Source organism: Sander lucioperca, chromosome 11, assembly GCF_008315115.2.
Source record: "Sander lucioperca isolate FBNREF2018 chromosome 11, SLUC_FBN_1.2, whole genome shotgun sequence".
Lineage (NCBI taxonomy): Eukaryota > Metazoa > Chordata > Actinopteri > Perciformes > Percidae > Sander > Sander lucioperca.
The window spans coordinates 13,501,941-13,572,985 of NC_050183.1; the positions used below are offsets into that span (position 1 = coordinate 13,501,941).

The following is a 71,045-nucleotide window of genomic DNA, read 5'->3' on the forward strand; positions in this document are numbered from 1 at the left end:
TTCAACCAGATCTAATGTTTTTTTCTCATTGTTCTCAGGGGATGGAGTTTGACCAAGGCTATTCACATCCAATACCACCTGTTATCACATGACGGAAGTCCATATGCTGAGGAAGCCCATAAAGATGTGGTTGAAAGTTCGGGAAAAAGCTTTTAAGTGGACCTTGAGTAAAGTGTTTTTTGTCAAAGAAGGGTCATATTGTTTCAACTGACTCATTATTCTTCCCCTGGTTTTAGTTTAATTTTGGTACTGCCACCAAAGTAAAATATTTGTAACTAATGCTTGATTTTGATAATGAGAAACAGCAGTAGTGATGATTTGTGTTTGATATGATTTTTTATGACATACTATACTATGACTTTTAATGGCATACTATACCATGACTTTTTATAACATAATATACTATGACTTTTTATGACATAATTCAATTCAATTCAATTCAATTCAATTTTATTTATAGTATCAAATCATAACAAGAGTTATCTCGAGACACTTTACAGATAGAGTAGGTCTAGACCACACTCTATAAAAACATACTATATTATGACTTTTTATGACTTTTTTATGACATACCATACTATGAGCTTTTTATGACTTATTTATGACAAATATTGTCGAATTAATGTCGTGGACCAAGCAGTCAAGGATTTGTTATGACATACAATACTATGACTTTTTTATGAATTTATTATGACATACAATACTATGAATGTTTATAACTTTTTATGACATACAATACTATGACTTTTTTATGACATACTATTCTATGACGTTTTATGACTTTTTATGACATACCATACTATGAGCTTTTTATGACTTATTTATGACAAATATTGTCGAATTGATGTCGTGGACCAAGCAGTCAAGGATTTTTTTATGACATACAATACCATGAATGTTTATAACTTTTTATCACATACTAATCTATGACTTTTTTAGGACATACTATTCTATGACTTTTTTATGAATTTATTATGACATACAATACTATGACTTTTTTATGACATACCACACTATGCGCTTTTTATGACTTATTTATGACAAATATTGTCGAATTAATGTCATGGACCAAGCAGTCAAGGAACACAGGAACACAGGTTTGACCTTTTATGATATATTATTCTATGATTTTTTTTTATGACATACAATGCTATGAATGTTTATAACTTTTTTAGGACATACTATTCTATGACTTTTTGTAACTTTTTATAACATAATATACTATGACTTTTTATGACATACTATACTATGAATTTTTATGACATTTTTATGACATACTATACTATGACTTTTTATGACATTACTACTTTTTATGACATTGTTATGACATACTATACTATAACCTTTTATGACATAGTATATTATAACTTTTTATGACTTTTTTATGACAAATATTGTCGAATTAATGTCGTGGACTTTTTTATGACATACAATATTATGACTTTTTATGACTTTTTTAGGACTTACTATTCTATGACTTTTTATGACATACAATGACTTTTTTATGACATACAATACTACAACTTTTTTATGACATACTATTCTATGACTTTTCATGACATACTATATTATGACTTTTTATAACATACCACACTATGCGCTTTTTATGACTTATTTATCACAAATATTGCCGAATTAATGTCATGGACCAAGCAGTCAAGGAACACAGGAACACAGGTTTGACCTTTTATGATATATTATTCTATGATTTGTTTTTATAACATACAATACTATGAATGTTTATAACATTTTTATGACATACTAATCTATGACTTTATGATTTTTTATGACATACTATACTATGTGTCACGAGGCGGGGAATAATAGGACCCAAATGCAGGGAGAGGCAGGCAGGCAGGAGAAGGTTTGAGCACAAGGATTTATTAACCAAAACACAAAAAAGAACCAAGGGAGTCCTGGGGGAAGCAGGCAAAAAAACACTTCCAAAAGAAGACAAAAGGCATCCAAAAAACCAAGGGAGTACAAAAACAGGAAGCACAGAAACCGACGAGAGCTGACACTGGGAGACACGACAGGAATCACACAAACACACACAAACTGACGGGGCAAGCACACAAAACGATCTGACACAAAACAAAGGGAACACAGGGGCTAAATACAAGAGATAATGAGCAAATAAGGGACAGGTGATGCAACAGGTGAAACACATTAGGGACCGTTCGGTATTTATGGAATGGACCACCGGAGGAAAATAGGGGAGGGTCATGTCTTTTTATTTTATGCTGAGGGGAGGGTCATCCAACATTTTTTAGTCTGGGTGGGGGGGGTCACCCAACTTTTTTATTCATGAAAAGAGCAAAATTTCAAAGTGGCTTGTTTGGTGCATATTTATCCATGTAGCTCTCAGTCTCGGCCCCCTAGCAGATGGTCTGACCGCATACGCGGAGTTTGCTGGGGGGGCAGGAGGAGCACTGCCCCCCTGGTGGCTCAAACGGGTAATTGCTTTGTTTAAAAAATGAGTGGAATAATTACATCTGGCATGACCAGATATTTTATAAATATCTTAAATAACACAAAACAACTAAATGGTGATAGGTTATACATCAGAGTTCATATACTGCTTTAGTAAAAAATATATTACCTTGCTGACGATGGGAGCAGCAGGACGCAAACAACGAAAGTTACTGTTGCACTAGTCTGGACATCTTGCCGTGCCGACCTTGCAATAACGGTTTCCTAAATGCCATGTATATAAATGTGATGTCAGCTTACTAATTGATTGCGGGTTTTGTGTAGATTTGGACTTTTATACGTTTATTCCACTTTGTTTAAACAGCGAAGTGGAGAGGCCTCGTATGTGACGCTCATATCGGCCTTGCTGGATACACCGTGTCATTTACCTTTTTGTGGATCTACTGATCGCTGTGGATTACTTTTTTTTCGTGTCATTGGATTACGGCAAAATAGGGATCTTTTTTTCTCAACGTGTCTTAACGTTTTATGGTGAGTTTGGAGAGGCATCTCAACAGACTGTAGGTCCAACACTGATTGTTCACCGTTACATTTTAGTTGAATTTAAGCGTCTGTCTATTGCATTCCAAAACAGCCGTGCCGCGATTGGATTTCATAAGGGAGAATTGTTAAATTGTTACAATGTAACTTAAAAACTTTAAAAATAAACATATGTGTTTTGGAATATAATGTTCAGCTTTCAGGCAGCTTTACCTATGTGCTAAAATATACAATGACGAAGCCTAGTGACAAGTCCATAGCAACCAGTGTTGAATTGGTTAGCCTATATCCCAGTGTCCTTTGCTGAATGGTCTCAATGTCTTATTGTTTTATTTCATGTGAATACTAGTTTACTAGAGGAGTAACTTAGTATTTGAAGTAATGCAGTAATGCATGAAGTGTGCATTTAGTTTCCATGCTTATTGTGTTTCCACAACTATGTTAGTGAGTAAACCTACTGAAATGGCCACCACACCATAACAGAGGAGTGGGATGTGTAAGATGAGAATGCAGAGGTTAAGTGCTGCATGTCATGGCTGTAAAAATCAAACAGTATTTGTACTTCTTTGCTAAGTGCAAACTTGCACGCAAGGGGAGGGTCATTCCTCTTTTTCAAATAATTTTGGAGGGTCAGAGGAAAATAATGAGTGACGAGGGGAGGGTCACGTCTTTTTAGGTTAGAGGCCACAAAACTCCTCCGGTGGCCACTTAATTAAATAACGAACAGTCCCTTAGGAGAGGCAGAGTAATCAAAAAAGTTGGGAAAACACAGGAAGTAAAACTAGACAAGACAGAAAACTAGACTATCAAAATAAAACAGGAAACCGAACATAATACAAAACAAGACCATAAATACACAATCACAGGGAGACAAGACATAAAACCAAAATACAAGATAGAAATTAGAACAGAAAACAAAGCAAAAAAACAAAACCATAACACTATGGATTTTTATGACTTTTTATGACATACAATACTACAACTTTTCATGACTTTTTATGACATACTATATTATGACTTTTTTATGACATAACATACTATGAGCTTTTTATGACTTATTTATGACAAATATTGTCGAATTAATGTCGTGGACCAAGCAGTCAAGGAACACAGGAACACAGGTTTGACCTTTTATGATATATTATTCTATGATTTTTTTTATGACATACAATATTATGAATGTTTATAACTTTTTTATTACATACTAATCTATGACTTTTTATGACATACTATACTATGACTTTTTATGACGTTTAATGACATACTATACTATGACTTTTCATGACTTTTTATGACATACTATATTCTGACTTTTTATGACATACCATACTATGAGCTTTTTTGACTTATTTATGACAAATATTGTCAAATTAATGTCGTGGTTCAAACAGTCAAGGAACATAGGAACACAGGTTTAAAGTTCAGAAATTTGGATTTATTATCCCAAAATAAATATTCACAAAACAAAGAAATGCAAAGAACTATAGGGCCCTTAAAAGAGGTCAACAAACCATACCCCTACTGAAATATACACAGGGGAGGACAACATGGACAATAACTAAAAGTCAGCAGGAAGACTTTTGATAACTGTTTTTGTTACATACTATGGCTTCTTATGACTTTTTTTATTACATACTATACTATGACTTTTTATGACTTTTTATGACATGCAATACTATGACGTTTTTATGACATACAATGCTATTACTTTTTTATGATTTTTTTATGACATACAATACTATGAATGTTTATAACTTTTTTATGACATACTAATCTATGACTTTTTATGACTTTTTTAGGACATACAATACTATGACGTTTTTATGACATACTAATCTACGACTTTTTTAGGACATACAATACTATGACTTTTTATGACATACAATACTATGACTTTTCATGACTTTTTATGACATAGAATAATATGACTTTTTATGACATACCATACTATGAGCTTTTTATGACTTATTTATGACAAATATTGTCGAATTAATGTCGTGGACCAAGCAGTCAAGGAACACAGGAACACAGGTTTGACCTTTTATGATATATTATTCTATGATTTTTTTTTATGACATACAATACTATGAATGTTTATAACTTTTTTATTACATACTAATCTATGACCTTTTATGACATACTATACTATGACTTTTTATGACGTTCTATACTATGACTTTTTATGACTTTTAATGACATACTATACTATGATTTCTTTATTACATTTTATGACATACTATTCTATGACTTTTCTATGACTTTTTATGACATACTATACTATGACTTTTTATGAGATATTATACTGTGACTTTTTATGACATACTATACTAAGACTTTTTCACAACTGCTGGTGGACCAAGCAGTCAAGGAACACGGGAACACAGGCTTAAAGCTCAGAAATGTTGGTTTATTTTCCCAAAATAAATACTCACTAAGCAAAGAAAGGCAAATAATTATAGGGCCCATAGGTCAACGAAGTATAACTCTGAAAAATAAGGCTAACAAAACAAGTTGTTAACTCATCTAACATTCCTACTAAAATGAGACATGAGGGACACTTATATATTGGTTGATCAAACCAATAAACACACACAGGGGAGGACAACATAGACAATAACTAAATCTCATCAGAAATATTTTTTATGACTTTATTACATACTATACTTTTTATGACTTTTGTATGACATACTATACTATTACGAGACACAGGGCAAGAAGAGTTATGGTGAAGAGCCAGATATTTCCCTGAGAAGTTGGTGGAGACCAAAACAGAAGAATAAATATTGGGCTTAGATTAATCAGGTAAGAAACACAACTTCAAATGAATGATAATGTTGCTCTGTAATTGCTGGATGTGTAAAAAAGCAACTGTTTAATACATTTTCCCTAACGACTTTATAAGGAGTAGATATGTCAGTTGATGTGTTTATAGCTTAATGGCTGCTTTGAGTGACAGATGGTTGCCGTCACAGGAGGCGAGCATAGACTGTACACTTCTTTTGGCCCGCCTAAACTCCATCCATGCTCCACCTCTTTGCCCATTTTTGCCGGGATTTAGGCAACGTCAGGCACTTCCAAGATGGCGACGGCTGAAGCCACAGGGAGCCACCCACTTTGAGCTTCATTTTGACTCATCAGAAACCTATGAGTGATGTCACAGAGACTACATCCTTATTTGATACAATCTATTCAATTTATTTCAATTTTATTTACAGTATCATAAGAAGAGTTATCTCAAGACACCTTACAGATAGAGTAGGTCTAGACTACACTCTTTAATTTACAAGGACCCTACAATTCCAGTAATTGCCTAAAGAGCAAGTATTTAGTGGCGACAATCTGTGGTTATTACTTAATAATATAATTAGTACTTCTCTACTTTTACGGGGGAAAGTTTTATTTTTTACCTTGTAATAGAATATTTTTAAATAATGGCATTGTTATTTTTACCTACAGTAAGTAAATTCCGCCACAATTTTTATGCCATTTTAAAATATTTAATTATGCTTCCTGATATGACTGCTGCTATTAAGCTGTTTAAACACTGAACGTAGACCTACAGTGACCATGACAAGCATGCAGCAGTCGAGGACGGGGACAGTTTTCTGATGGAACACACAGATGGAGGAAGCTGCAGTTAGTTGGAAGCATTGAGACATTTTATGGCTTCTCTTTCCTGCAGGTCGGCCTGACCTCCGGTCCAGAGGGTCACAGACCCAAGAGACATGAACACACCCTGCTTGACTTTTAAAATTCAAAAACAAGTGAGCGTGAGAAATACATCGACAGTCATATTATTCTAATTTAAAGAGTTTAGTTATTAGTAATTCACTGGACCAAGTATAGAAGTGAAGTGATATGAAAACAAAATATCCCATATATATGTCTACACACATGCACACACGCACACACAAGGATACAAACCATCAATATAGGCCTCCACCCCATATGACACACCAGGATTACTATAGGCTACTTGTTAGGATATTCTCTGATTTCATTTTCAGTTTAACATAAAACAAAAATTTTATCCTGAAACTAACCACTGTTAATTTTCCAAAATTAATCTAATAGTTTTTAAGCTGATTTAGCTCCAGAACAGGTCCTAAATGGACCTTTAGTTCAGTTGTTCCGTAGCTACTGTTTCTAAAGTCAAGAATGAACTTTGAACATTGACTTATTTGTTGCTATACTGTATATATTCTTTATAAATATAATTTAGTTTTACTTTTTATTTTTTCCTTTAGTGCTACTTTTATATACTTTGTTCTATTTTATTATATTCTAATTTTCTTTTTTTAAATATGTGATTATTTATACATTTCTGTGCGTTTAGCATGGAGGGGGCTACAACTGCATTTTATTGTGCAAATCCTGTACTGTATAATAACAATAAAGCTTAACCTTATACCTTAAAGAGTTAATTAATCATAAAGAAATAGTTTTGATAAGAAACCATTTGCCTACATTGTAGTTGTAAGGTTATTGTTCTTCAACATCACCTCCATCACACACCTTTTATCTACATACACTACTATAAGATCTACACTCTGCAGTGTTCTCCTCTTATCACATTATAAACTTTGTCGGCAATAAACATCATACATTTTCTTCCAAATGCACCAAAGGGAGCTGAACATCCAGTCATTTAAACCAGAAGAAAAAAGGGGCGGCTGCCGTAATGGAGAACTGGCACCGTCACTCTTTGCTTCCATGAGTGAGAAGCCAGGAAACTCATAATAATACATTTTATTTACGGACTCCACACGGCATGTAGGCCTATGACCAGTATTAAAGTTTTGGTAACATTTTTTATTATTTTATTGGAAGTTATAGTCAATATATTTAGGGTAGAATTTATGCTACAACTGAGCCAAAGGAGAATGATCATTTCATGGAAGATGGATGTGATTTGGATGCACAAGATATGGAACATTAAAGCAGCATTAATTGATTATATTATTTGGCCGATAGGGGGCAGCCAAAGTGAGCAACCGGAGAGGAAAAACAGAGTTTGAGGCCAGCAGCTCTTTAACATAACAAACAGTCATTTCCCTGCTGAGCAGCGAGTGGTACTGACAGGATGGAGATAGGAGGATACCTGTCCATCACATTCTCTGAGTGTGAATCAAAGTCCAGACGCTGGATGCAAAACATGTTTTTTATTTACTGCGGGCCTCAAGGAGACTCCTCCAGGTGAGGCCAAACAGGAAGAGGTCATAAACACATTTGCATTAGATTGAATGCCTCTGAAGAGGTAAACAAGCTCCTTGTTTGGCTTCAGAAAAACAAGTGCAAGCATAATCAAGGACTTACTAACAAATATTTACATAATCAGAGTATTTTTTCTATTAATCTAATAATCATTTATTGTAGTGTATATAAACACATTGTCCCAGAGGTGACAAATTATTTGTTCAGTTTCAAAACCCAAGTATTCATTTTACGAAACAGCAGGTTGGAGAATGGTCTCGGCATTTTTGACAAATAAATGACTTAAAAGATTAATTAATAATGAAAGCAGTGGGTGATAATTTCCTGCCAATTGACTTGGTTCGGCAGTACATAAAATACAAAAGAATAAAAAAAAAGTAGCTAAAAAAAAACAGAAGAAGCAACAACAATTCTGATTATTTTCTAATAATTCAAAAATGAACGCCATAAAACAATAAAGAAAAGATAATGAACTGCTGTATAAAAATCCACAATGAATCAGAAATCAGTCTCTACATGTGGTTACAAATAAGGTAATTTGGTGCTGAATATGTAGAAGTTTTCTCTTCATTTTCACACGCCTCAGGCGTTCCTCTCGGTTTCTGGGTAAAAGGTGAACTGTGTAAGAGAAGTGATTTGACCCTCTCACAGCAGAGGTCACGGCCAAGTAAAGTGATGCCGGTTGCAGTGAACCAGTGAAGCCACATGTAAGTAAATATCTGGACTGAGGCAGAGGTTAATACCTGGTTAATACTAAGACAAAAAAGGTCAACTGGGGTTTTATTTTCAAAAATAGAGGCGAGGTCAGCAAGTTATTTATATTTAATGCAATAAGACGCTCAGCAAGTTTAAAGATCAGTTTAGACAGATGTCAGGTGCCCATTTATTGTGTAATTCATTATGTTGAAATTAGGAAGCATCAATTTTTAAAAAGGTAGAAATGTTGTTTTAGTCATGCAAACATACGTTATTTAGTTATCGAGAGTCACATAAAGTTACGGTTGAGTTTAGATTAACCTGAATCTTTTTACAGCAACATGGACCTACAGTAGGCTATAAGTTAGAAGAGGTCCCATAACTCAATCTACTTCTGTAAAGGAGAGACATCATACAGGGAGGTGTCATGTAAAACACAACTGCTCAAGTTGGTCTAAACAAGACTAAACGTGTCAGGATGTCCAGACTGTCCTCACCCAGAAAACGACTGTGCAAGCAGCTCATAACGACCCATAATTGTGTTTCTTGTTCGGTGGCGACCTCCCGTGGCTGTAGTAATTATCGTGAGAGCAAACGAGAAAGTGAGGTGATAAAGTATAAGAGCGCCAGATTCCACGTAAGGAGGAGGCAGGTTGGGGTGGTGGATGTGTCAAATAAACGTAGGACTTTCACTCAAGAGACCGGGGTTCATGTCCCGTGTAAAACCAGTCAACCAGTCAACTGTCACTTTTTGAAATTAACCGAGTTGCACGGACCTTCGACCGTGACGCAATGACGTCTGTGACATCACATTACGTCTTTATTTTAGTAGTTTTTCATGAATCATTTTAAGCCAACCCTAACTAAGTATTTTGGTTGCCTTATCTTAACTAGTTCCTTTTCATAAGATTAACTACGTGTTTAAAACTGTGCACGTTATGTTTAATATAACGATCAAATGATAAAAATTTCCACCGTGGTCACATATCACGGCCTTGTGTAAAATGACCACGGTGCAGCAGTAAATAGAATGGTCATATATGTCATTTCGGGAGTCATTTAAAATCTACCTATTCTGTCGTTTAGGTATGAGGATGTGTTGGCCTGTCACATGGTCAGTGTTGGAAACCCCCTCCTCCCCACACACACCTTTCCGATGTCGGGACTAGAAACATCCGACAACTTCTGAAACTTTGCAAAACCGACAATCCAACATTTACCCCCACTTCACTCCGTGACTGGCCAGCTATGCGGAGCTGAGAAAGTTGGCAGGGATTTAAATTCTCTTTTGTGCCTTTTTTCTACAAGTCTACAAATCACTATTTCGGACCACAAATGTACACAATTTTGTTCCCGTTCACCTAGTTGATATTAAAATATTTCACAGCATTAGTGAAACTTTGACCTGCTGATGGCACAAAAGGAAAAGTCAGAGAATCACCAAAGTCAATAGGATTCATCCTCAGGGGACCATACTGTACATGTCTGAATGAGATTTCAAGGCAATCCATCACATAGTTGTTGAGATATTTCAGTCTGGATCAAAGTGGTGGACCGACCTGACATCACTACAGCCAGAAAATATATAAATTACATGAAAGCTTCATTACAAACATAATTATACATTTGCTAAAAACAAAAGAATGAGAAGTAGTAGTTGTATGGTACTTTTTAAAGTGTAGCAGATAATTTAACTGACAAATTAACACAATGAAACTTTAAGTCACATGATGATGAACTTCAAGTATTGATTTTCTGTTTCAGGTGCTGATTTAATCACTATAAAACTATACATTCAGTGTTTCACAGTAGCCATAAAAACCTCATTAACTCGCACGTGAAAACAGGAAAGGTATTTACACAGCCCACCGCTGACTTAAATGCCGACGTCTCTTTGATCAGGGGTTGGATGCCTCGGGGAAACAACGCTGCTTTCTAGGTTAAAGTGCAAGCTGGAGAATCGGATTGTACAAAAACAAAGGGAAACAGGTCCCAAAGCGAGCGGGAGCACAGGACGCTGTGAGAGGGGAATCTAGGTAAAAGGTCAGTGTGATGCAAGTGAATGAACGGAGATTCAACCTTTGAATTGTAAATAACAACTGCTTTTTATAAATCCCATGACATGACACAAAACTATACAGGTTACCTTTAACACACTTTTCTGCCAAATGAACTGAAAAGACTAAAAACTAAAAGAAGAGACAAGCCAGGACTGAAGACTGTTTTCCAAAACTTGTAATAACTTTTTGAAATAAATTCATCAACAAATAAATAAATGAAAGTACAAAACGGGTTTTTGGTGATTTGTTTCCTTGAAAATATATAAATAGAAAATGTTATATGACTCTCACTGACTGGAATTAGACATACAGTATCTCTGATGAAATTATTTTAAATAAAAACGTAAAATGTTTTTATTTAAAATAGTTTAAAGCTAAATTTGGTTAAAAGGGACATTTTGGGAACTACGCCAATTCGCTTTCTTGGTTAGAGTTAGATGAGAAGATTGACTCTCGTGTCTGTACAGTAAATAAACTACAGCCAGCAGCCAATTAGCTTAGCATTAAAAAAAAACAAGAATTGGGGAGAAACAGTCTAAATCTGTCTAAAGTTAACACAATCGACCAACCAGACCCTCTAAAGCTCATTAATTAACATGTAAGCGTAAAAATGAGTTATAAGACAGACTTTTTCTTGGCTGGGCTCCAGAAAGTCACTGCTTACCGCCAGGCACTAGTCAGAGCCAAGTAACCCACTGTAAAACAAAAATTTGTAAGTTTTACACTTTGGTTTTGTTACGGATTAAACAAACAAGATATAACGTGTTAATTAGTGAGTTCTGGTAGCAGGATTTTGTTACCTTCAGACAGAGCCAGACTAGCTCTTCCCCCCTGTTTCCAGTCATTATGCTAAGCTAAGCTAATCAGCTGCTGGCTGTAGCTTCATTTTTATTGTACCGATATGAGAATGATGTCAATTTCCTCATCTAACTTTCAGCAAGAAAGCGAATGAGCGTATTCCCCAAAATATTTAACTATTCCTTTAACCTACATTAATTGTGCATGCCAACACTGAGGTAAACTGATCCACAAAGGAAGAATTCTAGTGTATTTATCACCTTAATAATCAACCACGTTTATGTGTATAGATTCACAAATCAACACAATCCTAAATCCAGTTTTGATACTAGATTGTATTTTAGTTGAGGAAAATAAAAATTTTAATAACATTAAATCTCATTACAAGCTCTAAGTAAAAGTTTTAGAGATGAAAAAAAATCACATACATACAGAAAAACAAACAGGATAGTTTCATCAATATTTGACAAAAAAGCTACGTTTGTTGTGGTAAATCGTGATGCAAATATTATAAATCAATGCCTCTGTTACCACATCTAATAATCCAACCAATCCCAAGTCTCTTTTTCGCCAATTTTAGGTTTTCTGTAGATTTAATTTTCCTCATCCAGTGTTTCTTTGGATTCTTTGTTTTTTAAGGTTACTGATAAAGACTACGCAAACACTCGAGGTTGAAGATCATGACAAAAGTTAAAAATAAATTCTGATCCAGCTGCAGCACTTCTGGATGTTTTTGTCGCTCTGGGATACAAGCGAGTTGGTCTCGCCCTCCAGCTGAGCATGTCTAATCCTAAACAGAGTCCGTGGATATTTTCTGCCCTCAGAGGCTGATGCAACATACCAGACACGTGGCAACACCCTCACCTTTCACACACTAACCCACTGGGTGCCTAGAAACACAGTCCACTCCCACCATCACCACCCCACCCCTCTGTGGAACCTCATGTATTGTACATGTGCAGATCTGATGGGACATGTTGTGTTGTTGTAATCAGTGCCCTTGAGGTGCATGAATGTTTCTGGACATGTTAGAAGATGAAAACTGTGTGTTAAGATTTATAATCGGCAGATAACCACAGTTAATATACTGTTAAGGGACAATATTATCATTTTATTAGATATCTGACGCTCAGCGTCATCCATCTCTCTCAGGTCACTGATACAGAGATACATGTGTAAATGTTTATTTGATTATTATCATTTAAACGCCTAAAAATATCTTCATCACTGCATTCAACATCCACATTTGAACTTTGACGTACTCTCATATTACATTTATGGCTAACTTGAACTAGAATATATTTATTTAAAATGTAAGTATGTAAAGGGAAGTTTTAAACCAAGTGTAAAAGACTTAGAGCTTAAAAAAACATTTAAAATCCTTTTATCAATAGATTTCCTGTCACTTAAAGGTGCAGGGTTTCGAGCTTAAAATTTGATTTTAAAATCTTTTAATTGATGACGCAAATGAAGCGACAAACCTTTTATAGCCACATTTTCTCTACAGAGGTTGAGTAGTTCTTACTAAAGGCATGGTTTTATTTGGTGGATCACTTTAAAGCTGGAATAACTGATTTTTTGGCCACTTGTGGGGAGCACAACACTGACATATCACATTATAAACTTGATATGGCGTACTTGTTAGCAAACAGTTGGCCGTTTACACATTCAGCAGACACGGAGCAACACCTGATGAATGTAAGTCAAATATTCATTTTCAGTAGCTCTGTTTTTGGTCTCCACCAACTCCTGAGGGAAATATCTGGCTCTTTAGCTGCCAAATGCTCCTCTATGTTCATCAGCTCCAGTGGGTTTTTAAAGCTTTCTCTCTGAAAACAGCTTCCTGTGGTGGCTTTACTGTACAATGAGTTTCAGCTCATTGTTTGGCTCCCCAAACTGTTTACTGTTTTGGTTCACTTTAAAAGCAGTGACAGCCACGATGGATTAAAGGGTAATTTGGGCTTTTTTCATCCTGGACCCCATTTTCCTATGTTTTTGTGTGTAAGTGACTGATGGGAACAACAATCTTTGAAATTGGTCCTGTATTTAGCGAGAACACTATGACCAGCAGCCGCAGACAATGCAATGTAATCCTATAGGGCAAATGTGCATAGTCAATTTCGTCGTGATGTTTTTGCCACAGACAGGCTCAGATTATTATTCTAGGAGGATCCATACAAATATAGGCCTATTTAAAACCTCTTTAAGGCCTTTCTGTTTAATCAGAAACAGCTCTAAGATCGCTAGTGAAAAAAATACAACAATACTTTTAGCATGTATAGAGCCAACATATTTTCACATGTAAGTCGGTAAACTATGTGTTTATTTCAACCAAAACTAGAGTTGTGATTGTTAGAAAACTGGAAAGACGACCCAAAAGGGCTTTTCATAGTTTCATTTGTTTCTGTCGACTTTGAATGAAGGCAATTTATGATGCTAAAATAACTGTTTATTTACATGGAGTCTGGTGGCTTTAGGGCACATAATTTCATGGATGTTTTTTATGTTAAAAAGAAAGGATCTTACTCTTTAACAGAAAGAAATCCTTTCCAAAATGTTGTCAGACACTTAGAATATTAATCTGAGCCAGTGGCAGTCAGTGGCAAAACAAGCACTTTTGTGAAGGTAAATACAAGCTGCACAATTGCCCTACTAACTTACATTGTAGCTTGATTCACTGACTACCAACAGCAGCGGTCTTGCTTAATACTGGACCAATGTCAAAGATTCAGTCACTTATGGCGTTTTTCCATTACATGGTACCTGCTCGACTCGCCTCTACTCGCCTTGTTTTTTTTTTTTTTCTCCGTCGAGGTTCCAAGCAAGCTGAGGCGATACCAAAAGATGACGTGAAAACCTGCAGACTACTGAGAGAATCGTCACTAATCACTGATCCTGAACAAACCCGCCATTTTTAAATAGTTTAGCCAGTGGTGTTTTTTTTGTGCTGCCTCCAGCTTCTTTTGAAACAAAATTTTTCATGCCGAGAGTAAAAAACAACACACCTTCGACGTTCTGTGTGTGTGTCGCATTAGGTCACGGCAGTTTCCTGCGGGATCGCTATGACGACCAGCCATGCTCGCCTCAGGCATGAGGCGGTACTAAATCTGCAATGGAAAATGGAGGACGGGAAACCACGGCCGAATCGAGCCAAGTAGAGCTGGTACTAGCAGTGGGTAAGCGCCATTAGACACAAAAACAGAGGAAAATAGGGTCCAGGTTGAAGAAAAAAAAAAGTTACCCTTTAACAAAGGGAGCAAAATCCACCATGTATTGATGCTCTGATTAAAAACTATGATCACTCAAATTAATGTTTCTGAGCCACAATCTGAGTTTCTACAAAGTGAGAGGGGATGATGACGAGCAATGCAAAAGTGGCTCTTGGTAATTTTGGGCTGAAATGTATGGTTTATTAGCTGCAGTCTATATTTTTGACAGTATGTTTCAGCATTGACATGACCAAATGACGGATTGTCACTTAAACAAATCATATAAATCAAGGAAAACAAGGATGTTATAGCTTACTTTGAATTCTGGCCCCAAAAGAAGTGCTAGCAGTGCCAAAAAAAAAGAGAGTAAACAAAGTTACCTTTAAAAAATGGTCAAATGTTTCTTAACTGGTTCTTTACATCCTGACTGAGGATTCAGTTACAACATTTTCTGATGACTACCACCACAAATTTAAATGAGGGTGATTTTAATATAATAATAATAATAATATAAAACCCCAGATCTTCCAGTATCTGAACCTCCTGAACCTTTATTCCAACTTACAGGAAACAGCTGTTATTGCAATGGGGGCCAAGGCATGGACATGCAAGCTGCCTCGTCCAAACACAACCTCATCTACAAGTCAAACATTGTGTTCTATTGTGATACCGCTGAGTAATCATGGAAAACTTCCTCGTCCAGCTGATTCAGGACAGAGCTGCAGACACAATGCTCTGCCTCACGTCAGCTGAGAGCAAGAGATTTGAGGATACGTGCAGGGTGGCAGCCTGCAGCACAGAAGATACGTGCACTGGATCACAGATCAGACCATGACAGTACAAACAATAATGATGTAAAAGCAGGTAAATGTTCCAAAGGCTATATTAGGAATACAAACAAATGAAATCAGCTATCCAGATTCAATGTTTGAGACAAATGTCAATGTTTGTTGTTACTGTACTTTGTAACTGTGCAACATGCCATGCAAATGGAGTTCCTCTTTGGCCGTCTGGTTTCATTTTGAGTCATTACGTTTTTTTTTTTATTATTAGAAATGAAACGAATGTCTCAGCTGTTTTAAAAAGCCTTCAAACCACCTCCCCTTACGGGCTATTTTTTGGTCTGTGTGCTGAGTCAGAGGTTGAGAACTATTACTGACCGCAGAGTTTGAGGTCTAATTTCCAAATGTTGGTTTCTAATTTTTGTTTTGTTTTACACCACAACAGTTTGTTACCAAGTGACTACAGTCAAACATTAACCACACTGAACTTTTTCTTTCCTTGACATTTGTTGTCAATTAGTTGTGCTTTAGCTTCACTAGCAGCATGTCGGTCTGGCCACCACTGCTCCAGACTAAAATATCTTAACAACTATTGGATGGATTGTCATGAAATGTGGTTCAGACATTCATGGTTCACAGAGGATAAATCCTACTGACTTTGGTGATCTCGACTATTTATCTAGCGTCGCATGAGGTTCACATTTGTGGTTTAAATGAAATGTCTGCACAACTATTGTCATGAAAGTTAGTGCACACATTCATGTTCCCCTCAGGATGAACTGTAATAACTTTATTAATCCCCTGACTTTTAGATGTTAGTGGGTTCTTCATGTTGCCATTTTTCTTTTTATACATAAGATTAGGGCTATAACTAATGATTTTTTTTGCCAATTATTTTCTTGAATAATTGATTGCTTGGTTTGTAAAAATGTGGAAAAGTAGTACAAAAACGCCCATCACAATTTCCCTAAAGCCCAAGGTGACGTTGTCAAAGATATTCAGTCAATTATCACATTAGACAAAAAAGCAGCACATTTGTTGAGTGCAACATACATTTTCTAAATACTTTTAATCTGACCAATATGTGCATTTTTTTCTTTTCTCTGAGTTTTTTCTGATATAATGTCACAAACACGTGGGTTGCCATAATGTATTGAATGTGTGTGTGTGTGTGTGTTTCAGTGTTTGGCATACCATCTGTACCTCATCATCACGTGCGTTGTGTTTGGGTGTGTGTGTGTGATTGTTGAATTTTCTTGTCAGGACTGAGTGTGTAAAAAGGCCTGTGGGTTGAACTTTCCCCTACTTCTCACACTGACTCCTCTCCTCTCACTTTTTTTTTCCAATCAGTCTGCACTCCCACACAAAACTTGCTAAAAACAAAAATGCTAAAACTATACATATGGTATTGGTTTAAATAATTTGGGATGAAATGCTCGAATAAAATGGAAATATGGAAAACACTGTAGATAAATAGTTTTATTTTATTCAGTGTGTTGGGGATGTAAAATTGGGATTTCTTTAGGGATGAAAAACACATGGTGACTTGTTGGTCAGACAAAACAAGACATTTGATGTCAGCTTGGCCGGCTCTAGGATATTATGATGGGCATTTTTCTGATATTTTATAGATGGGTTTATTAGTTCAGAAAATAATTGTTAATTACAGCCCTACATAGAATATTTGAGTTTAAGACCAATTACATGAAAGAAATGTATAAAGGACTTTGGTAGAAAACATCAGTTTAAGCTTTGAAAGTAAAACAGAATCCATGTTACATTCCTGTATCAGTCAGTGTTTAATCAGTAATTCAGACCTTTTATTGCATCATGAGCCAAGTCTGTATAAGGGTAACTGACTACCATGAAAGACTATCCACACCCCCAGCCTCCCTCATGCCCCACCTCCAAGCTCCAACAGCCAATCAGAGGAGCCCTCTGCTGCAGCACTGAGCAATAAAAACCTCACAATGCTGTTCAGCAGCACAGAACAGAGAGAGAGAGAGAGACATCAGAACCAGCTTTCATACTGAAACAGTCGACAAAAAGATGAAGATGCCACAGCTTCTCATCCTCCTGATGACCATTTTGGTGCACGCAGCAACCGCTTTCCCCACGGACAGAAGAGCTCTGCTGATCCAGGACAAACATGCCTCCTGGGACGACGTGAACGTGGTGGCTCACGGCCTCCTGCAGCTGGGCCAGGGTCTGAAGGAGCACGTGGACAAGACCAAAGCCCAGATGAGAGACATCAATGCCAAACTGAAGGCCTTCAACGGCACAGTGGCTGGCCTGGAGAGGAGGCAGCAGGAGCAAGATGAAGCTCTGAAGGCAAGAAGCAAAGAGGAGGAGGAGGAGGAGAGGGAGAGGCTGGCCGAGGAGGTGAAGAGACAGAGCGAGGGCATCCACACCAGGATGGACAGACTGGAGGAGAAGGTGGATGAGGTGCTTAAAGAGCCGACACTGACAAGCAATAACAGCGAAAACACAAGAGTCTCATTTATCCAGGTGAGTGGAAAATACTGCTCTCTTCCAGCTTACTGGAAGAAAATGAGTAGTTCTGCAATGAGATAAATAACAATTGAAAACCCACAGACTAGTACATGTTCTAAAGGGGTGTCACTATTGGAGACAAACCTCCATCAGAAGCTGACCAAACGTTTTATTTTTCCAGAGACTGGTAGCAGCTCAGAACAGACGCATTGACCAGCTGGTGGAGAAAATCACACAGCAACAGGACAAACTGGAGAAACAAAGTCTGTACCTGCAAACACTGCAGAGCAAGGTGAGTTTCACCACATTAAAATAAACTGTAAACCTCGTGTGATTTAGCCGGTGAGAGAGAACAAAACCTGTGACATTCAACTGCAGGATGATCCCTCTAACCAAAAGATTACCTTAGCAGTAACACGATGAATGTAAGTGATTAACCATAGTTTCTTGACCCTTCTCTGTGATCCGCCAGGTCGCACACAAGAGAGTAAAATCACACCGACGGAGAGATGAGGAGACGGCACAGATGGGAGAGCCAGCAGAGCACAGCAAAGACGCATCAGGTAAGAAAATAAACTGTTAAAAAAATGTTCTGAGCTCTGAGAGTGAGGCTAAAAAAGTAAATGAGTGATGATGTTGAAAAGACTTTGTAAAAGGGTTTAACCTATTGAGCACTGAAAACTTGTGTCACCTTAGAAAAATTAACTACTAAGTAACAATTGCCCTCATTTCTTCTTCTTTTTCTGGGCATTCCTCCTTAAGTACTAAACGCAAATAAACAAATACAAGTACTTTGAGATGAAACACAAATGCCGGAGAGAGTAGGCTACACATCTACGTCACATTAAATAAGAGTGCACCGCTACAGGAGCTATTCATGCATCCTAAAGTGACATAAGAACAAACGTTCACCTTTGCACCTGAATATACAATACTTGATCTGCTGGCAGAGCAGCTCACATATAGTCCAAAGATCAGGAGAAAATGAGGACAGCAGCTTTTAAAAACACACCTACTGTACTTTATGTTCTTAGGACACAGAAAGCTCAAGCAAGGTATAAAAAAGTGTGATTAATCAAGAATTTTTGCAAATTTAATTTCCAAACTCAAACCTGAGCCTGACTGAACACACTCTGCTGCTGCAGTCTGACCAATGATCTGATCAGTTTTCTGTGCTTTGTCAGGTTTGGCCAGAGACTGTCATGACCTGTTTATCCGCGGGCAGCGAGCCAGCGGCGTCTACATGATCCAACCAGAGAGCTCCAAGCCCTTTAACGTCCTCTGTGAAATGACTTCAGGTGAGTCAAACAAGGTACTTTCCATAAAGGTCCTCTGGTTACACTGCTAGAGGTTAAGCGAGGCAACTTTTTTAGCCAAAACTACACCTGTCTCAACAGCTTAAATCACGGAGTAGACTCTCTAAAAGAACACTCCTGCTAACAGGAGACATTTTAGATCAAAGGGTTGCTCATGTCAGTTATATGAGCTCAAAAAAATGAAAATGGCTCTCACATTTTGCCTGACAAAGAGTAAAGTTTTCCAATTCAGTGTCAATACAATAAAACGTGAATTATTATTTTGTGTTATAAGCCTCTTTAACTTAATCTTTTTTCCCTCGCTCTGCAGAAGGTGGATGGACTGTTATCCAGAAACGTCATGATGGATCCCAGAACTTCAACCAGCTGTGGGAAAGCTATAAGAAAGGATTCGGCAACCTGAATGGTGAGAAACTTAGCACAAAGAGGTTCTTTAAATATCTGCATCACTAAACCTCAGTGGCAACAATTAATCCTAACATTTCTCGTCCCTTCAGGTGAGTTTTGGTTGGGCTTGGAGAACATGCACTCTCTCTCCAAACAAGGCCAGTACGTCCTGCAGGTGGAGCTCTCTGATTGGGCAGGAGAGCAGCAACAGGAGGCTCGGTATCGACTCCAACTTGACGGAGAAGAGAAGAAGTTCGCTCTCCACCTGGAATCTTCATCTGGGGTTCAGGAGAAACTATTGACAACCGGAGAATCTGGTCTTCCTTTTTCCACAGTCGACAGAGACAACGACCTCGCTGTAGATGTCAACTGTGCTGAACTGCTCTCAGGTACGATGGCTTCACTGACCCCAAAACCTCAACACACACACACAAACTGAGTGGCTTAATACCTGGAAAAATTTAAAATAAAACTAAAACTTTTTATAAAAATGCTCTTTTTGTTGCAGGTGGTTGGTGGTTCAGTAGCTGTGGTGAGTCAAACCTTAATGGTAAATATCCCAGAAGGCCGAGCTTGCTCAGGGGACAGCAGTCCAGAAGACAAGGGATGTTTTGGACGTCCACAAAGGGACAAATCAACTCTGTAAAGACCACTCTTCTGAAAATCGCACCCACCACAATAGAGCAATAAGCAGATCAGTCTGTCTCAAACAGCAAAGGACCAAAGAAGACAAACACATCAAACTGTATTTAACTCCATTTCATGATCTCTGCGAACATGCATTGGATCATCAGATATTTCTATGCTATGCCATACAATCAATCATTGTCTTAGTGGACATGTTCAGTCATATTGACAGGTGTTGATTCCCTTTATAAGGGCTTCTTAATCTTATCTATACTTACTTTGTGTTTTAAACATTTCTACTTTAATAATGTAGAGTGTATCTTTTTCAACGTTTATACACTTTGAACATTTTATATTTCATTTAATTAAAGTGGATGAAAATAAAGTTTTTAAAAATGTTTAATAAATCTTGGCTCTTTGTTCATGCTGTCCACATTGTGAGGAGCTGAGTTGAATCTTTATTAGCATTTTGTTTTAGAATCTGACTTATTCACTGAGGTTGATTTTATTGGTTTATGTTGTAATTTTATCACTTTCTGTTTAATCGCCTTCCCCCTAAATGCAAATGTGGTGTATGTAACATTTATCACAAGGCCCAAAACTGTTTATCTAAGAACTGCCTGAACTTTTAGAAGAGGAATCTTTTCTGTGTTATTTTACAACAAAAAAAATACATTACATGGAAATTTAAAAAAATATAATATAAAATATTTTAAACTTTTAAAAAATAACAAATTTTCATTTGGTGACAAGACTTTAAAAAAAAGATTGTTCACCTCTGTTTATTTCTTCAATATCTGAGAGTACATTTAACCATGAACAGGTCATGGTAGCTCATCTTACAGATAGTCATCAGACACACATGTAACAAGGCATTTTATCGTCGTAGGATTCCCTGATATATACTGTACGAGCAGGCGCTCTAAAAACTCTTGCAAGGCACCTCAGACTGCCAACAGTTGTGTCATACATCATCTTATAGGTCAGTTTGTTGGCACCAAGGCAAATATACGTAATATGTGCAAAAGTCCTCAGCAGCAGAAGAAAAAGAAGCTCCCCAGAAAGATTAAAGCAAGCAAGTGAGTGAAACAGCAACAGGTCGCTACATATTTCCACCTTAATGAGTGCATACGAATCCATAAAAATATTTATGTTAACACTACACAATAAAAATGTGGCCTGTGACTTTTTTTTTCTCTTGTAGATCGGTCAAAGTGTGGCACAGCACATAAAAAGTCATCTATAATAGCACATGAGGGCACAGAGTATACGACAAGGGGGGTTAAGTGTATGCTCTTATAGGGCTTTACGTTTACTAACATCACTCCAGTGTTTATTCACAGACACGGGAAAACGATCACTTTATCAGACAGGTCCAGGAGAAACAAAGTACGAGTTAAAAAAAAAGAAAAGAAGGAATGGCACAAAAAAAAGTGAAAAACCGAGCACTTGTCGGTCTTGTCCACTTCTGTACTTTTTTGCATTGCTGACAAAGTTCTGTTAATGGTACAACGAGCAGCATTTTAAACATCATAGTCGCATTGTGATTTTTTTTGCCTGCCATCACTACAATGTCAGAAAGCTTTAGAGCAGTTTTTTCTGGACGAAGGACGCCCTCTGCTTGTTTTGGGGCTTAAAGCAATCCAGCAGACTTCCCTCCACTGTAACATGCAGCGTAAAGACTACAAGACTTATTTCTCTCAGTGACGGTTCTCACTTACTCATTTATGGTAATTATACTAAAATCTGAATAATAATCGTGTCATGTTTATTGATGCTTAAATGCTTCAGCGCCTTTAAGACTGATGAAACAACTCGAGGTGTGATGCGGTTTGGCATAGCTTGCATTCAGCGTATCATAAAATCGAGTGAAAGGAGAAGGTGATGCAGGTTTAAATAAACGGAGGAAAGGGAAAGAGGAGACAAGGAGAGGAGGGGAGGAGGTTAGGAAGTGAGGAAGGGAAGTGTCAGTGTGTGGAAAGGCTTATCAGAGGTTTTGCTGGAGGAAGTGCAGCAGCGTAATCTCATAATGTTCTCCAGACTCTGGACATCGGATGCTGTGCCGCTCATTGGGATAAACCTGGAAAAACAGAAGAAAAGAACTTGTTCAATCATCACAGGATCAGCTGGATTGTTGGTTTCTGGGATTGTAGATTTACTTTTCTTGATTAGGGAAAGATTATCAAGTACAATTTCTTAACTTTTTCAAAGCTTATCTTGGATTGAAATACTGGGAAAAAAAAACTGCAGAAGCTTTACACCTTCCTCCCTGCTGCTGTCTCGATTTAGAAGGAGAAGAAGGAAGAGATCCGAAGAAGAACAAGACCAAACATAACTGGTTGTCTTTTTTTTGTACTAATCTTACTTAAAGTGACTACATGTAACTTTTAAATGTTTCGGAAACTGTAATTTTCCATCTGATGGTTATAAATGACCTGTAACAACAAAGCAGACTAACATTGAAAAGAACGCTATTTTATATTGTTTTTATTAATGCCTCTACCCGGGTCCGACCCATTCTGATGGTTCACAGATTTTGGCGTAACAACGCAAAAGCCTGTGTTAGTGAGTGTCCAGCCAGGTAAAGGGTAGCAGGAGATTTCTTTATATAGGCCTAATTGTATTAAAAAAAGGTATCTGCTGTAGTTATGGCTGATACTGGGGCAGGACCATCACAGTAAAAAAAAGGAAATAAACGAAGAACTAAAAGCTAAAAGGGAAAGATAGATGACGGGCGAAACCTGAGTCACACTCGGTCGCGAGACAATTACGGGATTGTAAATGATTCAAAACCGACCCAGAATTGGTCCTCAGGTATGTTATATGTCCATTTCATTCATAAAACAACTTTAGATTGCGCAATGTGGTTGTACGTCAGTAGCCGACATTAAAATTACGTCCCCCTTCCATTTAGCAACGTTTTATTCCTTTTAGTCAGTGTTTGTGTTGGCCTACTGCCCCTGTACCTGTGTAAAGTCTCCTTCGGTTTCATGAAATGCGCTATATAAATCAAAGTTATTGTTACGTTGGTTGCTACAACAAACTCTTAATACCTTGGCTCGTGACACAATGACAGTTATAACGTTACCCTGTTAAGCTCACGATACATCCAAAGTAGGCTAAGTTATGTATGCAACATTTGAAATGCAACGATGCATCTGTAACGTATTCTCTTATTGTAATGATTTTCTGTGTGAGCAAAATATTCATCGCAATACATATACATATAGCCACTTTAAATGTGCTTTGTAATGTATTGTATGATGAACGCGAAACACGGTCTCATGATAAAGTTGTTCTTTAAACAAGTTGTTGCTGGAGTTTCGACCTCTTTAACTTTATGAAAAAACCCATCCAGACTTTGTTTCACAGCATCATCACAGTTTTCACTTAAGTCTAAAGTATAAAAAGTAAATCCTCTTACCTGCAGGTTGTATGGCTTCCCTGCCCGGATGAGTTGAGACACCAAGAAGTTAGTGTGGAAAAAGTGCACATTCTCATCTAGAAATCCGTGCAGGATCAGCAATCTGTTGGGCCTGTGTGGAGCACAAAGATCCAACTCTTAGTTTCTTCCCAAATGTTTACAAACACATTTGTAGCAGGAAATGTAACCGATACTACAGCTAACAGGAAAGAAGGACCAGAATCCCTCTATAAACTTCTACCTACCAGTAGATAAAAGAGGTAGATAACAAAAGGTATGGTAAGGTAAGTATAGTACAGTAGGACGTGTCTCTCATTGTCTGGTGCACATAATGAACAGAATGGTGATCACATTTTAGGCATAAATACTAAACACAGTGTAATTTGAAATCACAGCTCTCACTCAGTGGGGAGTTTGTCAACGTGCAGGGCGACTGAACAAGCCTCGTATCCCTTCTGGTTTTTCTCAGGCGTGTCTAAATATCGCTCAGTGTAGCCGGTATCGTAGGCCATCCACAACGTCACTGGAGCTCCTGCAATGGCAACCTGAAAAATACACAAACAGGAAGTCAAACGGAAGCATTTTTTTTGAGTTATACATAATAATCTGACAACTGTGGGATAATGCCAGACATCTTTTAAAAATCAATTTATAATGCAGTTGAAATGGTAACTAGAGTACATTACATCGCTCCAGTTTAGCACAATAATAGAGTAAATGTTGATGTTTTTGACCTTGAAGATATCAGGTTTGTGGATGAGGCCCATAAGGGAGAGGAAGCCTCCGTATGACCAGCCATGGATGGCAACACGACTCAGGTCCACAAACTTGTACTTGTCTGCTACGTAGTGCAAACCCTCCACCTGGTCTTCAATCTCCACCTGACCCTGATTGGAGGAGAACAGAGGGGTAACTCACCTGGCATTAACACCCTTTCACTACCAATATACATACAATATGCACACATGTAGGAATTCACTTTACAAAAAGGTTAAAACACAAACGCAGGGGAAAAAAAAAAAATCTTCTTGTTACATAAAATTAAATGTGAATCTAATCTGAGTATGATGACTGCATGACTACAAGCTGCATATCTTATCATATAGTAATGAGGTCATAAAACACCAACTTTCATTATCAGTAAATTAATTAATGTCTTCTAGAAGAGTAAAACATGTAAATAAAACACTCAGTTCATTCCTCTACATAAGTCTGTCCTGAAGCAGACAGATGATTCAAGTGTTAACTACCATTTTGTCTTTCACAGCTCCTTCAAACTTCAGTCCCCGCTGACAGGAGCCTCGTCCATCGATGACCAGCACAGCGTAGCCCAGAGCTGCCAGCGTGCTCAGCCGCAGGTACTTTACTCCTTTATACGAGTTATTCACTAACTGGACCTGGAAGAAAGAAAGAAACATGGTTACAGCAATGTCAAAAAACATAAGGATGCTGATATGATGACTAATTTCTGATCTTAAATGGAAGCTTTGACTGTCTGTTACTTTGACACCGTCACAGTCACAAGTTTGATCCCTGTTGCAGTCAGTGGTAGAAGAAGTATTCAGATCCTTTATTTAAGTAAAAAGCCACCAAGTCCCAATAAAACCACTACATTACAAGTAATAAATATTGCATTTAAATTCCGACTTAAGTAGAAGTACACTGGTTTTACCAGTAAAATGTAATAAAAGAATAAAAAGTAAAAGTACTCATTTAAGTCTACATGACATGAATATAATGACACAGTGACAGTGGAGGAGATCAAACCTGTGGACCGCCATAGACAAAGACGACGGTGGGATGCTTCCTGCCGGGGACCAAGTTTTCTGGTTTGTACAACATGCCGTACAGCTCAAAGCCCGACTTCCCTGTGAAGCTAAAGATCTCTGGAGGAGTACAGTCGAAAGGGAAACCTGGAAAAATAAAACATATATGCTAGATAGATATAGATAGATAGCTTTTATTGTCATTCAACTGTACATACATGCATGCATAGTGTGCACATATGAACGAAATTTCATTCCACTGGCTCATAAATACTGCCCTAACTAAAAGCAAGTACTAGTGTACAGAAGTACTTGAAGTATAAAAATAAATACAAATACCACAGTATGCTTGTGTTAAAAATACAACAGCAGCATAAATATTTATATTGCACATGTTGAATGGCAGCAGATAAAAACAGTTTTTGCACGTTCATGAATTAATATTGGTATTGCAGTAACAGTCCAGTTCAGATGAGGCTCAATGCAGGGGATTCAGTGAGATATAGTGTTATACTAATGTAGTTTAATCAGGGTGCGATTTGTAAAAAAAAAAATGTTTTTTAACATGCACAACAAAACAAAACATGCAAGAATTAAATCCCCCTTTCAATACCATGGATATAGTGCAACTCGGCCAGTCATGCCGAAACACTTATTCATAAACTTCAATATCCAATAGAAAATAATCTCAAAAATTCGTTGTCAACATAAAACGCAGCAATTTCAAGCCGGAGAGCGGAGTTCACCTCGTGGCGAAAACAAAAAAAATATTTTCACCCAGGTAATGCTCGTTTGTTCCTTAGGGGCGTTTTAATTCGAAACCACGATCTTTTTCCTAAACTAAACTAGTCGTTTTGGTGCCTAAACTTAACTATCACTGACGCATGACGCTCACTTTTTCTGGCTTAACTCCACAACCATGGCCCCTGAAAGGACTGTCATCTGGCAGTGCCTGTAGCCGGATCACAGTCACCTATTGGCGGCTAAACAACTGCCGCTGGTAGCCGGCGTCCCGGAGCTCTGTAGCGGCTAAATACAACCAGCAACTCCCGCTCCGATTTTATTATTTTATGGCACTATAGACTGTTCACGTTGCAGCGCTTTACTTAGTTAAAAATACTTCTATTTTAGGTATATAATGGCCTATGGTCTATTGGTGAAGTAGCATTGATCACTTTGAGGGGGGGGAAACATTTTGTCCCCACTGGGGATAAAGTTAATTCAGCAGAGGCAGGGATATGTAGATCAGAAAAGGGGGAAATCCCACGCATCCCCCCTGTAAAATCGCACCCCGAAATGTAATAATAATATGAGTGTCTTAAACGGGTGATAGGGCAATACAAACTGAAAAACAGCTGCCAGACAACATTTAATCTGTTAAAAACAAACTGTTTGTTTTCAGTACCAGAGGACTCCATCATGCTCGCCCAGAACTGAGGCTCTTTGTGCAGCGGGTCGTCGTCTGAGCCCTGTAGCTTGTAGATATGCACACAGGGTGCTGTGGTCAAGCTGCTATAATGGCTGACAAACATGTCAAAGGTCTGTATGGAAGAAAAAACAAACACAAAACAGGGTTAAACAGCATCCTCAACTATTTTATATTCCTGCTGAAATCCATGGAGGAAAACAAAATCCAGAAAAAACACTTGACACCATAATGCAGAAACACAAACTGCCACGGTTTGTTTTACATTTGTTATGCTAATGGGGTTATGAAAGCTGATGCTAAAACCAATATTTTGAGGGTGCAAATGGATGATATTTTGTTCCAAGATTATATATAATATAATTGTATCAAATAATTGTGTCTGAAACAGGAGTGAAACATCATTTAAAAACAGCATGGGAACACTTATTACACACAAAATAAAAAAAATAAAAGTACAGTTTTATGCCTGCTTCAGATTTTCAACACTGTATCATAGCTGTGGTCAGACAGACCAGACAGACGCCTCCATCATATCAATGATACTGATTAAAAGAAAAGACGAGGGCGCCTGGGTTGCTCACCTGGTAGATCGCGGGCCCATATAGAGGCTCAGTCCTCGACGCAGCGGCCGCGGGTTTGCTTCCGACCTGCAGCCCTTTGCTGCATGCCATTCCCCCTCCTCTCTCTCCCCCTTCAAGTCTAAGCTGTCCTGTCAATAATAAAGGCCTAAAAATGCCAAAAAAATAATCTTGAAAAAAAAAAAAAAAAGACGAAAACCCTAATTTCAATCACAAATTTAAGCTGTATGTAGCTTTTATTATCAGCATTATCACTGCTAATATATGGCGGCAAATTTTCTACAGAGGCAAACGTAAACCAGGTTGCTATGTTATCCGACATAAAATATTTTTTTAATTAAAAATCGAATCATGCAAATTTTCAGGTTTCCTGAGCAGCTTGTTGTGTGAACGCAAAAAAAAGAAAAGTTGTGGAAAAGATCCCACTCGCACTGAAGAAAATACTCGATAATTTTGAGTTATGCCAGGACACGAGGATGTGTGTGTGTGTGTGTGTGTGTGTGTGTGTGTGTTCAATGCGCAACAATGATGATACAACTGTTAGAGAGCTATCACACGAATCGCTGTTCTTACATCTACAGCGTCGCAAAATACCTGCTGCTTCCACAAACGAGCCCCAGTTTCTTGGATTCAAACTAAAGCAGAACGGAAAGCTAGACAGCAGAGCAGCCAGATTCGGAGTGCACTCTGACTGGCTGGATTTAAATGATCTTTGCCACCGCACAGGACTCCAGCTGTCCTGGCTGGGACCCGACGGAGCAGCAGTCGCCCTTAAAGACAACATAATCACCGATCCGCTGGTTTCCACCCTGGCGATCCTCAATAAAGACAATACATCCCACCAGATACAGATTAAACATGCAAAAGCCTCAATTCTTCACCTTAGACAGACCCAAAACAGACAGCACTGGACGGGTCTCAGACTGCAAGGAAAACTCTCATTACTCCAGTTTGCTGACCGCTCTGTATCTCATTCTGTCCTGACAAACCCCTCAATCTCAGACGACATTCTAATATTCATGATTAAAGCAAGATTACAGTGTTTTCCAACCAGGTATAATTTGGCAAAATGGTACCCATCAAAGTACGAACCCCACTGCATATTACATCCAACTCAACAGGAAAATGAAACTGTTGCACACATACTAAACAGATGTTTCAACTACAAAGGACTGTATGTGGCCAGACATGACCGTCTGGTTGATCTGGTTGCAAAGGACTTGCAAAAGATAAACCAGAGACTAGATACAAGTCTCTGGTTTCTATAAAACAAGATCTACAAGCACAGCACTGTAAAACTAAACTGGTTCCATCATAACACATCTGACAGTGACTACTTCAAAAACACTTCAAACACTCCTGACATTGTAATCGTAAACGAGGTTATGAAGTCTGTATGCATCTTTGAGGTGGGCTGCTGTTTTGATCTGTATATGGACATTTGCTACTATTCAAAATTACTGAAATATCAATCTTTGGTAGATCTCATTCACCAACTTGGATACAAGTGTAAATTAATAACTTTGGTATTTGGAAGTCTGGAACATGTCCATAAGAATGTGGTCAGGGGGATGCAGCTAGGGGGGCTGCAAAAAAAGGAGGCAAAAAGACTTGCAAAATTTTGCTCTGTTTCAGCCATCATAGGGAGCATGCAGATATGGAGACGAAGATGTTTTGTTTACCCTTAATGTGTTGAGAATGAAAGACTTGTAAAGTATGTGTCCATGTAGATCTGTCACCTTATCAATAACGCTTCTCATAGTATTTGGATCTTGTATGTTCTTGCGATGCCTTGTAGATCCAAATAAAAGCATTCAAGTGTGTGTGTGTGTGTGTGTGTGTGTGTGTGTGTGTGTGTGTCTTACATACCTGGCTCACTGAGCAGCTGTGGGAGAAGCCGGGTTTGGTGAGTCGGACGATTTCACCTGGCGAGTCGTAGCTCACAACATAAAGGTGATGCTCCAGAGGAGAGTCTTTGGTTCCCTGGAAGTAAACCAACTTTGCTGCCTCGTCCACCCAAATCTGAGGACTGGACGAACGCTGCACAAACAGAACACAGCAAGAAAAAGTGTCAATAAATTTGCTTCAGTTACCGTACATGCCTGTCTTAATCCTTTCTTTTCCATATGCTGCTTTTGGTACTTTTATTTTCTAAGTTCTTATAAAATTTACTATTTCTACATTATTACTACAGTCTGGATTATACATTAACGAAGCCTAAAAACGGGGTTCAGTGCAGCTTGTGATTCAATACTCAAAACCTTATTTGTGTGGGTATATTTTACACTAATTATTCTCTTGTCATATTTTTCACACTGACAATTATGAATATGTGATAAGTCATAATTCTACAGAGAAATATGTAGTCACTGGCTCAGTTCAATTATCACACTGTTTTTGTGCATTTTCCAAATTGACCTGAAAATATAATTTATTAAACTTCTCGATGCAGGACCCCTGAAGAACAAACCCTAGAACCGTTAACTGTGCTCATGTTATTGCTTTGCTCACTGAGATGTACTGCACATCATGCAGCGCATCTCAAATGTAATTTATAATTCAGTCAGTGTACTGATGAGTGGTTGTGGCGGGGAAATTAGTGCTACTCTGGAAACAGTTAAATGTCAGCAACCTTGAACAGATATGTGGGCAGGGCTTTACCTTCGATCCGTGATTGGCCAGCACCTCCCACTCCCCACTTGTTATGGTCACCTCCTCTTTGACTGGACATTTGAAATCATCTGGTGAGAGAAGTGGATAAACTGATAGATAAATTGACCTGTGTGACACCACAGGAAACATTAAATTACTTAATCGTAATACAATCACTTTCCCGTTACATGGCATAAATCATTTTAAAATATCTTTGACAGTGGTGCCTCATGGAAACATGTAGTGTTGAAATGAGTCAATGAGCTTTGTTTAAATAATAAATAAAACTGAATAAAAATTCAACTGAAATACATCAGTGAAATAAAAACAACAGACAACCGATTACTCAAAACTAGTGCGGTCAGTTAAACGCGTTATTAACGGCATTAACGCAAACCCATTTTAACGTCGTAAATTTTTTTATCGCGACATTAACATTCTTTTTGGCCTAGCAAACTTTGTAGTTTTTTTCACATGCTGTTGCAACAACTAGTAACGTTAGAAAAACTACAACACCACACCGGATCTACCTAGACCGGGAACAAAACAACAGGCACGCCGCACACACTTGTTTGGGCTTGCGAGCCGGCCAAAGAGTAGTAGGCCAACGTTACGTTTTGAGTGGATGGCGAGCGCGAGACGCCAAAATGGATGCCAATAAGATTCTGAATGGAAAGTTTACTTTTAAAAAGTTGCCAAATGGTTCCATTGACAAGACCAAAGTGATCTGCGTGTTTTGTCGTTGTGAACTGAGCTATCATCGCAGCACGTCCAGTCTGAAATACCACTTGATGGCCAAGCACACAGCTGATGCCAATTCTCCGCCCCCCCTCATCAAAGCCAGGCGACAAAAGCACAAAGCAAGCCGATCCACTTTTCCATGTTGATAAGAGCATTAAAATGAGAAAAAAATAATTGGACAAAAAGAAATCTAGGGACATTTAGATATTAAATTTTAGATAAAAATGTGTGTTTAATTGCGAGTTATGACATTAATGCGATCAATCGCGATTAAATATTTTAATCGATTGACAGCACTACTCAAAACTAGACTGAAACTAAACATGCAAAAAAGAGACTGGAGCTAAAAGAAACATGCAGCTCATACATTTACAGTATAAACCAAATCAAGCAACCAGTGAAGCTTATCATTACATTTTTCCTTTTTTCCCCAAAACTGGTTGAATGAAGTTGGTATGGTAATGTTTGGTTGGGTTAAATTATATACCAAACATGCAAGGGGTTGTTTTCCATTTTCATATCTAAAGTAATTAATTCAAGTAATGATATGTTCTAGGAGGACATTTTGTCTGGTACACCTGAATTGTGAATGTGTGACAGCAGCCTGTGCTTGTTGATGGTGTTACCTTCAGAGTGTGTGTAGCCTTTGGCCCAGTTGTAGCTGCCCTGCTGTAACACTGTGGTGATTTTATACAGGTGGCAGAAACCTGTTTTTGATTCATTTACTGCTATGAAGCTGATCTCATCATCACTGGTTTGGATGAACGGGTGGAAGATGTCGTGGACCTGAAAGACAAATAGATCATGATGTGTTTTCTTCCACTGAAAGCGGCACTATTTTAGAACATTTTTAAACATGAACCCATCTTATGGGTATAACTCATAAAGTGGGGCTCAAAAAGAGGAAAAACAGCCATAACAAAAACTGACTAAATGCTGCTCACAGTGACAGAAAGCATCATAACTGAGCCAGACATGAATTGAGAAACCTCTAGGCTTCAATATGACAGCGCCTTAGAAGGATGTGGTGTTGGGTCTCACATTGATCCAGATGTCGCTGGTCTCTTCATAGATGATGAAGGGCTGTACAGTGTCTCCGAGGGCCTCCAGGCTCTTCTGCCTGCTGGCCTCGTCCTGATTTGCAGGGATGAAGAACGCTGGAGGTAGCAGGACCAACTGGAGATGCTGCTGCCGTCGCTCCATCATGACTGCCCAAGCACTGACACACAGAGAGAGAAAGACCTGTGAGGCATGTGCAGTACACGGACTCCAGGTTACTCAATTCTGGATTTTAGAGCTTGGCAACGTTTAAAGTGCTCATATTATGCTTTTTCCCTTTCATTTATTGTGTTATATATATTTTTGTGCACATTATAGGTTTACAAAGTGAAAAAGCCCAAAGTCCACCCCAAAGGGACTTACCATCTCCAAGAGAAAACACTGTTCACAAACTGCTCCAAACAGCTCTGTTGTAGTCCAGCCTTTACTTCAGAGACAAACGTGGTCACTTTGTAACACAATTATAATGCTCGCCTAGCTGCTAGCGTGGCACGCCCTCATACTCTGCAACTGACTAGCTAACAGTCCTTACCTAGATACTGCGCATGTGCGACTCCCAACAAAGATGGAACAGAAGTGAGATGCCTCACTCTGTAGCTAAAACAGAGAGCTCAACACACAGGGTGAAAAGAGGAGCTGCAGCAATGTGCAGTACAACAAAAATATGGTGTTTTTTGAAAAATAAACCACATAAACCTATTCTGGTACAACCTCTAAATACAATTATGAACCTGAAAATGAGCATAATATGAGCACTTTAAAGACTTTGGGTGGTGCTTTTAATAACAGTTTTTTTTTCTACGCTTTAGAGAAAAAAAAAAAACTTACTATCGGCCGTCTTTTGTCCATCCAGCTCTGGTAATATATTCGGCCCCGGGGAACAGGCTGGTGAAGGGAACAGGCAACTCCTTTTCCTGTGTGCTGACAATCTGTGGGAGAAACAAGAAGCTGGCATTTGAACATCTCTCTGAAGAACTTTCTGGTAAACTATCAAGTTTTGTGGCACTGAACAAGCCCTCACTTTGCCGAGATTGTCCGTCTGGATTTCTGCTATTTTGAGAGTAATATCAGGATTCTTGCTGCCTGGAGAGAAAACAAAAACTGAGTTACGTATCAACATATAATCAATCACACATGAAACCTTTCTGATATTAAGAGTTATAAGTGTAATGCTGTGAGCTACACAACAAACAGTTTTAAGAGTTTTAAAAAAGGTACCCCATGGAGTTTTTGATCTGAAGTAGCTCTCTGGAGCAGTTTTCTTATCTCATCTTTCTTAACGTGCCAACACACCAGTACAGCACCAGCAAAGGCAGGGAAGAAGAAGACTGCTAGATAGTAAACATGGATGTTAACAATGCAGGTTTTAAAAATCAGCTTTGCAAATGTGTTACAAGGAAGGAAATGCATTGAACATGTTTGTTAATTTTGTATTTTGGTGAGTAACACTAAATGGAAACATTACTTTATTTGATTGCAAGAAAACTCCAGAGGGCACCTTTAAATAAACACGCCTGCTGCAAATTTCTTTCTATCATACAAAACCAGGAAACAACAAGTGCATCACATATTTTATATTGAAAATCAAAAGCTGTGTATGTGTACGTCTGTGTGTGTGTGTGTGTGTGTGTGCGTGCGTGCGTGCGTACCTGCGCGTGGGTATCTGTAGATGTCGGTCTTGCGCTCCTCCAAAGCCGGAGATGGAACATGAATGATCTCAACCTCAGACTCGTCCACCTCCTCGTACAGAATCTGCAGAGTCTTACCACCATCTGATTCTGAACCAGAGAGAGACCAGTAAAACCAGTCAAAGGCGGTTTTGCTTACAGGAGAAAATTGCAAGCCGGTAGGTATCAATCATTTGGAAAACTCTCTAGAACAAAACTACACAGGTAAAGTCTTCTATGAATACATTCTTGTTATTTAAGCATCTAATAATAATCAATCTTCATTCGATTGCTGATTGCTGATAATAAGCCTCCGTGCTAAGAAAACTACGACAACAATCTATATATCTCTATGACTCACTCACCTTCACGAGCAGCTGGTGACCACCAGTATCCAGTGAAACGGTCAAACTCTTCCTGCGTGACAAAAGTGGCTATACCGGCAGATTTGGGATCCTCTTTTGGGTTATCAATGCCTAACATGAATACAGAGAAAAATAAAAACACTGTTTGAAAAAATTCTAAGTACCAGGTAAGACTCTCAGGGAACATGCGACCCTCTCAATGCTGACCTTTATGGCAGAAGGTGAGCCTCCTCTCTTCACCCGTCTCAATGCTGGTCACCCAAATGTCGTTGTTGTTGATGAAGCCGATGAAGTTGGGGTCCCCGGGGCAGATCTTGGGGTCCATGCGTGTGCCTGAACCCTGGCTCTTAATTTCGACAGGATCCATGGGAGAAGTCTGCACAAACACACAGAGAGGTTGGACGACATCTGAGGTCACAGCTGCTGTAGTTCCACACTTTTTCATCAACAATAAGTAAAGACGTAAAAAACATCAACTCATTTTCTATTTTAAAGTCTGACCAAGAGGGAGATTTTTGAGGCCAAAAACACACATCTCTGAATGATTTAAAGGTTATTCCAATAAACTAAAAAGGATCTGGTGATCCTGAATGGGTTAAAAAAAAAGTCCTACTAATCAAGCTAAATAAACAATTTAAAATATTAGATAAATGCTTCGCCACAGAGCAGAAACATTTTAAGATTATTTTTTGGCCATTTTTAGGCCTTTATTGAAAGGACAGCTGAAGAAATGAAAGGGGAGAGAGGGGGGAATGACATGCAGCAAAGGGCCGCAGGTCGGAGTCGAACCCAGGCCCGCTGCGTCGAGGAGTAAACCTCTATATATGGGCGCCTGCTCTACCAACTGAGCTATCTGGGCTCCCAAGCAGAAACATTTTAAGCATCTTAGCTTTAATTTTTTAAAGAATTGTGACGAGCACTGAAACGATTAGATGATGAACAGAAAATGTACCAGCAATCATTTTGATAATCAATTAATCATATGCGTTATTTTTAAAGCAACTTTGACCTGTCTTCTAACAGTCATTCTGTGCTGTGTGGCTATGACAGTCTTACTGAACTGCCCTTAAACTCACAATGAAGCTGTTGTTTCCACCGTCACGGCAGTAGTACAGACTGCTGTTGGCCTGGAACAAGATGAGGCCGCTGGGTCGGTGGTAATCATAGGAGGTGATGCCAGACACCCCCAAACGTTTCCTCTCCCGCAGCAGCTCCTCCTCCCGCGAGATGCCCCCGTGGTGAGGGCTGGCCTGAGGTCAGGGGTTACAGGAGGACACACAACATGACAATGCTGGCCGAGCGAGGTCAAAGTAAAAAACAGTTTGTTCAGGGCATGGAAAACAAACAAATGGTAAGAAAACATTACCATACTAAATAGATAAAAGAAAACAACTTTTGTTTATGAAATCAAGTGGTCTAAATTATTTTCTCTTTAGGCGGAAATTTAAAACAGTATTTTTAAGCTCTATGAGGAAAGACACCATTATAAAAGAAGTTGTTCATAATCATCCTCTAAGCAATAATACTCTGGTTTGGATAGGCTCAATCACATTAAAGTGTCAGAGTGGATGAAAAATCATTCTTACCTGAAAGCGATCCAGCATTTTTTTCCATGACAAAACCAAAAGAGCGTCTTTGCGGACCTTCTTGGGAATGTCTGAGTAGAGTAAAGCATTTTCCCGGCTGGCGTAAGGCATTCCTGTGAGGGCAGAAATGCTATTATAGTCTGCTCTGGAAATGATATCACACACAACTAAGTGCTTGAGACATGGCAGCAAAGAGCAGCAACCATTTGGCAGAGAATACGTGCACTACAGCTGCAACAGAAAAAAAGCTGAACTATTGCCTTAAAGCAAAATGTTCTTTCCTAGTTGAGTTTCAGGTTTTCTCCAGCACCGACTGACTCGATCCACTGCAGCTCGGTAGATATCAAATGAGGATAAAAACAGTTGCAGGCTGGCATCTCTGACTCACCAGCTGTATCCAGAGCTATTTCTCAGAAGCATGCTAACTTTCAAAGAGACTGCAAGGAAGCAACTGAATCTGCAGGCCAACAAGTCAGACCCTGCCTCAAAATGAATACATTTTTGTCCCTGAGCTCACCAAGATAATAGATGCGATGGGAGTGCGGACTGGTCTCATCCTTCTGGATGAACTGGAAGTCGTGTGGCGCCTTGTTGATAACCACGCCTGTGTTCTTGCGGCTGTTGTGGATGATCTTCCGCAGGCCATCCCATGTATGCTTCTCCACCTGGAACTGGGTGGGATTCACATCCTCCATCTCCACCACCTCTGTGCTGTCCGTGAGCTCGTCCACCCCCGTCATGCCTGCCAGTGCCTGTCTGACGCTGTGGATAGACACTTAGACTGATCACATACATCTACAGCAACTCACAATGGCAAAGTAACACTAGTTAAATATGGGTATATTTTTAATTGAGGACAGATTAATTTACCTACTAAATAAGACGCTCTGACTGAAAAAAACAGACTGTATGAATGTATTCCTCTAATCATATAATCTGGGTCCCGGATAACGTGGTCAAAACATCTTAAAGAGATCTTTAAGTGTTATTTTTATTAGCAAGCAGGGTGGGCACAACTTATGACATTACCATCTGCCTCAGCTGTACTTTGTACAGCTAAACATGCTAACATTGCATGTTTACTTTAGCATTGAGCTCAAGACATAATTGTGCCAAAGTAAAGCCTCACAACATGGCTGTATAAAAATTAAATAAAGTCAGGCTACTAAAAGCACAGAGAATGAAATAGAATACAAAAAGAATAGAACAGATAAAATATATTAGAACGACAGTAAAACAGATTAATAAAATGCTTATATATTATTTTATTTTTTTTAAAACAAGATGTCTTTTGAGAACTGATTTAAAAGTGATACTGATTCAGACAGCCTCAGATCTTAGTCGACAAACAAACTACCTAATTTCATTACATTTTCCCAGCACTATTAAAATATAAAGATTTTGCCCTGCAGGGCATTATCTTATATTTTTTAATCGTTCTGGGCAGCTAAAACTATGGAAAACCTTGCTTTTTTCATTCATTTAATGAAAATGAATGAAAATTGAAACCAAAAAATATGGTTTTGACAGCTGTGAGAGGAAAGATGTCCCATACCTTTCCTGGCCGTCTTCTGTTTTGTCTTCAATTTTTAGTCTCTTTACTCTGTGCATTAACCGTTCAATAACCCTGTACCAGACCTGACACCCTGTGGGGAACAAGGTAAACACGAGAACTGAAGATGTCAAACAATTGAAACACATATCAGACCGTTATCATGGCAGCACCTGGTCTAACTAACAAACAGATCATTTAAACAGAACGTAATATATTTAAAAACCTAGACCATGCCCTAAGCTAAGCTCACAAGCTATCAACAGTGAAACTGTTACTGAAGTGACGGCCCCATTCAGGGCAGTAGTCTCTGTCCTGCTTCATCGAGAATCTGCTGCTCTTCAGCCAACCACCGCCACACTTCCAGCTGTGTGTTCCTGATATGGAGTCTCACTGAGTGTGACTCAGCTGCATGACGCTGACACACACAAAGTCTGTGTTATAACTGTGGCAAATGTTACACTGTCACTCCACATTTTACTGTAGGCTGTATACTGTGGACTGATCTGTGGCTTAAACAAAGTGCAAATTCTACAGAAGTTAATTCCCAGGAAACACTACAGCAGCTCCCTTCAACCAATGCATGTGTCTATCAGAAGAACAAATGTCATACTTTGACATGAGTTGATTAGAGTGAATTATGATGCAAGGAAGCATGACTAAAACTGAGCCTGAAATTTGTCTTTTTTTTCATTCAGTCATAAATTAATCTCCCTTTATATATATATATATATATAGACAACTGATTAACCGCTGATAAAGGCTGTGAGATGGGGTTAATAAAAGCTTTAGAGAAATCTATTAAATGGGTTTAGATTTTTTTTTGTCAAAAGATTAAACATTTGTTTTTGCTTTGTTTTATTCTAATTCACTGTAGTTTGATTTACTTTATTTAAGACACATTAGAGTCTGTCTTATAAATCATATTTTGATGTGCTCAAATGCTGTATTAAAAAAGCACGTTATTTGTTATGTTTGCAAGTGATACACACACACACACACACACACACACACACACACACACACACATAATCTGGATGTTGGTCAATTTAAGAAAAGTATTATTATTGATAAAAAAAAAAATGTCCCCAGTGAAACAGTGATCGAAAGCAAAAATAAACTTCCGTGAACTGGAACGGAGGCTGAATCACTGTTTATTCTCCCAGTCTATGCCCAACAACTTCGGTGCTGTATGTGTGTCTACTTTACCGTTTTATTCGGATCTTCCTGTCAGTTTTAGAATTGGTTACCATTACTTGGTTTGTGTTATGTGACTTCAATAAATTATATTGACAGGATTTTATCACGAAATCATGAAATATGAATATAAATACACTACCTCCCTATGGTATTTTGACACTCTTTTTAACATGCATATCTCTGGCATCATCCTCTCTATTTGTACATATATTGTACGTTTTCTAGCATCCATTTAAAAACATGCATTTTGTGTTTCAGATATAACGTTACGGAGACTGTTAGCTACAGACAACTAACGTTAATAGTTTCGTTTTGACACATCAGCTAATGAAGCTAAAGTCCACAAAGTGACCGACAGCTTCGCACACCACAGACATCTGGCCGAGTGTGTCCTCCCCATCAAGCCTGACAAACCCTTACTATGCTATAATTAAAACCCTCTGTGTAAACTGTACGATGCTTGGAGCCAGCTAGTTAGCCACCCATTAACGTTAAGCAGGCACTCGTAAGCTAACGTACTAAAACGGAAACAAAACAAAACAGTAAACACATTTATTTTTAGCTTACACTTTCTTCCCCAAACCTTGAAAGCTTTTCTTCCTTTTGTCGAAGAAACGCCCGTGTCGGAAACAACAGTCAGGGTCTGAATAAATTAGTCAAGTCAACTATTTTCCCGAGAGCAGGTAGCTTAATGCTAATATGCTAACATCGCGGAAGTAGTTTGTGAAATTTCTAAACCAGATTACGACCTTTGACCCGGATGTGATTCATCAAGTTTGTATCATAGACTGTATCTGTGTTAATTTATTTGTATACCCGGTATAACCTATGGGTATAACCCTGTTCTCTTAATACATCCATAGTATAACCAGAGTCCGTCTACGGATATTAGAAATTCTCTGGTATAACCATCTTTTCTAGTTTACAGCAGAAATAGCCCTCATGCTATTCTGTAGAAAATATCACACCATATTAACATGAGGAATTTATAAATATTTTCTTTAAAGTTCTTAAAAGCATCTGAATAATGGAGGGATTCAGTTTAGTTAAATCCCAGAAAAGGTACCAATGACTCCTATTTTAGCTTCAAGGCAGCAACTGAATATTTTCATTATCGATTAACTGTTAATCTATCAATCGTTTAGTCCATCAAAAAAATTTGTGAAAAAATAAAATAATTTTTTGAGAGCCCAATTTGACACACTGTCTCAATTTGTCTGATCACCAGTCCAATTATTATTTAATTTACAATAATATCACACAAAACAGCAAATCTTCACATTGGAGATGCAGGAGTTTTTTGATTTTGCTTCGGAAAACGACTGAAATGATAAAAACGTCCCCAAAAGATGGTGATAAATATCATATCAATCTACACTAATTATATTTGGATTATTATTTAACTAATTGTTTCAGCTCTACTTTGCACATCATCCACCAAAACACCAGAAGCAAATACATCCACAACCAAATACAAACATCTGGGACAAGCACTGTATCCTTAAAACATTTATTTTTGTAATAATTTGTCCGTTTTTTCTTTTTGCGTAAGTGCAAAAAATGCACCCAAAAGAGCCACCTGAGGGAAGTCTACATCTTTAAATAAAAAAACAAGCAAAGTGTACATTTATAGTACAAAATTCTCTTTTTAAAAAATTGCACAGTTTGTGTATAATATATATATATATATATATTCATAATCTCCATTTTAAACAAACTTTAAAGGCTCAGAAAGTAAACAAAATCCACCAAATGAAAAATAAAAACATTTTTTCCCTAAAATTTAAAGCTGAGGAAACTTGAGACCCTGTTTTCATTTGTGTCCACCATAAATATACATATTTATATGCAAGTCTCTTTACATAAAGTCTCTGTGCTAGTGTTTGACCAGACAATCAAAATTATTGCAAAGTAGTTTAGTTCTACTATAAAACATGGGGTGTGGGGGTGGGGGTGGGGGTGGGGGGGGGGTAAAAGCTTCTTTCTGCTGAATGTTCATTAAGTTATGCAAAGAAAAAAAAACTGGGTTTCATAAGACCCCTTTTGAATTTACTGGAATCCCTGCTTTCACAAAGGTTTCTGTTTCACAAACAGCAGTCCAGTTTTGCTTTTAGCGAGAACACACATTTCCCTGACTTCTTTTTTTTTTTTTTTTTTTTTTGAACTTTACACAGCGACGCTGCCCAGAGGTGGCAGTCAGCGTCGATACGGGTGGAAGCCCTGTACGTTGTGGTTCTGCCCTCTGCCGAACGCAGTGGCGGCAGACTGGGGGGCGGCGGTGGGCTGTGCTGTCGGGGGCCCGTACGAAGCCGTCTGCTGGCTGGGGTCTGCGAAGCTGTGGCTGAAGGCTGTCAGGTCCTGCCCGTACCCTGAAGAGGATGACAGAGAGGAGAGAGCAGGAGGGAGAAGAAGGTTTTAACGTCAGGACCACCAGACGGTGTTTAGGGAGAAGCCTTACTCCTTTAAAAGTACTGCTGAGTAAAAACAACTATTTTAATGTTAAGGAAAAATCCACCCTGTTACCCTTTCACTATACAGCGTATTCCAATTGTTATTTTTGGCTACATATTTTGAACAATTACAAGTGCTGTAAACTACTGTAGCTGTTGGAAATATCAGTACGTCCAATAACCAGCCTTTAATATATTTTTTCCCTTCATAACTGGTTGAATAATTTTTGTTTACCCGCTTCGTTTTACTTTGTTCAATAATTACCTAGTTGACTAGACTTTTTTTTTTTTTTTTTTTAGATCTATTGGGATTTTTTTATTGTTTGTCTATGAAGGGCTCTAAGATGTGTTGTGATAAAGTGCTGTATACATAAACTGTGACACACCAAATGACTAAATGAAAAAAGAAATGAAGTATGCATTGCTAATAGCATGTTTTGTATAGCATGTCAAGACTTTAGAGGTTTCGTGGTGAATTTTTCCTCTAGATTCAAATACTGTATTCCTTCAATGAGCCCTTTAGTGTTGAACATTATTGTGTAACAGTTGTTAACATGTATAGAGGCAAACATGAACATTTCAGGTGACTTTAATAATCACTTAAAGCGGGCTTCATTGAGGAAAACAATCTCTAGATTATCTTGATGATTAGTGCAACACGCACAATGTTCTTCTATTCAGACACTGGATGGCACCATCTCCCTGCAAACAGACAAGGGAACCAAAGTGACACCCTGGGAAGGAAACCATCTGCCTAGAAAAAATGGCTGGTGCAACCCAATATTCACCAGCCACCTGCCTCAAGCTAAAGGGACATTAAGGTTGAAAAAAACCTGAGGGTTTGCTACCAAATGGCTGGTAGAATATGAAAACCAGTTCCAGCCAAATCTTTCCAGCGTCGTGCTGGTTATTTTCCTGCCCTGGCAACATCCAGTTAGCACTGATTTCGAAATATTACCATTGACTACTAGAGTGGGGAACGTTATAAATAACTGGAATGGAGAGACACGAGATAGAAAGACAGAAAGAAAGAAAAAAGGCGGGAAAAGTTAGAAAATGCAACACATTTCTTTTGGGGTGTTAAAAAGTGCTCCATGAACGGAACTGAAATAAAAAATCTGAAGAACAGGGAGCAGTCCCAACAGGACCACCTGAGAGAAGAATCTGAGAGAAATTGTAAATTTACTGCCATTGTGTCCTTCTTTAAATCTTCTTTCCTTTCCTTTCTCATCCCTTTAGCTACCATGTGGAGACAGTACATGGGGGAAAAAAACAATGGGTGAATGGACTGCTGATGCATGGGACAACTGAACCATGAACACATTTTCTGACAATTAGATCATCCTTTCATAATCTGCAAAGCAATGTGGACAGAGAGAGTAGACAAAAAAGAAGGGACATGGTTAGTCTTGGTATAGCAAAGCTACAGCCGCTGAGCCGCTTAGAGCGCCGAATGACATATTTCAATGTAAATGTCTTTCAAATCCATTCAGCTGACAGTTAATGGCTGTTTTGTTTACTATACAAGAGTATACACAGTAATTTGTATGTACATGCAAAATGTACATGCAAAATACTAAACAAGAATAAAAGAAAAGAACCAGGTGTTAGCTCTATAAACACTACAGTACTGAACAAATGCTACTTTTGTGGTTGGAGAAGACGATGCTAGCACCTACCTGCACTATATCCTCCCTGCTCATCCTGACCATAACTGTGAGAAGGACGCGTTGGTCCGTAGGCAGAGGGGTCCTGAAGGTAGTTACCCAAGCCTATCAGGGAGATGAGGAGACCAGGTTGACTGAACCCAGATACTGCTGGCCGACTACTTTACATGGTTCCCCCCTTACTGAGCTAACAGAGCTGCACATTTATACTCATTTACTGCGTCTGCACTATGCTTGGAGAGGCATCACTGCTCAGCTTCATCTGGAAGTCAAAACAAAATGGAGTGTGAGAGTGTGGGCTATCGCTAGCACGCCTGACATTTTAAATCATGCCAGCCTGGTCTCATGAAATTTTGTGAAATGTGCATGATATGCTAAGATGCAAGTAACTTGACAAGTAAGTTTTCTTCCAAGAAAATATTACAAAAGGGAAGCAACCAGAACAACAAACCAGAACACCACCAGTGGTTTTGCATGTTTTAGTCCATAAAATAAGACACTGCCCCATTGCTGCCAAACAATTAACAAAGAATGCCATACATTTCTAGATTGATTTTCTATCTTGCAAGCCGCCATCTGGTTCCATTAATTTAGCATGCTGTGACAATCAACTTAAAATGGACTTGACTTATCTTTGTTTCACATTTCTGTCATTGCTTTGTATCCTCCAGTTGTAAGTACTGACCGTTTTCAAAATTTTACATTACTTTCATAATCAAAGTTCTGTGTAGCACGTCAAAATGAATCATTGGGTCATTTAAGGACATTTCAACATCACAAGTTGCCAAAAAAATCTCAACTCAACTTTTAAATTCCAGATGTCACAGTGTTCTTGAATGCAGCAAGGAGGTTTGACAAAAAAAGTCAACAAAATGTTTATTGTGATACAGTACAACAAAAGCAAAGCCAGTGCCTACCTGGAAGGTCAGATTCATTGAAAATATATGGTACGTATAAAAAAAGGGCATTTTATTAAATATTAATGACCTAAAACATGCAAAACCACAGGTTTACTTTAACCAAATTATTTTAACTCCCTAACTCCACATAAGCTCATCTTAACTGAAACCAAACTTGCTTTATTTGTCGTACCTCACCTATTTACTAATCGTACACAGGTAAAAATGTCATATCCAGTTTCTGCTATTGTTACATAAACTTTCATGGTAAAGGTTTGTGTCCACAACATCACCAGTGTTTCTTTGTGAAACTGTTCTGCTACTACTGACTTTGACTACTGGACTGAGTGCCTGAACAGGCAGCGCACACTAAATGCAAAAAGCTGGATGGAAGATAAGCACAAGCAGGAACCAGATGGGCACCCGTCATGACTGACAGTGATAATACTGACTGCTTTAAATGGAGATCCAGCAGTGTGAAGCAGCTGTAAGCCAAGTCAGAAGAAAAATACCAGCCAGCCAAAAAACTGAATGCAGCTTCTGAATGAACATCTGACTCTTATCTGACTTTCTGTTTATGTGACTCAATGTTGAATGAAACTTGTTACTTTTCCATGGATGCTGGCTAGTTTTCACAGTATCTGTCCTATGAGTATAGAGTGTGTCACTGGAGAAGCTAGCTCCTAACTGTTTAAAATCACAGACATTAATAAGTCAACTAATTTTCGAGAAGTGACTTGATGAAATGTCTTTTTGTCAAGTAGACATCCAGGATGAATAATTTTCCTGGCTGAACACAGTCCAGCTCAAAGACACCCACCAGAAAGCCTAGACACTAGCCAAAAAATGACTTGCCCAGGAATCTAGCTAATGTATCAAGATGGACAGAGGTTCAAAGTTCACATTTTGCAGAGAAGCATGCAAAGCTCTGGTGTCATAAATTGATGGACATGTTGAACATTTTTGATAGGTAGCTTGGCAGGTTGGACATGCCTCATTCCAGAAATAAGGTTTCACGGGCACAATACTGTCATGCTGGTGCTCTTCTATGGCTATCGTGCCAAGACGAGGAAAATAAGCTGGCAAAGTCATAAACAGGGAGGAAGATAAGGAGGTGTAGAATGGAGTAATTAAAAGGTAGGACTATTTGAACCAAGTCAAATGTCTAGTACAGTCAGTCAGGAAAAGGTTGCACTCCCTTGAAAATAAATAACAAAATAAAAATGCAAAACAAAAAAAACATTGCAAGGCAGGATGATCTAATTCAGACGTACCAAGACCTACCAATCTTTATTACCAATCCACAGCCCAGCTGGAAAAACTCGACAGAAATAACTGTTGAAGACTCCTGGATATGGTGACAATTCAGAAGCATCTTCCTGGCAGAGCCAGAGGGGTTCATGTATGCAAGAAGCATGTATGCACGTGGAGCAGCTCAAGCTAAATGGAGCAAGCTCCTGCTTGTGTAAGAGTTGTACATATGCACTTAAATGAGCTTTAGTTGCACCCAATAAAATATCCAAGGAGATGGGCAGGGCCGAGGGGTAAATAAAAATCAAATGAGAGAGAAAAGGGCAGCAAACTGCTTATTGCACAAGGCTTTTCTTACCATACTGGCTATAAGAGAAGTCAGGCTGCCCAGTGGGAGCTTTGCTCAAGTCCTGAGTTGGTGTGGTGGTGGGGGCAAAGCCCAGAGGTGCAGTTCCTGGAGTGTTGGGTGGAGGAGGAACCTGTGGAGCATACTGGTCTGCCTGGGGTGTGCCGAAACTGTAACCTGTTGGAGAGTAATGAGATACGTTCTATGACCGTTGCTTTTTCAAAGATTATATATTATGTATAAGTACAAAGGCCCCAGTGTTGATGGTCCAGTTGACCACGCCGCATTATCATACAAAAACCAATACGTATAAGTCAATGTATTAATCAATTCACCAAATCTCTTCTCGTATTAGCCAATAAGAATACTTGTACGTCAACATGTCTTTTAGAAATATCAACTGCAGGATCAAATTGTGACCAGCACATTTGTAACAGATCGTTTTGGGCTTCTTTCCCACTGTTTTTTCCTAATATTTTGTCCACGATTTACAATATTAGCTTGGTACATCTGCAGGTCTACAGGTTTAATTGGTGGAAGGTAGTAATCCCCCCCTCATGCTTTTTAGCAAGATTTCATGAAATTTGGAGTATTTGCGGGTCACGCTGTCCATCTCTGATAAGGTGGAGGTTCCTCCCTGACCACAGCAACAGCAGAGCTGCCTGAAAAACCTGACATAGATTCAATTAACACAATTTACACACCCATTACAGTGTCGATGATCTAAATTGTAGTTTGTCCATATCCCTACCTAATTCACAGTGTTACCTTTACATATGCTATGTTACAAGGCATGCAAAACCGAACCATAAAAAAAAAACTGTACACTACACAAACTACAGCCCGGTTTGCACATGTGAACCACAGTTTTTTGGTTCCTTGTGTTCCCCACAGGAAGCGAGACGTCCGTGAGATGTGAGAGCGCGTGTTCTGCCATCCAATTCACACTAGTCCGTCTTCCGGAAAGGTCTCTGCCTGTATGTCAACAGCAGCTCCTGGGGAGCTGAATAGACAGCGGCAGGCCAACCTGCCTTCACCAGGCTAACTGACCCCAGAAATGTACTAAACCAAAAAAGTTTTTATGTTGACTCCATGGAAAGCAATCAACGGTGTTTATGTATTGATTCATTGATTTTATTTCCCTGCCCACCGTAGCGAGTGAGGGAGATTCCCCTGTAGTGAAACAGATACACTCGGACAGACTAGGAGCCTTGATCACTCAATGTAGACATGGTTAATACATTCAAAACACATAAACAGCGGAATATTTGTGTGATTTAAACAGCCATCTATGCAGATTGCGCTTCACTAAACGGGAAAAAAATAGCCTTAAAGAATGAAATAATGCGGGGGGCATCTCACAGAGTCAGTGGGGTGTTGATACATTTAATAAAATGGAAGCATATTTGTTAAATGAGACGTGCGAGTGACGGACATCAAAAACGCATCTAAAAAGGCTTTCTTTGTGGATTGGCCACTTTGTGGTAAAAATACAGTGTGGAGATCAGATGGCATGTGGAGGCAAAAATGTAACGAGGATGCACTGTCATCTTTTAAGTCAGGTTTAAATAGGCTGAGTAACACTTTTGAAAGAATGCATTGATTTCATATATTATCAAATCTCTGTAAGGAAGAAAATGTTATTCATGCAAACGACAAACTACAGAGAGAACATTGGAATTGGTTGTCCCTAATGTGCAAAATAAAACGTGACCCAAGAACCACAAAACATATGGAACTGTGGGCTTGTTAAACCGTTGCACCCCTATATTACTTTTAATTATTTTATAATGATGTACAAACAACACCAAAGTGTAACGAGTTAGTGTGTCAGTGTTACTGACCAAACTGAGGTGCTGTGCTGTAGGCCTGCTGAGGGTAGCCCTGAGGTGCAGCAAAGCCACCCGCCGGGGTCGTGACCAGGAATGCGTTGAAAGGTGAAGGAGGCTGTGTGGGGGTTCCGCGGCTTGCTGTCAACTGAGGTCCATACCCGCCTGCTCCAACACAGAACAGATCTATTTTATAGAAATGTTTATATAAATGTTTTATTTATGGAATTAAGTACACAGGCAATTACAGTAATTAGAAAAAGAAGCACAGAGCAATTTGATTTTATCTTATTAAACAGCTGAATAACATAAAATTGGTAAATATCTGGTTTAAGAAACTGAATTTGCACAGCACAATCTAAAGCTGAATGAAACTGAAGCATCTTCTGAGTGAGCACAGGGCCGACACTGCAGTGAGCGTTGCAGGTTAACCCGGAGGTGGTGATATGAAACTGAGCCTGACCAATAGCAGAGGGAGGCTGGAATCTATTCAAGGCCGCCATCTGTCTCAAGCAGCAAATTATCAGCAGCCTCAGCCATTATGAATCAGTGATAACACGTACTGTTATCACAACTGTCATCAGCTTACTGGCCACACAGAGTGCATGCCCAGTTCTGTGACACAAGCGTTCCAAGATAAGCACTTGATCACATGGCAAAGACCCTAAATCTATCTGCAGTTTGATCAATTACCAGTTTTTTCAACATACTGAAAAACAACACATTTTCTAAAGTGGTAAGAAAAGATACACCTACCTATGGGCTGGCCAGTAGTCGACACCCACACTCCTTCAGGAAGAGAAAAAAAAACGTTAGACTTGGACAATAAGTGAAATGTAAAATGTTCATAGAATCCAGTTAACATTTAACCTGACAGTGTATCAAAGTTAATGTTAAAGCACATTTAAACAGTTACTTTGAGGTTTTCCTCTGAACAGCGAGCCTCACTCACCCTGTGCCCCGTAAGGCTGTTGCCAGCCCTGGGCAGGTTGTGCTGTCCAACCATTAGCTGCACTCAAGATGCCCCTTGTTGCCCACTGGCCAGGGCCAAGCTGGCCAGGAGCTTTGCTGTCACGAGGTTCAGCCTTCTTCACTTCCACCTGGACAAAGGACAAGGAGGGCAAATTTGGCAGAACCAGTATAAGGTCCGTGAAGTCCCTCACCTAGACAGACCTGTCCTACCAATGATTATTTAATCTCAACATTGGGCCAGTTCACTTTATGTTTATTAGAATAATGTGGGGCAACTATGTTAACTAATATTACTGTGTAGCCAGGAGAGCTGTGCAGCTATGTGTCTCAGGTACTAATTATCAAGCAGGAATTTCACAGTGGCCAAAATCATAATGCAAAGATAGTAAATTATAAAAAAAAAAATGTAAATGCATCATCTCTAGATTACAGCCTCTTAAGATGTACCTGAGAAACATAGATTTTTTTTTCATTAAATGAATTGCCCTATATATGATAAAGACTAATGGAAGGTCGTGACTTACCTTTCTCCGGTTAACGCTTATAAAGAATTTCATTTCTATTTTATTTTAAATATGTTTTAGAGGGGAAATGAATGTAGAGAGAAATTTGTATCTCAGTTCTAACAGGATATATAAAAAGGTAAACATGCAGATAGTACAAATAAACAGTCTTTTCAGTCAATCTAAAATTGAATCTTCATACTGTGTCAAAGGTGAGAATTTTCTTTTTAAATAAGTACAAGGGACTGATACACTTTGACCTCAATATAATGTCAAATGGCTGCTGGAGGACACTGTCTTTATAAAACTAAAACCTCAAATGTAAGAATGGTGACCTCAAGTTTCTTTTCGATAATTCAATTATAATAATAAAGTACACTTATTGTTTGGGAATTACTGACTTACACTGTCAATTCATTAACACTCTGCAAACTGACTTTATCCATCAATTACTTAAATTTGACTTTTATGTATAGTTCTCATCCATCAATGTAATAGTTTAATGCCATGAGTCTGTATTGCCCCAAAAACAAAAAAAATGTCCTTCCTGCAACTAGGCAAAGCTACCAGCAGTTTACCAGAGCAAAGAAACAGGCTGAGACTAAGGGGGGGGGGGCAACCAAGAATAGACTGAGGGGTTGAGTTATTGGGGTCACCTTGCAGGAGGAAAACGAATCACAAATTCCTCCCTGCTTTAAGGTGTTGCCACCTTCCCCAGCCTCCCCTCTTCCTTCTCTGTCGACCTAATTACATGCACATGTTTCCGGCAGTGGCCCCGCCGCCGCCAGCAGCTACCTGAGCACTTTCTCCCGTGGGCATCACAGCTACGAGTGATGGATACCATGACTTCTGTACAGTCCCCAACAGCAGAACTGGGATTTGTTCCACAGTTTGATGTGCTCCAATTTCTAATTTTGTAGCTCATATCTCCCAACCTCCCTCAAGTCCCAGTGTAAGGTAATGTCAAGTCAAGAACAATGGATTAAGTCGAGCCTTGATTCCTGCTGGAAACCAGGGCAAAGTCAAGGGAGGCGGGGACCACTGGAGAGTATACAGGTTGGGCTGAATCATTTACCAAGGAAATGGGATTTGGTTTATCTTTTTAATGTAATAATCAGTGACATTTCAATTAAAATGTCTTATGCTGCTACTCAATATCATTGATTAATATAAAAAAAAAATCCAGCCTAAATCCAGTTCAGGAAAGCTTTTACATTTCCTTTCCAACCAAAAAAGTAATTGGCACACAAGAAAATAACATGCTTTAATTTATAGTTTGTTTAGAATAAACAGAGGAGGGGCGCCCCAGGGGTCAGGTGGTTTAAGGTGCTGACAACAAACCGCAACATCCCTGGTTCAACTGTTCAATGTCATTCACCATCTCTCGATTTCCCCTTATTTCCTGTCATCTTTCTACTGACCACTCTCAAATAAAGGCACAAGAAGGTTCCAAACATACTTTTTAAAAATTGCCACAACTGAACAGACAAAGACTGTGCCATCTACAGAAACTCAGGCTTCCAAAAAAGAAAATACACTGAAGTAACATCGCAACAATTAGCACTTATCAAAAGTGCTTTAACAACCTTAAAAAAGAACTTCAATGAATGCCAAAATATCCACGAAGGTCTTCTGAGTGTCAAATATCACAGACTGACCTTCAAATATTTAAAACACTTATGCAGCCATGTAAAGATCAAGGACAGAAACAAGATACATGTGATATGATATGATATGACTGACTACACTATGTTTGACTTTGATCATTTTCTTATGCCCACAAATATTTAGTGAGGGCCGAAAGGAGAGTGCCTCTCTTCTGGTATCTCTGCAGAGTGGTTTAAAAGCTGCTAATTAAAAAATGTCTCTATTGGGGAAAAGAGGGGCTGTTAATGAATGAGAGCTTTAAAAGTGTCAGAACACATCATAGCCAGATATGTACCAAGTAGTACTTTATTTTTTTAATGGTTTGTTTTACTCAGCTGAGGTGCCAGGTGGGTGGTGTTTGCTTCATGCAATAGAGCAATACAGGGACTGCCAGAAGGTTAGGTGTGCTTAAATATAACACCATAATGAATTTAGTTTTTTCCTGGATAAACAGCTTACCTGACAATCAGCAATCTGAATTGTCTTTGCGCAGTAAACCCTATCCATCTGGTACACCCGCTGAGTTAAAACAAACACTAAGAAGCGACATGCAAATATTACTGTGCGACTCGTGTCTCTTCCTGAGCAGCATTGTAGAGAAAACTGTCATTTGTTATTTAGGGACACAGTATGGAGATTCTTCAACTGAGGTCACTGAGTTGAGCTTTTTCTTTAACTTTTGAAAAAGAAAAAAAGAAAAACATGTTGACGTGTAAGTGACCTGCCAACAAAATATCAGAAAACAAAAGAAACAGAACTGATTGGACCAATCCTTTAGGTGATTTATAATCAGGGAAATTCTGTGAACTTTGAAGCTTTTGGATTTTCTTTTGCTTTATTATATTTTAAATATCAAAAACCAAATAATAACTTAACCACAGTATTATAAGTACAATCTAATGCACTTAAGACATCCTAAAGGAGTGGTCGATTTAAACAAAGCCTTAGGCGACTACAGTTATGTAATATAACAGCATTAGTAAAAGATCACTGTGCCTCTACAAACTATAAGTCATAGCAATAAATGTGAGGGTGGTATGTGTTAAGAGCAAAATATATTAATAATTATATTAATAATTATATGACTAGTAAATTAGTTAGTGGCCTGATCATTTGATTAAATGCTAACTTTGTGTTATATGATGCTGCAGTCACTAATGGGAAGCCACTGGAAAATGAACAAATAGCCTGAACAAACAGCATCATAGTATAATTCTCACTCCGTCGCCCAAGCCTCTGTTTGATCTTAAGGGTAAAATAAAACTACAACTACACACTTTTTTGCCCATGATGTCGTGAAAATGCATGTTGACAGCCTGGTCCACTGATTGTTCGGCCTCGAAAGTAATAAATCCAAAACCTAGCCAACGACCAAGAGTGAATCAAGGTAGCAGGGGGGTTGTGACAACACAAGATGAAGAACAGTATTGGGCTTCAGCAGAGTGAGGATCCGTCAAGACTGAGCAAGAGGCTCCTGGGGTTCGGATGATGTCGCAGACTTGCAGAACAACACAAATCCAAGACTAAAGCCTGGGGGATTGAAGGAAACTTCTCTTTACTGTGCAGTGAAATATTTTGTGAAGATAACAATACAGGACTGCTTAACTGCTAAACATGAAGTACGATGAGTGCAGCATTTGATTTAATGTGAAATGTCACATAAAAAAGGCCAAAGAAGTCCATCTTACATCCTTTAACGTTGATAAATGCCAATTGAACCAATACTACATTCTGTTACTTCATGCTGTTTCATCCAAACCCCACCTTGATCTGTCCCTTGGTATATTGCTGTGGAGCACAGACTCACAGCAGCCATTGTTAATGCATCACAAAAATATGGAGAAACAAACTGTAGAATGCCTAAAGCTGTCTCCAAGCTTCCCCAAATTTAGTATTTTACTTTTGAGTCAGCCAGGATAAGCCTAAATGGACAATTAAAGTATTGCTCACAACGGTAACACAAAGATATAGGCCACAACTGGTTTCCCAAAGTGAAGAGTTGCTGATTTTGATCAAGAGTTTTCATGGGGGATATACAAAGTTCATCGACAAGAATGAGAACTTTTTGGTCCAACATTTAGGCTCAGTAAACTCATCTGACTATCTGTAACAGAACTTTTCAGAGCGTTAGCAGGCCGCAGCGCTGCAGTGATCTACTTTCAATTTGATTAACTTTGCACGATGGCAGAATTGGGTTGTGTGCACATCTCTACTTGGGGACCTAACCTGAATCCAATTAAAGGTCCTACGAGACAACTGCAATTTTAGCGACCTCTTGTACCATGCCAAGCATTCCCAAGCCTCATGATCTATTGCTATTAATAACATCTGTCAATGACCCGTCCTTAATCTAAAAATAAAAAGGAAACCAATGTGTTATTAAAAAACGTTTGATGAGCGGAAAATAAAACTTTACTCGCACTACTAGACAAAGAACAGGAAAAGAATTTAATATTGTGATTTATAGATGATTTCTATTTTGATAATCGAATAATCGCCCTAATCATTTATTCTCTCTATGAATTATGTTATTTCTAATTATCTGATTACAGTATTTAATTCTTGTAAGACATTAACCAAATATTTGATTTAAAGGGATTTGAGTTTTACTTTCTCTGTTTGCTCTAATATTTACTATAATAATGTCAATACCAGATAGAAATAACTTTCAGAGGATGCGTGTCAACATGTTTATATTTTAAAAATGAAAACTTCCAATTCCTGCTAAACTATAGCTCAATTACTATTGAGCTATCACTCAAATAACATGGAGGTAAATCCTCATCAAACTCTCTCTCTCTCTAATGACAGAGAATAGGTAAGCCTTCAGCCAATTTCACAATTTGATGCAACTTTGTACACAGCCCATTTTGACCAAGTCAAGAATTTGGGTGCTTTTACATTTGGCCTGTACCTCTGTGCTACCAGTCAATGCACAGTAACCTAAAGGAGAAAAGACAAATCTTAAGAGACACCGTTAATCACATTCAAACCATTCACAAAGAGAAGGGGACAGAAGAAAGAAAAATAGAAAGGGCTTACTTACAAAAATACTTAACTTTCTACATTATGGGAAAACACATACTACGCCATTTAGGATACATGTTTCAGTTACATCTAAATCAAGGTAAAGAAAACTTATTCCAACATTTAAAGTCTAATGGTTTTAGTAAAAGAAACTGTTTATACTATTAAAGATTATGTAATGGTTGTTACTGGTGTAATACTGCATGTTAAACTCCAATGACAAACTATGCTGGGTTGCTCCCAATAGAGAATGAATGGGGGTTTTGAAGGAAGAGCAGTACTGTAATACATGTTGGGGGTCAGTGGCAGCTGCATCATTGGTATGTAGGACAAACACAGATGAAACAGCTGTAAATCAGCGGGCAGAGTCTGACACTAACACTGCCGGTGGCACAGGGTCTGATTCCCAGTGAGGCCATCCATGCTAAAAGTGTCGGCACATGTCAGGAACCCATGATACATTTATGATTAAATGGACAAACTCTTGTGAGATTGTAAATGTCTGTCGTTTTTTCTACTGTCAGGAAATAGGTTAGAGAGACTTTTAAAATCGCAAAGTAAAACCTTTCAAAACGGTTTCATTGTTCTGGTGACAACAATGTAATATTCACCTTCAGTGTATAAAGGACAAATCCCCCCTTTAGATACTCAAACTGTTCTCAATATGCCAGTTGCATGTTGTGATAGAGTACTGTATTTTTTGGAGCACCTACATTCCTGCAACCTGCCTTCTCTCCTTCAGTTAGTAATTTCCTTTCCACAACGCCTTTTAACATCCTTCCAATTAGAGGCATGCACTTATTGCCCCCCCCCCCCCATCTCTTACACTGGAAACTAAAATGTTAGAAATGGATCTTTTAACAGCCTTAAATGATCATATGGGCACCTTGCTATTGTTTTAAGACAGAACCAATCCTTTAACACACCAGGTGCTAGGGGACTTAAATCTAGAAATTCTACATACATCCTCAAATAAATCTGAATGGATCACTGAGCTGTTTGAATCAGACGAAACAATATATTTGAAACAGTGAAGACGTAAAGTCAGTGCTCTTGAGGATAACCTTACTATTTCTGCCCCGATGAAGACCCTGTGAGGTTGAAACCGGTCTGTTTTTTAACCAATATTCTTGACTAAAAGCTTTTAAGATAACTTCTCTCCTTGCTCTGCCTATTTAACGGAGTATTGTTGTGTCCATGGAACAGACTCATGATGTCACACAAGATCATGAAGGACACTGCATCAGTTTAAATCAGAGCCTGATTTCTGAACACAACTTGCAGATTTCAGCATGTGTGACAAGGGCTGAGATGAGGTTTTAAGGAGAAATCTACTATTATTTTGTCAAATTACATTCATGTAACACTGCAAAAATGTATAACCATCACATCAACTGAAGGTACTGCCTTAGTGCCTGTTTAAGAATTAAATGTTTGTATTTCACAGTAGAGCCGTGTATTTCACATTTCACTAAGCTTTTCATTCCACCTCTAGAAATGTCAAGTTCCATTTTCCATTTAATTGTACGCTGTGGTGACATTGTACGAGGTTTTATCCAACATGCTTTTGTGCTTTATTGTGCGTCTTCGCCACTCATAAAATTCCTGTTATGGGTTACAGCGTTTAAATTGAATTGAATATCTGGGGCTGAAAGGGCTTTTTTCTCTTTGGGCCCGAATAGTTTGTCATGAGATTTAAGATGGTAAGGTATGGAGAGGGGAGGAAAAAAACGGGATCAGCTTTTACCTCGGGGCCTCTGCTTCTCCGCATCATAGATCATTACCACCTCTGTGACCTTGAATGGGACAAAAGGAAACAGTGGCTCCATTTAGAAAACCAGACAGGGTCCGTTCTTACTCCATTTAAATATTCTGCCTCAATTTGAACAAATAATTAATTGTCCTAACCCATCCCACTAAATTTAATTTTTATACTGTAGTATTGACCCTGTTCAATGTCACATCCATTCAAGCAGTCTTAATGACGATATGAACTGCATTATGCACTTGGCAATACTCACCACTCCGAATCTATTGAAATAGTCCCTGAGTTCAGGCTCGCCGCAGTTATGGGGGATTCCACCTACAAATATCTTCTTTGATTTATTGCTATCGGCTTTGCTGCCCTTCTGAAAGAAAACAGGGAGTGTATGGATTTCAATGTCTGTTAAAGAGTCACTCTGGGAAGGGGCCAGTTAGCCACCATCTATTCAGACCGTGCAGAAGAAATTAGGTTCTCCTGTTGCCCTAGGGTATAACTCTTAACATGTCATGTCAATGCAAACACTAGTCTCCACAGATCAGAGAGCACGGCTTCCTCCACTTACTCTCCACAACTAAGCATTTCACCATTGCTGTTCACTGCACTCATGCTGCAAAGGCTAGAGGCTGCTTACAACAATGTTTTTTTTAACAATTACATCTTCTGCTTTGTTAGTAAAACATTAAGTAGCAGCTCCTTAAAGTCAGTTAAAGGAGATCCAGTAGGAGGCAAATGGCCTCATTAATAAAAGCTTCTGGTTTACAATGTATGCTTACAGCCAAATATGTGTATGTATACTTTTTTTAATTGACTGCAAAGGTGTAATAACTAAAACCTTCGCTGCCCAAAGGGGCAAAATGACTATAATAGATCTGCAGTGGCTTGTTTATCGACCCACAAATTACCCAAGTTGCTGCAGAGATTTCTGGCTTTAAAAAATTCACTGCTGAAAGCAATTTTCTGTACCAGACTTTCCTACTCATCTCTAGTTCTACTTGTGTTTTCTCAGTTTTATTCAATGAAAGGACAGTCACAAGAACAACGTATTTTAGCTAAGAAAGAAAGAAAGAAATCTTCAAATTGAAATAAAAAACTGCTCTTCATTGAAAAAACGTAATACAAAGGTGTTGTTATAATTCCAACATGGTGATACAGGCCTACTGTATGAGCTGGGAAAATGTGACCCTATCATGTGTCAATCCCAAGCCAGTGTAAGCTGTACCAAATATCTGCTGATATTGTTGCAGTCCCTTGATCACAAATAGAGATCGATTCAAGTCATAGATTCTTTAATGCTTCTGTGATTTATCAAAACCTAGAACTGATTTCTAACATTCTCAAAGGTATGAAGGCTGTGCATTGTGATTTTTTTTTTTTTTTTTTAAATGGACTTTTTGAAGAAACAAGATGTAGGTCAAAGTCAGAGTGTTTTTACAAATGAAGCTCAAGGTCTCCCCATGGCCCATAAAGAGTCCAACCTCAGGAGGAGGGGATGGAGAGACTGACAGCCTGAGTCTTATTCCAGCAGAAACACCTAGCTTAGCCTCCCCAGTAGAAATCAGATTACTCTTACCCAGCCCTCCTTGGTTCGAGACTTTTCAGGTTGCATTCCTCTGGGAGTGCATGGCTTCGGGTCAATCTGACAGCAGAGAGAGAGAAAACGTTTGACATTAGCCCCAAATAAAGACACCTTCAAATGTTCTTCACTGAATCAATAACATACACAGTATATTGACTCGCCTAAAATATGTACTGACATTAACTGAAACATGTGGCCAATAAAAAAAGCAATGCCCTTTTCTGCCTCCTTCAACTGAACAAAGGTGACATTATGTCATTTAAGGTGAGCTGACTGTATAGAAGCATTAATGCAGAAGAGAAGATGAACAACTACTCGGTTTTCTTTCAGCCACACAAAGGAATCCAGGTTCAACTGTCAGTTTTGCTAATTTGACTTTAAACAGGTAAGTCTTGTTGGGAAATTAAATGTCAGCATTTTGTGCATCATCTGTACTAATGTCTGCAGGCAAGTAAAACTGTGCTTCTCCTTGAATAACTTCTAACTACTCTGGATGGTGAAATACAGTATGGAGGTTTTTCACATTCCTCACACAAAGCACAGGCAGATTACTCGGGTTGATTTGACTGCTTCTTTGATTTAAAATACTCACATTTCTTCCATCAAGATTATGCGGCTTTGTCTCCAGCACTGTCCGTACACAATTGGGGTCTTTGAATTTGACAAAGCCGAAGCCTCGCGACTGATTTGTAGTTTTGTCCTTCATTATGACACAATCTACTACTTCCCCATACTGTGAGAAGTAGTTTCTAAGTGTCTCTGAAAAGAGAAACAGAGAAATGACATAACAGTGGGGCTTGATAATAAAAAAAAAGCACAGAAACATACAACAATGCAAATGTAACTGCAGAATTATATTTGAATATATAACTTAGTCTCCTGAACACAAAGAAGTGTAGTCATGATTTATAGAACTCGTGCATTCATTATGATAAATGATGCTAAGAAAATATCTTCAGCACTTCAACCTGGACTTAAACAGGTGTGGGAAAAACACAAGCACCACTCCATGTAATTACACAGGGAACACTACAAGTCAGCCAGTGACCTTGATTTTGTCTTATGGCAGAATATTGGGAATTTTACCTTCGTCTTTAATGTGAAACATAAAAACACTGTGCAGTCACATTCAAGTCACAGATTAACATTCCTAACAAGCAAACAAAGCACTGACACACTTTCATGTTAATAGCACCAAATATACATCTAACTACTGTAACGCCTGCAAACGCCCACAGCAGCAAGGCGTGCAAGTTTGAACAAATGAGGAGCCACACTGGAGTTATCGTAAATGCTTTTCTCATTGCTGGGAAACCCTGGGGCATCAGCTAGGGAAACAAGCTCAGAGTTATACCGCACTGTCGTTCAGATCTTAATGTTAACAGTGCTGTTAACACAGGCCAGCCCTTGTTCAAAGTTACACAATGACCAACCAAGCATGCAACGGTAAAGGACTTTAGACAAACTAGACCATCTCTGGGCAAGTCTGGGGAGGGGAATGCATACGCACACACACTGTAGAAGTAGTTTGTAGACTCCCCCACCAGTGTTTGTGGTTTGCTTATCAGTTATTACACCATGTGAAAAGGGAGAACATACCAAAAATCCCAATGACATATTCCCAACAGTGACTGCTTTAATAAAGAGGAACAGTGGCCACAAGTAGACTCTACCAACACTGTCCGGAAGACACTTCTTGGAATATTTGCATGAATACACTGCAAACGACAGACTAAAAAAATAAACCGTACAGCTGCACCAATGTGGTATTTTCTGCAGGGTCATAGCATTATAACACATTTCTTCTTAATTTCATATCATGATATCAACATAATAATAAGACAGTGACTTGATATTTTATATATGTACAGCCCATGTCAAATCGGTACATCAATATCAATATCATCATACAACACTTGATATTATCTGGAATTAGTTACTGTAACAGTGTGACATTAGCTAATCATAATATAAACAAAACAATTTAAATAAGGCATCGTCTGATAAAAGAATAAATAAGCAACACTATATCTGCTAGACCATCTTACACCCTTATTTACATTATTGTATGAAAGCAACCACTGTCATATACAACATATCTTATACTGATATTCATATTGACATCAATGCAGGAGTAAGAATACTAAAATTTGTGTTTTAATAATATTGCCCAGCTTTACTCTATATTTCATAACTAAATATGACCTGATAATCTATAAAGAGTTTGAGTTTGTCCTCCAGTCTGACAACAAATCCATGCAGCTACATCAGTGTCACCTCGACAAATTCCTGTTCATTAACAACTGTGTGCATGAAGTGACCGAGCCTTCAAAGGTTAAACAGTGTGACTTACCTTGTGTGGTACTCCAGTCCAATCCACCGACAAAAAGTTTCCTGAAAAGAGTAGATAAATGACCATTGAGTCAGTCATTGATCATCCCTTGGAGTCAAAAATGTTAAACTGTTATAGAAGTCACATATGAAAGCATAATAACAAGCGTGGGGACATTTTGCCTGTCCAGAGGCCTTAAAAGACTGAAAACACAAACAGATGAGAAGATTGACAGCATAGTTTCAGAACCATAACAACGCTACAGCTGACTGAAGATTTAAGTACACAGATATTACACAACATGAGGCAACGCTGCCACCAACGCATACACACAGCTTCAGTTGAAATGCCCGTGTTTAATGTGACTCATGTTAAGGTACAGTCCTGTTCGTGGATGTCACTTTGGTCTTCAAACACTGCCTGCGATGGCCTCGACAGTAACGGTCTTTTTAAAAACCTCCTGCCACGTAAGTTATCCCGGGACAGAGCCATAGCATTTAGCAAGCTAAAACAGCACTCAGCTGACTAACTGACTCCAGAAGCTGCAGCAGCCACTGTCTACCTCAAGCTCCAGCCTTCACCACTGAAACCCCGAGTAACGTTGTGTTCCAGTCAGAGCAGAGGACTGGAGAGCGGCTGCTCGGCTCCCTGCATGCGGACCGGTGAACTCGGATGTTGGTTGCTACACTGGAAGTTTGACGGCAGTTTAAGCGGCACTAATATCAAACTAGCTAGCGAGTTCATTAATGATCAAGATCACTGCTGAAACACATCAGTGATGAATGTAACGTTAGCGGCTGTGATAAAAGTGGAGGGTTCGTGCTCCATCCTCTAGCAGTGCCCGCTAAATGTCCTCGCTTTGGCGAAGTCAAGAAGAGAGTCTTTCGCTTCGCTGGCAAGCGTTAGCTAAGCTAGCTCAGGTGCTTCGAGCTAACTGAAAACAACAGTGAAATAAGTAACTGCACTTTCACACATTCCTGTGACAAGCTAAGTGACAGTACTCCAGATATACACTGTACATTTCAATGTAAGCAATAACAGAAACAACTAAGCTAAGTGATGACTACTTTCACTTTTTGGCCGTCTTTTCTCGGGCTAGCGATCTCGCTAAGTTACTACAGCTAGCTTAGCTTGCTAGCTAACGTTAGCTGTCAAATGACAGCTTGACAAGAGAGCACGCTAATTATAAGTTTCAATGCAGTTCACAGATACGTGCGTCCGCAGTGGAAGGTTTTGTGAAATGGATCTTACCCAACTTCATCTCCGACTAAGTTGTTGTTCATTTCTGAGGCTAAAGCGGGGGACTGTAGGAGCTGTGACCGGCTTATTGCTTCAGTGCTGCCCCTCTCACTCAGACTGAGAGCGGAGGAAGGTCACTCCGCTTTTTGGTTCAAACTGTTCTGCGCAATGACGACGCTGCAGGGGGCAGCGGTCTTTAAAGGAACATTACACTCAACCAGTCCGCACTTCACTCTACTATTTTTAACTATCCCACCGGGGTATCTAAATGCTTTACACCCGGGTCTTTTTATTACTTCATTAAGCATTCCTATCAGGAAATTGTTTTTTACAAGCAACACCTGGTAAAGAAACAGAACAGCCCTAAAAACAATAAATTATGAAAGAAAATGAAAAGCACACAGCTATGGGTTTATTACAGAATACATACCTAAAGTGTGGCCTGATTATAAGGCTCATGGTGGGATAAAAGAAAACTTAATGTGTTAACCAAAATCAATAGTTTTCTTCCTGTTTGGAGCATTATGTCTGTAAGTTCAGGAGGTGATATGTTATATTATGTTACTCCTTTATTCAAACAGTTAGTCTAATAGAAAACAAGTTAGTCTAATAGAAAACAAGTTTTCGTTCAAGAGAGATTTTCATTTCATTGCATTCCACCTATTCGAAGCAATGCATTTAAATCATTTTTTCCAAGCTCAGTATGAACATGATGTAGTCTACGGCTAAAGTAAAAAAATCTTACACTCATTACCAAATTTCACCGTGAGAATTAGTAAATTTCTATCTTAATATATTTCAAAATTGAAAGTTTGGCCAGTGGCCTAGAACAAAGGTCCTAATGTGCATCCAAGCATCCAAAAACAAAGGGTGTCCTTCTATTTGTATGAATGTGCACAACAAAATTCCTGTATATCCAGCCATTACATTTCTCTTGCTGATCTGAGACGATCACATGACATCCACTCTTTGGCTGAGTTGATAAAACACCAACAAGCAATAAGCAACAGTGACATTTAAATCATGATGGAGAAAACAGATCTGAAGAATTACAGTACTTAAAGAAACAGTGACTATAAGTCATGTAAATTAAACACTATGAAGAAACATCTTCACAATTCACACATGTTCACTCACTGTCACATTTATACATTAATGGCAACACCCAATCAACTTTTTTTTAATTACAAAACATTTAATGGTATTAACTGGTATTTACCAATTCAAAATGAGGTAAATAGTTGAACGTAACTAAGTACATTTACCAAAGTAATGTACTTAAGTCCAAATTTGAGGTACATTTTATACTATTTTACACTGCATGACATTCCATACATTTTATTCCACTACACTTATTTCACAGCTTTAGTTGCTTTATACATCAAAATTTTACACACAAAACAAAAGCACTTCATAAAATATAATACAATGTTACACATTAAACTATATGCAGTTAAAAATTAGTTTCACGTCGACCAACTTCACCATCAAAGTCCTGCTTAAATGTTAATGCATCGATGATAATGATCCAACAATACAACAATACTGACAGGGAATCCCTCTGCATGTTGAGTACTTTTATTTTTAATACTTAAAGTACAGTTGTTGCCAGTACTTCTATACTTTTACTTAAAAAAAATAATTAAATGGGTGTTATTGCTACTTTTACTTAGTAGTAAATAATTTAAATACCATTTCCACCACTGAAAAATGCATTATATATTGCCCTTTGTGGTTGTGAATAATTCTATTTACTTACTATACTTACTATGTTTAATAATGTTTTTCTTTTGATGTGCAGTTATTCTTTTCTTCTGCAATGAGCCAGTTTTTCCACGAGGATCATTAAAGTTGTATCACCAATCAACGAAATAGCCTACTCTTACAAAAATGTGCTTAAAACACTGCAGGGCTGAACCATATTGTCACATTCAAGCTTCTTATGTATAAAAATGAGCACATAAAAAATAAGGCTTTCATTTTCTGAGTAAAACTGTTTACAGGAAAACTCATATTGTATTAGAAAAACGGCCCTGTAGTTTTTGAATGGTCTAACATCCTATTAAAGATGTTTTATCAAACTAACGCCTTGACATTTCCTGAAGGTTCAACAATACCTCCATTCAAGTTGTGTCAGATTTAGTGAAGAAATTTTTCCAGATAGAAAAAAAAACATTCATACTAGCCTATATTGGTGCTAAGTAGTGGGACATTTCTCAGACTCATATATCAGAAAGTATGGCAAATAATCTCCTTCCTTCACTTGCAAGGTCTTTGAGAAAATATTTTAACATAAAAATATATTGTGAACTACTTAATTTAGAAAAGAAAACTAGACCATCACAGTCGCACACATGCTGTCTTTCTACCTCTCATATGCAAAGTCAAATAGCTTAATTCATGCAATAATTGTACAACTAATTAAAAATAAAAATAGAAGTACACAGGTATCAATTTTGGAGTATTCCCCAAGCTTATAGCTTATTATACATAGATCCCAATGGGTACTAAATGTCAGAATGAGATTCACTCTCTCATTCTGTGTTGTTGTTTCTCTGTGTCTCTTTATTGCCATTTTTGGAGGACAAAATGAGGTCACACATCAGCGTGTTAAGATGTATAACAGACTCTCTCCACTGGGACTGGAGTCCTCAACACAGGGTTTTTTTCTAACTACAATGTATGTGGGGAAAACAGCTTGATCATGTTTCTCAGAGATCGGCTTGTCTGAAATAGGTCTTATGTTGTTAATAAAGAGTCAAAATAGAGCAGGAGGACATAACTAAACACTAAACAAACTAGGCAAACAGACATGACACATAATGCACAATTACACACAGCAGTGCATTACACACCATGTCAGCAGCAAGTGTATGTTAGACAAATTAACACAGGGAGATTTGCATACAAAGCAAAACCAATACAATGCAGAGTCGGTGGTTACTGAGTTGAGTAGCTTTTAGTGCACTTTTCAATTTGTCTTTAAAACCACTGATAGAGCTGCAACTCTTTATGTTGTCTGGTAGTGGGTTGAGTAGTGAGCCAGTGAAAGATGCAATGTTTTCTAATCAGGAGGTCATATTTAATTACAATCTCATGTGGACCCGTGCTACAGTTTAAATCAGTAAAAGTACACATTATGCAGAATGGCTCCTTTCAAAGTGTTATATTATTATAGACTAGTATAAACATTCATTCATTAATGAATGAATATTATATGTATCACTAGCAAATACACGTAAGAGCATTTCATTGTCTGTATAGAAGCCGATCTTTTGTATACTATCTGATAAATTAGTAGCACAGTACTGAATAATATATAAGCATGTGTTTTTCTCATGTAAAAAGTAACTAGTAACTAGATCTGTCAAATATATGGAATAAAACGCACAATATTTCCCTCTAAAATGTTATTAGAGTAGAAGTAAAGTAGCAGAAAATGAAAATACTTTGGCCCAAGTAAAGTACAAGTAGCCTATGTCGAAATTCTACTTAAGGGTTATTAATTGAGCAAATGTCCACCACCACAAAAGTTACAGTCATAAATTATTTCTCAAGCACTCCATTGGCTTTGAAAAAACAAAAACAGCACCCTCTTCCTGTTGTGAGCTGCACAGTAATCCAGTAGATTTCCCTCCAAATCTGAGCCGATGGTACCAGATCCACACACCAACAACATGAGAACCAGTAAAATATATAAATTTGCGTACATTGTAAATGGGTCACCATGTGTTATAAACCAACAGCAGTTTGGCACAGGTCTACTTTACTTTAGTATGACAGGGTAACACTCTAACACACACGAATACAGTGGAGACAAATAGCATTTTGTTTCTGGTGAAAAACTTCAACAGCAAAATCTCTATATCCTATTGATAATCCACAGAAAACATTCTTAATAGTTTTCTCTGGGGCAAAAATCTTTAAAAACATACACATTTCTACTGTGACAAAATGTTTAGGGCTGTAGGAGGAGGGGTGTATTTTCAAATTCTGGCAGGATACTGCCTACCCCAGCTTTAAATTTGGTGGATTGCCTGCAATTATCAAAGCCTTGTCCATGGTTTGTTCTATTTGGAAAAGCATATTTTTCATAAAATAGGATATGAAATAAATGTGTAATGTGTTTTTGAACCCAAAACCTTTCATAAACCTGATAGACAGTTAAACATATTACATAAATAACATGAAAAAAGTTACCATATTTTACTGACATTTGACTATTAGACTTCATTTAGTAGTTAAAAATACATTATTACGTACATAAAACTGAAGAAATAATCTAAAATGACACACTGCAAAGATATTTTTCTTCATCAAAGATTTACACAATCTATTTCTTCACCACAATTTTCTGTAACTTCTATTTTTCCCTTTAATTGCGTTCTGGAAGATGTGATTCACATTTTTGGTTCTTGACTCAACTCAACTCAAATCTGTTGGCACGTCAATTGAAAAACACAAGGAAACTCTGAGGTGACTGATAAGAAATGAGGGACTTAATCTGGTTGATCCGTGGAAGACTTTTTCTGCCCTCTGACTCTTGATAGCTGGACATTCCCTTTAGTTCGATCCTGGTGGAGAAATGCTGGGGACAGCAGCATGTTACAGTATATGGGAAGGGGGAAACAGCGAAAGAGCATCTGTGATGAAACAGAGCATGTGATAAAGCAACTGTGTAAGACTGAGATAAATGTGAGAGTCTAACAAAGAGGCAGTGAGATAAACTGCAACTGAAGACCTATGATAACGTTTTAAGACACTCAAAAGTATAATATAAAAAGTAATATTGGGATACCAGAAGAGATTAACATCATGTAAGGTTTAAGAGTTACTGAGTGGTCTTTGAAGGTGTTTCAAGGGTTTTCAATGAGTTCTTCAAGGAGTAAATTAATTAATAAAATTGAATAAAATTGAATTTTGTTTACAATTTTAATATGAAATTAGTTTTGTGTTTTTATAATTTTTTATTTATTTATTTAGTATGGTTATGTCTTTAGCCGGTCGAAAGTCCCTGCTACTTTACAGTGGTGTGATGGGTTAGCAACTGTATAATGTTTTGTAAGTCCTATGCATTGATTTGACTGATATCCTTGTACTGTAACTGAGATCACTGGAAACGATCCCAGTTTGGTTTCACTCTATGTCTGCCCAAGTGGTTCTACAATTTAAAACCAACTTTTCCAAAGTGGGACATTACCTGGAGCTAAACATCATCAAAAGAGTTCTGATGGGGCTTTTGGGGTCTGTGACATGACAACATTTGAGAACTGTGGTAAAAAAAGAGTAATGGTTTATTGTTTCCTGTGTCAGGGTGCTGTGGTTGCTGCATGAATGTGAACTTCTGTGGAAATAAGTATTCAAAGGCAGTGTAGATGAAGAGCCTCCTGTAAGAGCGGTAGGTGGATAAAAACCTGGGATTTGATGAGGACCCTCACTGAGAATCCGGTCCAACTCAGCTTCACCTAATGGGACTGAAGTGGATGATGGGTAAGCGGGGCAGAGGGGCTGTGAAGATGAGCATATGAGCCATTTTTGACTGTTGTTCCGTCTCATTGTGCAGCGAGTCATACTACACAGGAAAAGGCTAAGTGACATTGAAAAATAGTGAAATTGCTGTTTATTAGAAGTTTGGGGTGCAGAGTTTTCAGTCCCACTATCATGTTTAAAAGTATAGTAAGTGATGTTAATCCAATACACTTTTTGGCGAAATCAGTGAATATCTCGTCATGGTCACCTAGCTCACTGTTTTCTGTGTGCGTAAAAAAAAATCTGGTGTTAATACATAGCCCTGGCTGTGTAAGTGGAAAACAAACAGAAAGGAGTGCAAGAGCCGCAAAATACTGTTCCAGCCAATCAGCAACAGTTGATGGTAGGGGCGGGAGGCAGCATTTGAATGTGCCGGCCAGTTATCTGTCCGTGAATCTGGGAGGCAGAGCTTATGAAGGGGGGTTGTATTTGTTTGGCAGTTGAGTTCAAATAACAATCTTTGCGCAGAATCACTTACTGCACCTTTAAATTAAATGTTTGACACCCTAAATCAGGGGTGGCCAACCAGTTAGGTATAAAGAGCCACAAAAAAAACCGCACCATAGCAAAAAGTCACACAACACATGCACGTCCACACTACAACAGCAACAGTGTCTTCCAGATCTGATGACAGTCATAATACATAGCAGTTTTCATAGTTTTTTTTCTCACTTAGATTGACTCAGTGGGAAACCTGACAGTCTTTGTTATCCACAATCCTTTTCAGGTCTTGCTTGAACTCGGTTGTGGCCACTCGAAGCAACTCTCTCACTCATTTGTCACTAAAGGGGCTTTCAAACAATCTGATTCAGCAGTGAAAGGGTTAACGAGGAAGGTGATCTGTGGCCGCTGTTTTTCCTCAGGTTGCAGAATCTGTCCTCAACTCTGCTGCATTATTTTCCATTTTAAAATAACTGGCAAATGTATTGGCAGTATTGGCAGATGCATTCAAATGTGTTGTTTGTTTTTTTTAACTTATCTGAAATACTGTATGTTTCAGAAAAGTTAAAAACAACAATCAACCAATGACACAGCCCCCAGCCACACAGTAAGAGCCTCACAGGAGCAGGCAAAGAGCCGCATGCGGCTCAAGAGCCACAGGTTCGCCACCCCTGCCCTAAATGAAATATGATCCTAATACTTTTCCCATAAAGAAGGGGAATCAGGGAATTTATGAGAACTTAAAATCTGCACTAAAAATGACTTATTATAAATTAATCTATAAATTTACTAGAATAATCGATGAATTATTTGACTCTTATTTCCTCTACACATCTGATTCAATGCGCTACATTAATGCACATTTATTTGGATTATCTCTGCACATTGCACATATTCTTTATACCTTACATGAACATTTGCACATTCCTTTGTAAATATTTTGCACATGCCATCATCTGTATTAAATACTGTACAGATCTTTTCATTTGATTTTTTTTCTACATATTATATTTACAAATTCTATCTTTGATGTGTTATTTTATTGTACATTTTCCCATTTATGATTCTTGACTTTTGTAGTACTTGTTTTTTCTTTCTAAGTTTACTGTTGTGCATCAAGACACCGAGGCAAATTCCTCGTGGTAAATAAACCTGATTGATAAAATGTCAGCAAATAGCAAAAAATTGGTCATCACAGTTTCCCAGAACCCACGGTGAGGTCTTAAAATGTTTTGTTTGACCAACAGTTCAAAACCCATAGTTATGTTTATCATAGAAAAGTGAGACAAGCAGAATATTTTCACAATTTAGAAGCTTAAACCAGTGAGCTTATGCAAGTAAATAAAGGATCAATCAACTATCAAAATAGCGGCCAATTCATTTTCTATGATCGAATAATCAATTCATTGTTTCACTTTAAATGCTAATATTAATATTTCATTAATATTCCTATATGGAGGATATATAATGTCTCAGCGTTAACTAGCTCAATAACATTGTATATCCTGTTATGACTATTATACTCCTGTAACACACTTAGTTGTTAATTGTATTTATATAAAGCCATTAGGACTTAAATATCCCTGCAGGAATGTATATATGCATTAGTTGTAGAGGAGTCAATATTTTTGCACAGGAGTAGGAATGGCAGTCAAAACAGCTGTGGACATGGAACAGGTGTATTTACAAGACAGTTTGACCTACTTAACATTTAGGGCAGTAATACAAACATGTACTGTTTCTCATAAATACAGCAGCTTTTAATGAGTATAATAAAGGCTCTTATTATGCCACATGACAAGCTGCACAAATGATGTTAACATCATACGTGCAGCTTGATGAGCTTGTCCCCCACTGTACTGAGAGTCTAGCTCTGCCCCTGGATGATGCAATAGGAGTAAATGTGTGAATTTAGATCCAGGACCTTGTTGACTTCAGCTGTCAATGCTCAGAGAGCAGAAAAAACAAAGAGCTCTCACTCTGCTGCTAGTTCAGTTTACTCTACACAACACCATTTTACAAGACAGTACATTCAATTCACTCGGTTGAAAAAAACTGTAGCATTTCATTTGTAAACAATCACTCAAGTTCATAAACAAGCATGCTTTCTCTTTTAAAGGAATAGTTTGCCATTTGGTAATTAGCTTTCCAGTAACTGCGAGATCAAAAAGTGGCTGATACATAGGCATAAGTCGATCCCCTGGCGGCACATGTCGCTCACTACAGCGGCATAAACCGAACCCCTGGCGGCACTCATAGACTGTTAAAGAAATGGACAAAGCCACGCCGTAGACGTCCACTGAGACCAGTGAAGTCTATTAGAAGCATTTTTCACGTGATGGCTGAGCGTCACTGCGCAGCCTCCAACTGAGCTTGACGACGTAGCTGTGACGTGAGCAACCTGTCTGAAAGTTGTAAGTCTTCTGTTAGCTGTGCCAAGAGAAATCTCAATCATTCCGAATCTTGCAGAGACGGAGAGTGTAGGTATATGTAAGGAGATAACATGGACACAGGCTAATTATTGCTAACTAAAATGCTAGTTAACATTAGCAATTAAACTTAAACAGCTAATGTAAGTCAAAACTGCCTGCGTGCTTCTCCTCGGCAAGGATATATGCAATTACTTTACTGTTTGTCACTGAGCGTTGCCTAACGTTACTACTTCCACCTGCCGTAAATGGTGTGCCAGTGGAACACAAGCGGCATGCCGCTCTGTTGACCGGCACAGGTCAGTGCCGCCAGGGGGTCGGTTTATGCCGCTATAGCCTACCACAGATTTTCAGGTTTCGTTTCGATCTTGGTGCTACTGGAGCTTTCTTGCTGAGAGAAAGATGAGAAGATCGATATTAGTCTTATATCTGTCCGATATGACGTTATAGGTGATACGTTAGCTTATCTTAGCATAAACACTGGAAATGGGGAAACAGCTATCCTGCTCTGTCAAAAGGTAACAAAACCATCTACCAGCACCCCTTAAGTTTGCTTATTATCATCATAATTAACAAGTTATATCTCATTTATTCAATTTAATACTTCAATACGTGTAAAATCAACATGTTTCGGTTTTAGGGGGGTTTTCTGTGCTGCTCCGTTTCTAGGCCAGACACAGTGACATCAAAGCCCGTCTACGGAAAGCCGTTCCACTCCCTATTCAGCCCCATTGTACCTACTTTGGTTGCAGTTCCACCAGAGTTCCACTGGGGGTGATCACAGTCCAGTGCAAAATGAATGGGACCCTATGGAGCTAGACGGCTAAATTTGTCTCTTTGGCCTGATTGTCGTTGAGAAATCTCAGATTTGATTGTAGTTTTTGCAAGTTCAACATGGATTATAGGTCAAAAGTTGAATGAACGAGTACTTATGCCCTTTTGATTTGTTACAGGTTGAGTCGTTGTTGCCCATAACACGCTAGCATTCTGCTAATGAATGCTGATTGGTCAGTGAAGGACTGATTACAATCGCAGATCCCGCTTGACGGCATCCGAAGCAGAACCAGAATGTCAGAGTGAATATTTCGGCGTGGTCTTTAAAACATAGCAAACCTCTTTCTAGCACGTGTATTAACAGGGAGAGTCTAACCTGTCAGCTGTGTTGTCGATGCCTCGAGAGAAAAAAGGAAGCGACTCAGAGCTTGCCGTAAAGCAGTATCTCTGGCCGTATATGTGTATGACGTCATTGACATTTTAAAAGGCTTTTTAGAACAAAAAAAAAAAAAAAAAAAAAAAAAGCCTCCCCTTTCGAATGCAACATTCAAATTACTAGACAAAAAATGATATCCTGAGAAAAGTGGATTTTGAGGGGTATAGCTCCATAGAGTCCCATTCATTCTGCACTGGCCTGTGAGCGCCCCCTATATGGATCAAGAGTGGAACTGCAACTAGTTCAGAAGCCGGAAGTAATGAGAGAGTGGAACTTCTTCCCATATTAGAAATTCTTTGGTGACATCCTGGAGTCGCTGGCAACCTCAATAGCATTCATACGCTACTATTGGCCAGGTGTCCAATGTTTACGCAGGGTAACGGAACCCGATTTGTTCAGGTCCTATCCCCTGACCAGCTATCCTAACCTTAACTACTCAAGGTCAATGCCTAACCCCAACCAATCGGGCTGCTTCGTAGGGCTAGCCTAGAAATCTAGACGCAATGTGTAAATGTAATTTGCAGCCAGGGTCAGTCTAGCAACTCTCCGTTGGCTTGCGAGCTGGAAAAACCAAACTCTAGTCAGGCCATTCACATTGTGTATAGAGTCGGCTTAACATAATGACGGCAGAGTTGCGACGGTTCTGCGTGAATTCCCTGCTACTTGAAAACAAAGAAGATGGCTGTTGCTGCTGGCGAACAGCGGTCTCTCGAATCGGCTTTGGCCGCTACTCTGGAAGACTTGGATTAAGCTTTTCTTTGAGAAAATAACAAAGGCGGCACTGAAGTCATTCTTAAAAAAGGAAGATATGTTTGGAGTTTTGCCGAGCGGATACGGCAAAAGTTTTATCAACTAGTTCTGCTGGTGGGAGCTCTGACTACGTCACCTTCTTCGTTGCTCTGGTTGGTTGTTGCGCTATCCTGTCGCATGCAGAGGGAATTTGAAAGACAACCCTTTATCCCGCCCCTCAGATTGAGCCCTGCCAATGGTGTGTTCCCAAACCCAACATCTTGATGTGGGTCGGGCTTGTCAGGCTATCATAGGGTGGGACTTGCCTAGAAGTTGCGTGGGATCCATAATAACGTGGCAAGCTCACACAATTCACAGTAACTTGAGTCCCCACGCCCCCTAGTGGTTAAAATTCTTTATTGCAGCTACAATAATGCCAGCCTGACACCTTATGCCTTCATGCCACAGAGCTCCACTGCAAAATGTATTAAAAATACATCAAGCCCTAATCAGACCGTTTTGGCAGGTTGCAAAAGGCACTCTTTTTGTTAAAGACGCCTCGAGCAGACAGAGCAATGCCAGATGCTAGGCAACCATCGAATCACCCATCCTCAGCCAACTGTTATTTTG

The 71,045-nt window shown here is 38.6% G+C and overlaps 3 protein-coding genes across 9 annotated transcripts; 1 reads left to right on the forward strand and 2 right to left on the reverse strand.

Annotated features, from left to right (window-relative positions):
* The first annotated feature begins 17,709 nt into the window (after nt 1-17,709).
* LOC116053070 (angiopoietin-related protein 4-like) lies at nt 17,710-20,656 on the forward strand. Its single transcript, XM_031303962.2, has 7 exons — nt 17,710-18,240; nt 18,407-18,517; nt 18,698-18,788; nt 19,410-19,523; nt 19,852-19,947; nt 20,039-20,317; nt 20,437-20,656. The coding sequence occupies exons 1-7, from the start codon at nt 17,782-17,784 to the stop codon at nt 20,616-20,618; spliced, it is 1,332 nt and encodes a 443-aa protein (XP_031159822.1). The 5' UTR covers nt 17,710-17,781; the 3' UTR covers nt 20,619-20,656.
* A 658-nt stretch (nt 20,657-21,314) lies between these two features.
* LOC116053069 (dipeptidyl peptidase 9-like) lies at nt 21,315-39,326 on the reverse strand. 3 transcript variants are annotated; one of them, XM_031303961.2, is made up of 21 exons: nt 39,158-39,326; nt 37,378-37,468; nt 36,340-36,584; nt 35,823-35,935; nt 35,313-35,486; nt 34,444-34,612; nt 34,237-34,347; nt 33,854-33,982; nt 33,226-33,287; nt 33,033-33,133; nt 32,187-32,364; nt 31,772-31,931; nt 30,414-30,493; nt 29,622-29,792; nt 27,151-27,286; nt 25,747-25,892; nt 25,230-25,376; nt 24,714-24,866; nt 24,382-24,524; nt 23,980-24,091; nt 21,315-22,635 (listed from the first exon to the last, which is right to left on the reverse strand). In XM_031303961.2, exons 2-21 carry the CDS (start codon nt 37,431-37,433, stop codon nt 22,543-22,545), a joined length of 2,679 nt encoding a protein of 892 aa, XP_031159821.1. In that variant the 5' UTR covers nt 37,434-37,468; nt 39,158-39,326; the 3' UTR covers nt 21,315-22,542. The 3 variants fall into 3 exon arrangements, with proteins under 3 accessions (XP_031159821.1, XP_031159820.1, XP_031159819.1); XM_031303960.2 differs by having other exon boundaries at nt 39,142-39,315; XM_031303959.2 differs by lacking the exon at nt 39,158-39,326 and adding an exon at nt 37,653-37,922.
* Nucleotides 39,327-40,070: 744 nt separating this feature from the next.
* dazap1 (DAZ associated protein 1) lies at nt 40,071-60,264 on the reverse strand. 5 transcript variants are annotated; one of them, XM_031303964.2, is made up of 13 exons: nt 60,090-60,264; nt 58,860-58,900; nt 57,099-57,265; nt 56,501-56,566; nt 55,187-55,291; nt 54,913-54,961; nt 51,416-51,498; nt 47,969-48,116; nt 47,773-47,805; nt 47,032-47,202; nt 45,200-45,364; nt 42,704-42,796; nt 40,071-40,943 (listed from the first exon to the last, which is right to left on the reverse strand). In XM_031303964.2, exons 1-13 carry the CDS (start codon nt 60,119-60,121, stop codon nt 40,771-40,773), a joined length of 1,326 nt encoding a protein of 441 aa, XP_031159824.1. In that variant the 5' UTR covers nt 60,122-60,264; the 3' UTR covers nt 40,071-40,770. The 5 variants fall into 5 exon arrangements, with proteins under 5 accessions (XP_031159824.1, XP_031159825.1, XP_031159823.1 ...); XM_031303965.2 differs by having other exon boundaries at nt 47,032-47,181; nt 55,187-55,294; XM_031303963.2 differs by having other exon boundaries at nt 55,187-55,294.
* Between the last annotated feature and the right edge of the window lie 10,781 nt (nt 60,265-71,045).

Bases quoted from the DNA above. Each gene is read 5' to 3' on its own strand.
- LOC116053069 (XM_031303959.2), bottom strand. From the start codon at position 37,698: ATGAAGCAGGACAGAGACTACTGCCCTGAATGGGGCCGTCACTTCA. The intron at 34,613-35,312 runs GTGAGTTTAAGG...GTGTTTGTGCAG, and splicing joins GTGGAAACAACAGCTTCATT to ACTTCTCCCATGGATCCTGT. The intron at 25,893-27,150 runs GTACTGAAAACA...TTATTTTTCCAG, and splicing joins GAGCATGATGGAGTCCTCTG to GTTTCCCTTTCGACTGTACT.
- LOC116053070 (XM_031303962.2), top strand. From the start codon at position 17,782: ATGAAGATGCCACAGCTTCTCATCCTCCTGATGACCATTTTGGTGCAC. The intron at 18,789-19,409 runs GTAAGAAAATAA...GTGCTTTGTCAG, and splicing joins GCACAGCAAAGACGCATCAG to GTTTGGCCAGAGACTGTCAT. The intron at 19,948-20,038 runs GTGAGAAACTTA...TCGTCCCTTCAG, and splicing joins AGGATTCGGCAACCTGAATG to GTGAGTTTTGGTTGGGCTTG.
- dazap1 (XM_031303963.2), bottom strand. From the start codon at position 60,121: ATGAACAACAACTTAGTCGGAGATGAAGTTGG. The intron at 54,962-55,186 runs GTGAGTATTGCC...GTCCCATTCAAG, and splicing joins ATTTCAATAGATTCGGAGTG to GTCACAGAGGTGGTAATGAT. The intron at 51,499-54,912 runs GTAAAAGCTGAT...GTCGTTGGCTAG, and splicing joins GGAGAAGCAGAGGCCCCGAG to GTTTTGGATTTATTACTTTC.